The 71540-nt window shown below is 50.5% G+C and overlaps 2 protein-coding genes across 2 annotated transcripts; both read right to left on the reverse strand.

The window, feature by feature from the left end:
* Positions 1-3732: 3732 nt before the first annotated feature.
* Positions 3733-9744, reverse strand: LOC308635054 (kelch repeat and BTB domain-containing protein 11-like; the record flags this gene model as incomplete). Its single annotated transcript, XM_081269318.1, is given in 8 exon segments — positions 3733-4146; positions 4150-4329; positions 4331-5481; positions 6886-6958; positions 7040-7112; positions 8411-8600; positions 8975-9273; positions 9665-9744. Coding segments are annotated over 8 exon segments (2460 nt in total).
* A 3591-nt stretch (positions 9745-13335) lies between these two features.
* LOC308635055 (rho guanine nucleotide exchange factor 10-like) lies at positions 13336-22075 on the reverse strand (the record flags this gene model as incomplete). The annotated part of the gene is made up of 3 exons (XM_081269319.1): positions 21669-22075; positions 15621-15743; positions 13336-13895 (listed from the first exon to the last, which is right to left on the reverse strand). The coding sequence occupies exons 1-3, from the start codon at positions 21904-21906 to the stop codon at positions 13336-13338; spliced, it is 921 nt and encodes a 306-aa protein (XP_081125445.1). The 5' UTR covers positions 21907-22075.
* Between the last annotated feature and the right edge of the window lie 49465 nt (positions 22076-71540).

The raw sequence follows: 71540 nt of genomic DNA on the forward strand, positions 1-71540 counted from the left end.
ACAACAGGCCGTGGACAGGTCCTCAGATAAGTGGGCCTCTCTGGAAGGAGAGGAAGGGGGTCAAAGGAGCAGGAAGCCGTGAGGACCTGTGAGGGGCAACTTGGCCTCGGGCATTCTGAGCTGGACAGCTTGCTTCACAGATGGGGGATGCCAGCCTGGCGTCCTGCTGCCGAGAGGGGGAGAAGCAAGCACACACAGACTTGTGGGGCACTGGCGTTCCACACAGTTTATTTCACCTCTGCATTGATCGACACACATAAAGGGTTTTACAGCATTGATGCTCAAGCGCTGATAAACACATAATAGACACAGTAACAGCTGCTCTGAACTTGCCTTACACAGGTACAGCTAGCTGGTCATTAGTAAAGGGCAGCATGTGAGTACTGGTTAGTGGGACTACGAAGGCTCTGCCAAGCACTGGGGTGTTCAACTCACAATACAACTGTGGGCTTTCACTCAATCCCAATCCACGCACCAGCCACCCAGAGCACCTGCCACACTGGCCCTGTGCAGGGGCCGCTGCTCCCCAGTCCGGTCGTCTTTGTAGACGTGAAGAAAGCACAAAGGTGGTGGCTGCTGGAAGGAACTATGACACAGCTCTGACCTCTTGTTCCACTTGGAGCCCCTGATACTGCCTCCTCGCAGATAATGACACTGCAGAAGAAGGGGGTCAAAACAGTGACACTGAACCGCCAAGGAAAGCCCCCGTCAGCCAGGGAGGCATTGACTAAGCACAAACAAGCACCCTGCCAAGAGGTGACGGCAACTGTGCACCGACTGTCCCAACTTCAGCAAAGAGCCCAGAGCTGCGGACATCAACAGCAACAGCAATAGGAAGTTTCCTAAGAGACCCAGAGAGCGCACAGCTGCAGCAGAATCACTGAAGGCCCAGAATTAACCAAGTGGAGCAGATGGCTCATTTCTTGCCTAAGTATTTGCAGCAAGACCAATACAGGTCAGAGATTTAACTGCGGGCAACTCAATCCCCACAGCGTTTTCTTAAGAGGAAAAGAAACAGGAGTCACCACAGCCTCGAAAATCAAATCACCATGACCCAGATCCAGAGAGATGTCAAGAGTTAGAGTTGGGGTGCTCCCACCCAGAACATGAAACAGAAGGGAGACAGGGCTGCGCTGAGCACATGCCCTCGACAGACCACCCAGAGTCAATGCTGCCAGCTACCCAGAGAACAGAGCCCTCGCGTGCACACTTCCTGAGAGCAGCACTGTCCTCCCAGCAGGAGAGGCCAGCGTGCGAAGGCTGACCTTAGGAGGACATGGGTGTCCTAAACCTAGAAACCTCTTCCCACGCCCCAGTGACCAGCAATTGTTCACCCCAACTACCTTCCTCAACTGCGTGGGACGCAGACTTAGACACCTGATGGAAGGCAACCGGACCCTCCTCAGGCCTCAGGCCTGGGGACAAGTCTCAGCGATGTCCTCAAAGGGCGTGGGTTTTGGGTCTTTGATGGGTGCTAGCCTTGCTGCACACCGAAGGGCCCGGCCCCACAAAAGCAAGCAGCCTGGTGCTCTCCAGGTGTCAGGGCCTCCGGCCTTTGTTCTCATGTGATGATCCAACATGGGTTGGCCAGGGTCCGTTTACTACTAAGGAAGTAGTCATTCCCTCCACCTTGGGGACCTGCCACCAGTTCCCACAGGCACTCTGCCACTAAGCCAAACAAGAACAGCTCGCTTCCCGGGGCACCGGGGGATGCCACTCGACACCCAGCACTCCTACCCTCTCTCTGGAGCGCCGTCACTCCGGAGGTCCAACTCAAGAGTGGACGTCCCAGGAGTGACTTGTCAAGCAGAATCACAATGGTGGTTGTTTTATGAATTTGATATTTAAGGGATGAAAGTATTAGCCTGGACCCTTTTCATATTAAAACTTTTAGCATTAGTAATAACATTCTAGAGAGTATGTACTACCATATACAATGTACATTTCTTCAAAAAACACTACCTGTTCCTTTTTGCTGTTAAGTATTTCTCGAGTATACTCCTATAAAAGGCCAATAAAATCAGGCAATAGTAAGTCTCTCTTTCTTTCCCAAAATGATTGGCCAAGTTTCCAAGACATATTCTTGGTTCATGCACACTCAGAAGCCAGCATGCACACCACCAGAACACACTCCAACTGCCACTGTGAATCCCACTCCCTTCATGCATGAGTTTCATGCTGACCATTTCTAAACACACTTAACCAAGACTTTCACAACCAAACACTCTAAAAAGCACTGCCTACGTCCCACTATCCCACCACTGGTTAATAAGGAAGTCATGTCAAGGTCTTCGTGGTTTCATCTAGGTATGTTCCAGAAAGTTGTGCACTTGTCCTATTACAGTAAGATGAATTGGATTTGCAATCCAAACCAGTTTACCTGTTCATGAGCGTGAATTCTACCCTTGAACTACTAATGGACAGGAAGTCCTGGCCAGCATTTCTGAAAAGTAAACTGACCTAACAAATGAGGGGGAAATCAACTGATTTCTTTTATATCTTTGTACGTTCTCAAAGTAGTGAGTTTCACTTCCATTCTATTCAGGTATTTTGGAATTCGCAATGAGATAAACGTCACTTGCTGAACTACATTAAAAATACATGACATTTTCCCTTGTTATATTCCTTATGACATGTCACTTTGCCTTGTTTTCTTAGAATGATGTTGGTAAAAATTAATATCCCTCATCAGAATTACATGATACACATTTAAAACATTAGGTAATGGGTTTAAAATGTGCCTGTATCATTCATTTTTAGAACTGTCAAAAATGATTCTAACCCTCTTTTTTAGGAAGTGTCCCTCTTGGCTCCTTCTAGAAGGTGACAGGAATGAGAAGACTGGCTGTCACAGGGTCCTTTCAAAACAGACAAGTACCTTCTCAGTGAACTTTCCTGATTCCATGTGCTGCCAGGTGACATTTCATCACCAAAGATCAAAAAGTCAAGTCACAGTGAATCGTCACCATGCCACCAAGGACTCCAGGCCCCTCCACTCAATGGCCTCACTGCTCTGGCTTGTGGGGACCCCAGTGATGTGTCCATGATTGGCAGAGGAAACACTTGCAGTGCCCCAGGGCCTAGAAATCCCATGGGTAATTAAAGGTTAAGTCACTCTACAGCTGAGCCCACCACAACTGCAGCACATGGTGACACGAGCTTTTTAACTAAATCACAGAAAGCTTTCCTTATCAGCTATGGCTTTAACCTCAGGCCCAAAACAAAACAGAAGGGTGACTTCTCTCTTCAGCTGCACTAAGAGCTGGCGCCGGCCGACTTTAGGACTCCCTCTGTGGCCTGGCCAGGAGGGAACCCTGCCCAGCACCTCTAATCGCTCCTCTGTGCTCAGGGCTCAGCTCCCCGAGAGAGCTGTACCTTATATTCACCCTCCTGCACCCCCAGGGCGGCAGCTGCACCTGAGGACCCATCTGTTGACCCCCCTCTCTTCCCCTAGGCATCCTGCATCTCATCTTAAAGCCATCCACCCACTAAGCAAAATGAAGCAAAAAAGAATCCAGAACTGAGAAGCACTGAGAATGGCACCGGAAAAACGCCTCAGGGCCCCAAAGCCTCTATCCTCAAAGCGTATACCTGGTGCAGTGAGCAGCAACCCACCCCACCGCTCTCTTCCTCCTCTCCTCTGCCCCCTACCCACTGGGAACTGCAGCCCTTGGGGCCACCCCTTTGGTCCCACAGCTGCCCAAGGGAGATGCCCAGTGATCCCAGCCTGCCCTAGGCCGCGCCCTGCTCCCCCCGGTCTGGCTTCTCAGGCAGGTTGAGCACAAATGGGAAGAGTGTGCCCCGGATGTCCAGGGGGGCTCCCAGTGGCTCTGGCTCGAAGCTGCCGCCGGCGCCTGCGTCGCCGCCGGGCTCACCATCCTGCGAGGGCACGAAGCGCCAGGTGCCCGCTCGGCTCACACAGTAGATTGTGCCATCCAGGGCGGTGCAGCAGAAGAGCTGCAGGCCAGCTGGGGCGCCCGGAGGCCGCAGGTGTGCGGCGCACTGGCTCCATTGCTTGGCTAGATAGTGGTAGCGGACGACGCTGACCCCGCCGCCGGAAACGGCCGCCGCCTGTGCTTCACCTCGAGCCCCGCATAGGTTGAAGCGGTAGATGAAGCCATTCAGGGCCACCATGTCGGCTGAGCGCTAGCGGCTGCTGCTGCACGGGCACACCTGCCACTCGTCGTGTCGAGGGTCGTACTTGAGCAGGCGGTAGAAGAGGGAGCCCCCTGACACGTAGATCTCCCCATTGCAGGTGGTGGCCTCATGCGCCACGGCGAAGGCGCCCCGTGGCAGCGGGGCCACCGCGGTCCAGCGGTGGGCACGAGGGGTCATAGCGCTCCATGCTGAGCAGGCACTCGCCGCCCACGGCGTACAGGTGGCCGTCCAGCGCCTGCAGCTGCAGCTGCGAGCGCGCCTGACGCAGCGGCCGCGCGGTGCTCCAGCTGTTGGTGGCCGGGTTGTAGCAGAAGACCTGGTCGGGCGGGCACGCGCGACCATCAGGGCCCGCGGGCGCCACGCCGCCGGCCACGAAGAGGTAGTTGTAGAGCACGCATAGGCCGCAGCCACGCGCCGGCGTGCCCTCTGGTAGCCGCGTCAGTTCGCGCCACTCGCCGGCCGCCTCCTGGTAGCAGTAGACGGCCGCGTTGCCGCGCACGTCTGGGTCCCCTGACGGGCTCTGCGGGCGGCTGCCTGAGCGCTCCCCGGCTGGCCCGAGCGCGGCGGCCGGCGCGGCCGGCGGCAGACGGCGGCGCAGCAGCAAGTCGCACTCGGCGCCCGACAGGCGCCAGAACACAGCGGGCTCGCGCAGCACTTCCAGGTAGTGGTTGCTCATGAAGCGGTAGACGGCGTCGCGCAGCTCTGAGAGCCGCTGCCGCTTGGCGGTGCTCAGCACTTCGTAACAGTTCGCCAAGTTCAGCTGCGGCCCTACGGCGTCGGTGGCGCGCTGCGCGGTGCCAGGCAGCTGCAGGCGGCGCCTGCCAGCCACCACTTCAGCCACGTTGTCGGGCCGCACGCCCGCCATCCGGCCGCTGTACGCGTCGACCAGCAGCAGCTGCAGCGCCTCGAAGCTCACGCCCTGCACCCGCAGCATGTCCCGAGATGCGCGCGCGCGGAAGTAGTCACTGCGCGCCGCCAGCACCGTCTTGTGCGCCCGCAGCCGCCGGCCGGACACCTCGATAACCAGGTCGGGCTCTCTGTGCTCTGTCCCGACCCCGGGGGGCACAGGCGCGGGTTCTCCGAGCTCTTCCTGGGACTCAGACTCCACCAGGGACAGAGACTCCGCAGGGCGCGCGCACTCCTGGCGGGACGAGGGCTCAACTCCCAGGCGCCGTGCTGATAGAAGCCCCAGGGTGCCAAGCGGCGCTGACCTGCTTGTCAGGGGTTGATTCTCAGAGGCACAGGGGCCAGGGTAGCCGCCAGCTGTCTCCTTTCTCTGTTTCCACCAGAGGAAACACCGCCCAAGCTGCTCCTGGGCAGTTACTGGGGAAGAGCAAGCATGTGTGTGTTGCGTGTGTGTGTGCGTGTGTGTCTGTGTGTGTATGTGTCTGTGTGTGTGCGCATGTGTGTGTGTGTATGTGTGTGTGCGTGTGTGTCTGTGTGTGTGTGTGTATGTGTATGTGACTGTGTGTGTATGTGTGTGTCTGAGTGTGTATGTGTGTCTGTGTGTGTGTGTATATGTGTGTGTCTGTGTGTGTCTCTCTGTGTGTGTCTGTGTGTGTCTGTGTCTATGTATCTGTGAGTGTGTGTCTGTGTGTGTGTATGTGTCTGTGTGTCTGGGTGTGTGTGTATCTGTATGTGTCTGTGTGTGTCTGGGTGTGTCTGTATGTGTGTATGTGTATGTGTCTGTGTGTGTCTGTGTATGTGTGTGTGTGTCTGTGTATGTGTGTGTGTCTGTGTGTGTGTATGTGTGCATTGCCTGTGTGTGCATGTGTGTGTGTATGTGTATGTGTCTGTGTGTGTGTGTCTGTGTGTGTGTGTATGTGTGTGTCTGAGTGTGTGTGTGTCTGTGTGTGTGTGTCTGTGTGTGTGTATGTGTAGGTGTCTGTGTGTGTGTCTGGGTGTGTGTGTGTGTGTATGTGTATGTGTCTGTGTGTGTCTGGGTGTGTCTGTGTGCGTGTATGTGTATGTGTCTGTGTGTGTCTGGGTATGTGTGTGTGTGTCTGTGTGTGTATGTGTGTGTGTGTGTGTGTGTCTGTCTGTGTCAGGGTATGTGTGTCTGTGTGTGTATGTGTATGTGTCTGTGTGTGTGTGTCTGTGTATGTGTGTGTCTGAGTGTGTGTGTGTGTCTGTGTGTGTGTCTGGGTGTGTGTGTGTGTATGTGTATGTGTCTATGTGTGTGTGTCTGTGTATGTGTGTGTGTGTCTGTGTGTGTCTGGGTATCTGTGTGTGTATGTGTATGTGTGTGTGTGTGTGTGTCTGTGTCTGGGTATGTGTGTCTGTGTGTGTGTGTGTCTGGGTATGTGTGTGTGTGTCTGTGTGTGTCTGGGTATATGTGTGTGTGTCTGTGTGTGTATATGTGTGTGTGTTTGTGTGTGTCTGTCTGTCTGTGTATGGGTATGTGTGTGTATGTGTATGTGTTGTGTCTGTGTGTGCATGAGTGTGTGGGGGTGTGTGCCTCATGCAATGTGGGTAGGGCCAGAGGAAGTGGTTTCTGAAACAGCAAGAAGTGTCCTGAGCACTAACCCAGCCCCCAGCGAATCCTAGAGTCATTTACGGATTTTTCTCGAGGACATTCACTTAACTGTCTTAGCAAAGTGAGTGAGAGAGAGGGCCCAGCCGTCCCAGCACTGCTGCCCCCGGACCCACCACTCCACGCCTGGTGGGCAGCTCCACGCCAGTGCACTGCTCTTGGGACTTCACACCCTCGCATAAAAATCAACTTACCATGCACTTCCATGTCCACGGATTGGAAGGGTGTCCAAGGAGCAATAGGTTTAGGACTTCCATCATGCCCACTCTGTCGGTGAGAAAACATGTAAAAATCGTCCTGCTCTCCCTAGTATCGAGGATCCTCGCCAAATCCAATTGGTGAAAATACCGATTTACAGGAAAAGACACCCAGGACACGATTTACAAAGTCAGATGAGAAGCGATGTCCCATTTCCACAGACCTGTCAGGAACACCGGAGGTAACCCGCTGTCAGGGAGATGCGTCCTTATTCCGTGTCTTGGACCACAGGCCACCTAGGCTCCCTGGCACCTGGAGAGATCTGAGTTTGAAAAGAAAGCCACACCCTCAGTCCATTGGCATTCAGGGCTCAGGCTCTGAACGTCTGGGGTTTAGACAGACCATGGTGCGTGATGGTGTCCGCAGGGCAGCGCAGACCCTTGCTGGCCTGTTAGGACTTTTCCCTCTGTCCCCACTGGGAACAGCAAGCGCCTTGGAGCCCACCAGGCACACCCTCCCGAGGCCCCCCTGCAGCAGGCTTCCAGCCAGATGAGAGGAGGAGGCAGCTCAGGACACATCCCATGGGGCTCGGCCTGTGGTCTCCCAACAGGCAGCATGGGCACTGGCCCATCAGGACGCGACAGGAGGCGGCCAGGAGCTGGGGACAGACATCCATGAGGCAGTCATGAGGAGGCACAGTGTGGCTTCAGGGACCCCTTCCTCACCCGCTGATCACCCCAGTGCCCTGCATTCCCCCATCTCAGGAACCAGGGGCTGTCCCTCAAGGCCTTGCCTACCTCAATAGCACTCAAGAGCCTCAGAGTGTCCAGCTGGTGCACTGCCCATCTCCTGACACTCCCAACTTGCCTGCCACCTCCCATGGCCTGTGCCCAAGCCAGTCCCCGACCCTGAGGACCCTTGTCAGGAGTCGGCTTCAGATGAACACCTCGCCCACGCAGGCCTTGACATCCTGTGGCTTGGGGGTGTGGCCCTGCTGGCAGGCCTGGGAAAAGCTGGCAGCACTGGACACAGGGCCCATCCTCTGTGGTGGCAGGTGATGGAGCAAGGTGGGGACAGGGAGGAGGGAGCAGGCATCCTCATGGGCAGACATCTGCAGCTGGACTGGACAGCCTGTCCTGTAGACTGGGCTGTGGAGGGAGGCACTGCCCATGTCTGCCCCCTCCTCTACTCTGTCACTCCTGGTCAAGTCCCCTTGACCATCAGCTGCCCTGGGCCCTAAGTTGGGTCCCTCCTGGGTCACCTCAGTGGGTTGGTCCTGCTCCTTACCCAGGAGAGGGCTGAGGCCTTGGGGCTCCCTGGAGCAGATGCTAAAAGCCTGAGTTGGGGGCAAGCAAGTCCAGAGTGGCATGTGACCAGCTCTCAACAGCACACCACTGGGACACCAAGTACTGGACGGGCTTTCGCCCCCTCCAGCAGCTGACCCTCAACAGACACACTCCCTGATTCCAGGAAACCAGTCCTGCAGCTGGCCCCCTCCCGGGCACCTGGGGCAACACCTACCGTGGGATGCTGGCTGTGCGCGTTTCTGGGACGGTCCTCAGCTCCCTGGGGTCGCTGCAGCCTCCTATAGCTTGTAGGGAGGGCGACCAGTCCCCGGCCTGCCCGAGTTCCTCACCCCATCGCAGCGGCCCCTCGGCCAGCACGTTGGCTGCACGAGAGGCCGTACACTTGAGGAGGCTGAGGCCTGAGGCTGAGGTTGTACGGCACATCATTGGCATTTACTGATGGCCATGGAGTCCCAGGACACGGTCCAGCAAGCCCTCTTGTTTCCTCCTGCCCCTTCCTGTAGGAGGGTCCTGGCCTCCCATGGGGACCAGTGTCCATCACCCAGCAATTCAGGAACTCTCTCCTTTGCTGCCCACCACCAAAAGGTCAAAGGTCCCACTACTCTTGGTGGAACTCTGACTCTGTCCCCGGGGGAAATTTCTGTCTTTGGAAACCCCAGCAGGACCTGAGGGTGCAGCCATGATAAGGTTGTTGGGGGAGAGACAGGGTGGGTGGGCGGGATGTGCCTGCACTGGCCCCTTGGTCCCCAGGCCTGGGGTTGGCCAGGCTTTACGTCACCCACTGATGGTGCATCAGGTGCAGCGTCCAACCCTGAGACCCCTCCAGCTGCTGCAGTTCCTGGCCTCCAGCAGGCGCCCTGCTGGCTCCCTGGGCCGGCTGCCTGGGGCACCCCAGCTCCTGGCCACCGGCTCTGGCTAGCTTCTTCCTGAGGAGGTGCAGGGCTGAGCGTGGACTGTGGGCTCCCCAGGAGGACTCCCTTTGGGGCTTCCTCAGGGCCTCTTTGCACAGGCCAGTGAACTGTCAGTCCTGTGCTCCCATCCATTCCCAGCTGGCCTGTGGCCTGGGCTGTCTGGGGCCTGCACACCGACCAGTTCTGGAGGACAGTGGCAGTGAGATGGGCGTGTGGGGATCTGCTCTTGCACCTGCTCTGCTCCTGGGTCTGCTCTTGGGCTGCGGCTCGGGCCAGTGCCCTCTGGCAGTGGGTTGCTTAATGCCCACCTGGCCACAGCTCCCTGGGTATGAGGTCCACTCACAACAGGCAGCTTAATTCACAGAGGACAGTGTCTGCTAGAGAGGCAGGCTGGCGTCTCCCCCAGGTTTGTAGGCAGAGCCCTGACCCCACGTGGGAGGTGACGAGGGGGTCACCTTGATGAGGGGAGACACCGGACAGCGTGCTTCCTCTGTCCATGGCAGGGCAGTGAGAAGCCAGACCCCTGCCAGCCAGAACAGTCATGCTGGGACCCTCACCTTGGACCAGTGGCCTCCAGAGCTCTGAGAGGCGAGTTGCGGGTTCCTGTGTGACGTTTCCGCAGCCTGAGCCGGGACATTGTTCGGTGGCCAGGAGCCCAAGTGCTGCTATTCCAACAGGTGATAACTCCTGCTGCGGAACTCAGTCACGCTCAGACTCTAGCGGTCAGGGCTCGATAGGGCCCCCCCGGGAGCCAGTTTTCTCTCTCCACCGAATCTGCCGCAGATGGCCCAGTGCTGTCTGATCTGCCCTGTCCCCAAGCCCTAGGTGAGGCACCTGCCCCGCAGAACTCTGCAGATAGCTCAAGAGGCTCCCCAGGGGGCTGGGGGACCCGACGTGCAGTTGTGCTCCATCCGAAATCCAAAGAGGCCTGTAGTCATGTAGCCATGGTGGGACAAGCCGGTGACACCACCTAGCCTTACGAGTGCATCCAGAAGGCCTGGGGTCTGAGCCCCTGAAAGCCTCAGGGACCAGGGCTCCCAGGGGAGGGGCTTGCATCCCACCTCTGTCCCGTGTGCACCCTCCTAGGGGACCTGGTTGGCAGGTCTCCGGGCCGCAGGACACCATTGACACAGTGGTCAGTGGGCCTCTGTGGGCAGTGTCGTTGTGGACTATACTAGGGAGCAGGCTTCACAGCTGAGGCGAGACAACACGGAGTTTGGGGGTGTAAAGGCAGACTCCCCTCACCTGCAGGTGGTGCTGAGGCACAGCCACGCGCCCTGCCCCCGCAGACCCTGGGCTTGATGCTGTGGCTGTGACAGGGTCCTACCCACACCTCCCATGGTGCCTGGGCTTGCTGTGTCAGCCCCATGAATCGCACAGGGATGTGTGGGGACAAGGGCTGGCCATCCTGTCTTCCACGGTGGCTGTGATCTCTGCCAGCTGTCCAGGAGGGCAGGGTGGATGTGCCACTGTGGGAGGGGCAGTGCTCAGGGACTTCCTTCCCACTGGCTCTCCGACACGACTACGCAGGCCAGGGGGCAGAATGTGGTTTCTGCCAGCTGCTAAGTCCCACTGACACATGAGGAGAAGGACCTGGGGACTCAGCTCAGGGTGCGGCTCTGCTCACCTGCTCAGCCAGCCCCAGCTGTAGCCTGCCACGCTGCGGTTTCCCTCCCCCCTGCAGCCTGCCCAGCTCCGAGGACGAGGGACTGCAGCCACCCACACCGGCTCTCCCAAGTGGTCCCCGCTCAAGCGGAACTGATCTCGCCTTCAGGTCAAGAGCTCCCAGCGGTGACTGTCAGGGGCAGGGCCTGGGACGGCTGGAGCTGGCCATGTGCCAGGGTGGTTGTAACAAAGTGCCACCGTGTGGGCGGCTCATGAACAGCAGAAATCCATTTCCTCAGCTCTGGAAGCTGAAAGTCCAAGGTCAAGGGGCAGCAGGGTGGGTCCAGGGAAAGCCTCTTCCTAGGGGCAGAGTCCCCGGAGAAAAAGGGCAAGGGAGTTCTCTGAGGCTCCTTCCTGACTCCTGCAGGGGTGGCCCTCCTGGCTCTGCCCTCACAACCTGACTGTGCCCACGGACCTTGCCTCTGGATGTTGTACTTGGGAATAGGATTTCAACCTCTGACTCATCGGGGGGCACGGACACTCAGGGGTACTTCTGCTGTCTTCAAATGGAGAAGTTATCTGGTTGCCCATCTGATTCAACTCCAGGAAAAAGAAGACCAGACTTCTCCACCGAGTGCTTCGTCTTCCTGCCGTCTCTCACGCCCACTGTGTGCAAGGCCACCTGGGCTCAACTCTGTGGAGCTGAGAACCACCATGGAGTATCATCAAGGTGTTCTTGCCCAGAGAAGGGGGGTCTTCTGAGCCCCCCAAGGAGCACGGTCACTAGATGAGTTCTGTGCTACTTGGCAAGTTCCGTCTAACACTCCCAATTGCCCTCTCCTTTAGTAAGATGTGGAAGGGCTCTGCTCTGAGTCGCACACTCAGGCCACCCTGCTCTGTAGGACCCAGGAAGCCATCCCAGGAAACCACACAGCCACCAGCGTCCTTAAGAACCTTGCCATCACCCTCTCCCTCCTGGTCCATCTCAGGGAGTCCCCTGCCATCCTCTTGGTCTGCCTCAGAACCCAGTGCCATCCACCCTCTCCCCTGGTTCCTCGGGGCTGCAGAGAGGTGAGCTGCTGCGCAGCCTCATTCTGGGCCCAGACCGCACCACGGGGTTCTCCCTGGCCTTGCCACATGTTCACCTGGTGGACATCCGCACCAGGAGAGTGGTGAGGGCCTGAGTCTCTTGCAGGGTCCCCTGTGGTCCAGAGCAGTCAGTGCTCTGGGGTTTACACAAAGTCTCCCGGCTGGCCAGTGGTGATGTCCGTGCTAAAGGACTGGCCAGACCACACCTCCCTTCCTGGGCATAGTTACCCTTTTGTGTTTATGCGGGGGAGCACCCTTCTGGCTCTGCCCTTACAACCTAATTGTGACATCATGCACCATCAGAGTGGTGAGGGCCGAGTCTCTGGCAGGGGGAGAAAGGCAACTTGTAATGCCAAATTTCTTTTTTAATAAGAAGACTTTATTTATGAAAGGAGATAGCAGCTAACAATTTAAGAAAGCTTGGAAGTGTATATGCAACTCAGAAAATATTTGGCTAAGTCATAAAATCAGCATTTTTAGTCATCTGTAAAGTGCCAAGAAATGTTTCTGGGGGATGCCTGCAATAGGCTTTTTTCTTACTGTTTTGACCCAACTTCACCAGGTACTAGCACCTGGTACAGAAACACAGGAAGAACAAACGGAGCTCAGCAGTGGCCGTGCACCCCAGCAGGCAGCATGGGCTTGCAGCTGCAGACGGCCAACCCAGGGCAGAGTGGGGCTCTCCTCTGGGCTGCTCCCAGGCCAGCAGCAGTGTCTTGCAGCGACATTTCCCTGGCAGAGTGGGGCTCTCCTCTGGGTGCTTCCAGGCCAGCAGCACACCTGTGCTGATGAACACCGTGAATCCTCAGGGTGAGATTTCAAACGTGCACAGCACTCCAGGTCTATGGGGCAAGAAATGCCTGGGACCAGAAACTCAGAGCTCTCTCCTGTACTCAGTACAGGACTGAAACCCACACATGTCTGATGAGGATGTCCAGAAAGTATTTGATATGCCAAGGGAAGAATGATTTGGCATTGATGCCTGAGTCTAAACGTTGACAGGCACTGAACATTTTGGTTCAAAGCAGATTATTTGTCAAACACCATAGATAATACATTGGCTTTAACTGTTAATTTTTAATAGAAAATGCAATATAAAAATAATGCTTTGTTAAAATATATGGTACAAGCATCAGACCCCTTAGGAAAGCCCAGGTCCCTTCCAAAGGTAAACCATTCTGACTGGACTAGTGTGTGTTAACTGGCTTTTAAAAACTGTTATAAATTCTACCCTGGAACTTGCAAATATAGAACATATAAATAAGGGTAGGGAATCTGAGCCAAGCAGAGTTATTCTGAGAGCTACTATTAGTAAGTCCCACATTACTGAACAGCTACATGTCCCCAGGAATTCACTACAGGAGAAGGTGCGGGGGCATGTAGGACACCGACAGCCAGCCTGGGAGGACCAGGCCCTGTCCTCTGCACATGGAGGCAGAGGCTCACACTCTCCGAGGGCAGGCGGGAGCCGCTGGTGCCCTGCACGTTCTTTTCCAAACACACTTCAGTTGGCTCTGCTGGTGTGAAGGTGGCCTCAGCCACAGGGGCCTGCACCTGCTGAGAGGCTGTGTCCACCTAGGCGCTCAGCAGTGGGATCTGCCAGACCATCACAGAGGACACCATCTCCTCCAGGGGCTGCTGCCGGGCTTTCCGGCACACCCGCCGGTGGCCCTGGCCCCCACACACCACCAGCACTGAGGTGGCCTTGGCCTTCCTGAGCCGACGGGCCCTGCTTCTGGGGGGGGGCAGTGGGGTCCTTCAAGAGGTCACAGGTGCTGCTGTCCTCAGACCTGTGCTCGAGTGAGCTGGAGCCCTGGGATAAGCTCAGAGACCCAGATGAAGAGGACAGGTCACTCTGGTGGTTCACTGGTCCCCAGGAGTCTGCCAACCAGATGGCTGTGTCCAGGTCGCCTTGGCTGGGACTGGCACCAGTGCCCTCAGGGGGGAGCACTTCCCTCTGGTCTTCTTCCTGGGGCTTGAGGCCAGGAGGTGGGCTGTCCCTGGCTGGGTCCTGGTCCTTCTTGTGTAACGCTGTGGCCATGACGATGGACTTGACAGGGCCGTTGTGAGCATGGTAGGAGACCATGCCTCTTCCTGAAAAGGGAGCAGGTCAACGGCCGTCAGTCCGTCAGTCAGAGAGTCAGGCAGAGAGCAGACAGCAGGGGGAACCGAGCCCCGCCCACCCAGGGCCTCTCTCCACCGAGCCGCAGCCTCGAGCGCTGACCCGTGCAGGTCCCTCCAAGAGAACGCAGGACCAGGCTTTTACATAAACAGTCTGTTTCCCGTTTTCCCTATTAAATACCTTCTCATTTGTTCTAACTTTCCTAAATCTTGACTTTTTTTTAAGGTCTTTGGATTTATTTTCCAGATCCTTCAAATTTACATCAAAGGCAAACACCAGCCCTGAATCTTCACTTTTTAAGTTCAACACTAAACTGTTGTCAGTTTTAGAAACTAAGTGACTATATTCTCAGCAGCTTCTGTCAATGTTTTAAGAATTTAACCTTTCTATTTATTTATTTGGGTCTAAGTGGTGCTGAGGATGGACCAGGCCTTCCCTGCTAGGCCAGCGCTCTACACTGAGCCACACTAGCCCCACTCTGTCCTGTTTCATTGCAGAAAGTTTCTGGGGCTTAGGAAAAATCAATTCTATGATTTTAATTAAAATCAGGACTTCTCAGTTTCCAGGAGTGAGATTCAGATTTTAAAGCATCACTGCTATCAGAGACCCCTGAGGCCTCCTGAGCACTGACCCCACCCAGGTGGGCCGGGCTGCAGACTGGGCCCTCCTCACCAAGCGAGTCTGGGCGGACAGGCCCCAGCTTCACCGGGTTCCTACTCTGGCCAAGGCGGTTGGAGTGGTAAAACCAGCCACCACCACTGCGAGACTCCAGCACTTGGCAAGTGGGGTGGCAGAGTGAAGTCTGCCGTGGCGGGCGGGAGCTGGTCTGCGGCGGGCAGCGGTGCTCACCCACGGGGAGGCCCCAGAGCCACCACTGTGGTGCCACCGCTGTGGCAGAGTGGTGCCTAGGGGAGCAGGACAGGCGACGCAGCAGCAGGACAGGAGGGCAGAGGCCCCCTGCTAGACCAGGCCCGGGCAGGGGCAGGGGCCGTGGCCAAGGACCTCAGGAGGGACAGGCAGGGAAGCCCATCGCTGAGCGTCCTGCAGATCCTCGTCCGTTAACCAGCCCCCCAGGCTGACTGCAGGATGCATGGACGTGAGGATGCTCACCACGTTTCTCAGCCTCCCCTGCCACCTCAGCCACTTTCTGAGCACTGTCCTGCCCTGCCCTGGACATTCAGGTTCTCTGTGTCCTGCTACTGAGAATGAGATGCTGGGCGAGGGTCTCTGCTCACGCCTTGCTCCTGGCTGGGTGTTTCCCAAGACGGCCTCCTGGACTGGAGGCTGGTTCTGGACTCGGGTGTTAGGTCCCAAGAGCCACAGTGCCGAGCTGCTTCCCTGGAGGGCCGCACTGAAGGGGGCCCAGCCGAGGAGCAGAGAAGCCCAGGGAGCTCCTCCAGGGCCACCACGCCCAACCGACAGAGATCAACTGGTGGGTGTGAAACGGGCTTCCAGGAGGAGCTTCTCACGGGGCCCATAACACAGGCAGCCAGACTTGCCAGGCACCATCTGCTGCCACAGCAGAGCTCACACCTGCATCCCCCACCCAGGTGAGAAGGCACACGGGAGGCTCCTGGACCTGCAGCTGGAACAAGGGCACTTGTTCCACTACACCCGGGAAGTAAGACCAGACCAACCGGCACTTCAACTGCGGAGTCTCTCCTGGGAGGGGCGTATGTGTGGAGGCGTCCACTCACCAGTCACCTTGGGGATCCCCTGCAGCCGAGGGACCGGCAGGGCCACAACCACACCCAGGCTGGTGCCGACCATCAACAAGCCGTGGCAGACGAGGAGGCTGGTCACAGAGAGCCGCTGGTGCCCTGGGCAACAGAGAGGGAAGCGGCTTTTGTGTCCTGCAGTTGGCTCATGCGGCCATGCCGGAGTAGGGCAGCGGGGAGCTGTATGCTGCCTGGAAACACCCTGGACCGGGGGCCAGTCTCCCAAGCCGACACCCAGCCTGGTGGCAGGATGAGCCACAGCAGAGCTCACACCTGTGTGTGCCCCCCACCCAGGTGAGAAGGCACACGGGGGAGGCTCCTGGACCTGCAGCTGGAACAAGGGCACTGAGGCACCGGCACCTCCCTGCTGCACCTGGCCGGCTCCTCCAGAGGGAGCCAAGCCCCTGGGCGTCCGCTGAAACCATGTGCTTCAAGGAAGTGCAGTTACACGTGTCCATGACACACACGTGAAGAGCCGTCCCTAACCACAAGGGCACACTCTGGCACACCACAGACAAGACACTGCCTGAGAGAACCCAGAGTTCTGTTCAGAGAACCTCACAGACATGGTGTCAGGACAGAGGCAGGCCGGGAGTCAGAGAGGCCCCTGAAGCCCCTTGTTCTGCGCAGCCAGGGCTCTGACCAGGCCAGACAGGGCAGTGGAGGGAGGGCCTTCCACGCACCTCTCCTCTCCAGGGCAATGCCAGAGCTGCCCCAACCCTGCCCGCTCTGCACCACTGGGAGGTAGGCAGGTCCCACGCCCCTGGGCCAAGCCAGCATCCAGGGGATGGACCCGTCTTCTGTAGACCTGAGCTGTTTTCAGTAGCTCTGCACTGACCCATTCCAGCTCCAGGGCCAAGGCAGACTGGCAGAAGTCACTCCATGAAATGTTTAGGCAACAGGAAAAATAAAGAAACAGACTCAAAACCAAGGCACTTGGTTTTATTTGAAACAGATAAAACCTGGGCTTGCCCTGTGTGAGCAAGGTGGTTTCCTTCTCAAAGCTCCCGAGAAGATTCCTCAGAACACTTGGAATGAACCACCACTTGACCCAGTTATCCACTCCATGGTATATAGACAAAGGATTTAATACCAGCACCCTGTAGGGACACAGCCACATCAACGTTTATAGCAGCTCAACTCAGAATAGCCAAGCTGTGGAACCAACCTAGGTGTCCTTCAACAGATGAGTGGCTAAAGAAAATGTGGCATCTATACAAAATGGAATATCATTAAGCCATAAAGAAGAAATTATGGCATTTGCCAGCAAATGGATATAACTGGAGACTGTCATGCTAAGTGAAATATGCCAATTCCAAAAAAACCAAGGTTGAATGTTCTCTGATATACAGATGCTAACCCAAAATAAGGGGGGAGAAGGAATAGAAGTTCATGGGATTAGACAAAGGGGATCGAAGGAAGGGAGGGGGTGGGAGCAGGAAAGACAGCAGAATGCATCAGACGTCACCCCCTCCTTCATATATGAAACATGACCAGGAAACTCCACACCACGTGCACCACAGAATGGGATCCTACTTGGAGCACGTCTTATGCCATGTATGTGCAATATGTCAAAATGCACGGCACTGTCAAGTGCATCTGAAAGGAGTAAAACAGATTTCAACAAAACAAAACAAAACAAAGCTCCTGAGACAGGCGCTGAGGCAGCTGGGGTGGATGCTCGGCAGAGGCCACACCCCTGCTGCCTCTCCGACCTCGAGCCAGGCTCAGCAGGAGTGTGGAGGAGCAGGAAGATCTTCCTGAAGCCTCAGACTGAGCCGTGGTGAGTGTTCTGAGCATTAAGTGCCATCATCTGAGGAGACAGGGACAGATGTGCACAGGAGTCCAGTGAGACTCTGGGGCCACTCCCTTCGACCCCGGGACAGTGAGAAGGAAGAGCCCCGGGCTGGTGGCAGAGGTGCACTTGGGACTGATTCGCTGCCCTGCACTTCTGTTTGGATCTCACAAACAGTGTTCTCCACAACCTGAGTGCAGGACGGAGAAGCTGCTCACCACCCGTGGGAATGGGAGGCCTCCAAGTTCACAGCTGCCCCAGGGGGGTGAGGCTGCACTCCCTGCGGCCTTCTGAGGCCGTGCCTCCTCAGCCAGGACAAGGAGGAGGGTGTGCTCAGGAACGGTTTACTCCATTCCTGTGGTGCCCCACCTGCCTGTCCCAGGGGCCTGGACTTTTGAGAGGGCCCAGACCCAATTAAAAACTATGCAAATGAATATAATGACTGTATTACGGTCGTTTTAATCTGACATTCAAAAATATTTTGGTTTGGGAAACAATCTTTTAATTTTTCTACAGAGGAATGTTTGAATTGAATTTTCCTCCACAGTGAATTATAAATTTGAAGTGTTGGCTTAGGGCTTTTTAAAAAATATTTATTTTTTTAGTTGTAGACGGACACAATTCCTTTACTTTACTTATTTTTTTGTGGTGCTGAGGCTCGAACCCAGGGCCTCGCACATGCTGGGCGAGCACTCTGCCCTGAGCCCCAGCCCCTGGCTTAGGACTCTGAAGAAACATCTGAAATATCTTTACAAACAACTTCAGAGACAACTAATGGGCTTTCAAAAGTCCCCTCTGAACAGTCAGATTTCCAACAAGGGCTTGTAATGTTGTTAAAAAGCACATCAACCAGGAGGGGGAGCTTCCCTGCTCCTGCTGGCCGCATGTCCTCCAGCTCCGCCCCTCTGTCAGGAGCTCCTGAATAAACACACAGGCCCATGCAGCCTCTAGGGCAGGAGGCCGGGTGGAGGAGGGCGGGAGGTGACCAGCAGCAGTGGGCCAAGGCTCTGCAGAGCATGGCCGGAGATCAGGTTAGTGACCAGGTGGAAGCAGGTAAAACCTGGGTTTTCTTTCCTAACTGGTTTGAAACCACTGAGGAACCAGGTAAGAGACCAGTCCCCGGGACAGCTGCTTATTCGCTTTCCAAGGGGCCCAGGGCCAGGGATGACAGCACTGCTGCCCGTGTCCTGGGATGCAAGGCCCTGGGCACTGCCAAGTCGCTAGGAGGAAACCCAGCTGCTCTGCATGTCCCTTGGCACACCCATCACCTGGCGCCCAGGTTAAGCTGCTCAATGTCCTTCAACATGCTCGGTGGCTTATTTTAAATGGAAATTTTGGTGCTTTTATTAGGTCACATCACTTCTGCGGGCTACATCTGCTCGGCAGGGACACAGAAGGGCTACATGTGACCCACACGTCCTGCTTTGTGTAGGCTGCACCATGCAGGAAACATCTGTGCCTGGTGCAAAGGACCCTGGCTGGATAAGGCCTGCAGCAGGCACAGTGCCCTCAAGTCCACAGCTGCCCATTCTTCACCCTGTGCTGGACATCCTGTGAGCAGCCCCACAAATGCACATCTCAGTCCTAAACTGTGTCCTCTCGCCGCTGGACGACACCACGTGGTGTGTGTGTGGTGGGGGTGCCACGGAAGCAGCCTGGCTACCTGGTTCCACAACTGACCCACACAGAAGGCAAAGACCCGCTCACAGGGCCCGGAGCCCCAGGCTCCAGGGTCGGAGTCGCTGCCGTCTCAAGGAAGGACAGACTGGGCGAGGCTGTGGCTGTTCCTTTTTCCTTCGAATCCTGTTCTCTGTGGGCCTGTGTTCATCGCCTGCCATCTTGAATTCTACATCCCTACGACAGCCCAGAAAGGCACCTTCGCCTCACCCTGGGGCGTGGAGTCCAGACACCAAGCACTTACACGTCAACACAGTCATGTTCACAGACCCGGCAGAGGGGACCCTACAAGACAGGAGGGGACGATCCACGCTGCACCCCGAGGACACCACCTGAGCCGGCTTCAGAGGCACAACAGACGACTCTGCCTTTGCAGTGCTGCCGAGCCCGCCCTCGACCGCCCACCTTCCCAGGGGACAGGCAGCGTGGAGCCCAGAGCCCACAAGGCCTCGTGGGCACAGGGGGCAGCTAGAGGAGAGGGCAGCCTGGGCGGGCAGGACTTGATTCTGTGATGCCACGCACACACTCCGCCCACACTGGCTGGGGCCTTCCTTTTCTCAGTTTCTTTCTGACTGTATCAGCAGAGAGAGGGACAGACACCAAGGCAGAGCAGGCCCAGCCTGCTGTGCCACAGGCATTTCTGTGGCTCTTTCTCAGGCTTCTGGAGCCATGGCCACAGTGGCTGCTGGCCCGGGAGGCCCTTTACCACCACGCCCCATCTCCAGGAGCCCTGGGCACGGCAGCCAGAGGAGTGGGTGTGTGGGCAATGGTAGATCCCACTTGTCTCCTCCCAACAGTAACAGGTCCACCAGCCGACACCTGTCCCCCGGCCTGTGCTTGAGAGCGATCTTCAAGTCCCCACCGTGTCCACATGCCTCTGGCCAGGGGCTAAGCCACTCCACTTCTCTAAACATGCACGTTATGTTACACAGGCCTTCGCTTTTCTCACTGAAAGTGTCGTCTACACATCCTGAAGACGGTTTGCACAGCTGGCCCCAAGGAAAGAAGCGTCACCACAGCACCCCACGCCTTCACCCTCACAGTCCCCAGGCCTCCACTGCCCCATGCCCTGCCCCGTCCCCATCCCTCCTGTGGAACGACACCCTCTGTGCCTTGAATCTCTATTACTGGTCTCTTACAGGGCATCATAAATGGCCACCGCTGCGGTCATGACGGGTCCACTGCCCAGCGCCTACGATGAGGTGATGCCTCAGGAGGTGAGGCCAGGAGGGGACAGGGCCTTGGGCACCAGTGGGGGTCCTGTGTGGGGTCAGACTCTAGAGCCCACTTACCTTCTGCCTGTGTGCACACATCCAGGAGCGAGCACTGGGCTCTCCTCAGGACCTGACACGCACGCACTGTGACCAGACCTTCAGAGCCAGAGCCCTGTCCTCCTTAGCCTGGGGCCTTCTGCATTCCATTACAGCAGCTGGCAGCAGCCAAGAAGCTCCCCAGGCCCCTCCCTGGCCCCAGGAACGCCCCACAACATGCCCAGCCCTCCCACCAGGCCCACCGAGCCTCCGCCCCCACCACAGGCACACGAACAGAGCACACTGCCAGTCATCTGGCCCAAGAGGGTCTGACCGCTTCGACTTGCTCTCCGTGGGCGAGGAACCAAGCACACAGAAACACCACCGAGCACAGGAGGCCGGTCACCAGCTGCTGACGGAGGGGGGGCTCTGGTCCTCAGCAGCAGCTGTGCTTTTCCAAGGTCGAACCAACTCCAGTACCTACTGCCCAGTTTCCATCCCGCCACTCCCCACTCCCATTCTTGCTCCCGTCCTCCCTCACACTGTCCAGGGCAGGCAGTCTGGAAGGAGATGCCCCCCGTTCCTCCTGCTGCCTTTCTACACTGCTGCAGACAGTCTCCAAATCCCTTTGCCAGGGCTGCCTCCCATCCTGAGCCCTCAGTGACCCAGGTCAACAACATGGCCACTCATGGCCATGACAGCCTGCAATCCTGTCCTGGGGGCCCTGCAGTCCTTTCACGCTTACCCATACACACAGGCTGCACATGCTACAGACGGGCCCCTCGCCCACACCAGCTTCACACTCGCTCACAACTGCTGCACACTCATACCACAGGGCACATGCTCACGTGTGCTAGTTCCATGCTCACGCACATAAACCTCACACAGGCCACAAGCTCACACACACGAGTGCACACTCGCAGAGCACATGTGCTCACAACAGTAGCTACAGGCCTGTGCGCAGGAAGAACATGCACACCAGGGGCTGTGAGCCTACACAGAGAAAACGACCCTCAAGTCCCAGCAGCACCCACAGGCCTCTGGCCAGGGGCTAAGGAGCTCCACCTCACGCCCTCCCTGCCCTCTGCGACCCCTCTGCTCCAGGCTCGACTCTCCCGGGCACCTCTGCACCTTGGGCTTCCTTCCTTCCTGTGTTCCTGACCTCGGGGCCTCGCTCCCCAGGGCCTGATGACATGCGGAGAAATCCCACAGCCGCCCACGCCGCCCACTCTGCCCAGGGGTCTGACTGGCTCTGCTCGGGGCCATTGGTCAGGGTGGGCTGTCCCCTGCTGGCCCCGCCCATACCTGGCAGCACGCTGTGCACAGGGGCAGTGATGTTGACGTCCTGCAGGTGCTTCAGGGTCTCTGTGTGGAAGAGACGAAGGGTGGACCCCGAGGTAAAGGCGATCCAGATCCCCACGCCGGCCACGGCCATGTGGGAGATGACCATTCCTTCTTCCTGGTGGGCCTCCAGCTGACTCTGTAGAGGGTGGTCAAAAGAAGGCCACGCCGAGGCGTCAGGTGGCTGGAGCCGAAGCTCCATGCAGTCTCCAAGGCCACCCCAGGAGACCAAGCTGAGCGATTTCTGTGGACTGCAGGGTCCAGCTGGAACCCCTCAGCGACCTGGGACAAGGAGACCATGCTCTGGAACCACGGGTCTTCCTGCAGTGGGACACCACAGGTAAACTGCTCTTGACCCTTGGCAGACCACAGTGGCCCAAGAACTCCCTGTGACACTCGGCTACCCAGGCCTCGTCAGGGGCTGAGGAGCCCTAATTGAAACAGGGCAGCCACAGAGCCCCTGCCGGGGCCTGGCCAGCACTGAGTGGCTGGCTGGGTTCAGCTGAATCTCATGGCCACAGACGTTTCACTGGGAACCGCACAGCAGCAGAGACCCAGGACCAGGGCAGAGTGGGGTGGCCTCCAGGCTGGGCACCCAGGGCTGGGACCACAAGCCTGGAGGTGTGCACTTCAGGGGGCTGACCCCCACAGGGAGCAAACCGGGTCCTGCCAGTGTGCCCTGGACAGACTGCACATGTGTCCACCCCACAGCAGCCAACCACTGCCCACTGGGGTCCCCTGTGTCCTGAGGGAAGGAGTGTGGGGACCCTGGGCAGGGCAGGGGCAACTGTAATAGGCCCTCTGCTCCGTCGTGGGCAGGGCATGAGGGCGGTGGCCTCGGTGTGGCTCTCTTCCTGGACAGGTCCTCAAGGCCCATCCGTGCTGCGGTGGCAGGACCTCACCCTTCCTTGGGCAGAACATCTCCCGCCATTTGCAGAGACCAGGTTGTCTGTCCTTCATCTTGGATGGATATGTGCAGTATTCACACCACCAATAAAACACCATGCTCGGTCACCGCGTACAGGACTTCGAGTATGTGAATAAGAAGTTCTCTTGAGGATGCACAAGCGACAGGAAATGCTGAGCAGGGACACCCGTGTCCCTTCCTAAGGAAGGAACCTGCTCCTGGGAGAACATGATCCTGTGCTTCTCCACATGCCCTCCAGGACCTGCAGCACTGGCTGGTTCCACTGGCCTTTCTCCAAGGACTTCTACCTGGGCAGCTTCTCTGCAGAACTGCCTGTGCTGAGAGCCATAGCCGAGTCCGAATGACACATGGCATTTTTGCCAGAAGGGAGTGGTTGAGAGGTGATGCCAGCAAGCCGCTGAGATGGTGACGGTTAAGTTAAGCTGTGTATTCAATTGTATATTAGACCCCTGCTGTCCGCCTCAGGCGCCGGCTACTTTGGAGTTCTCCCGGGGATTCCGGAGAGTTGGGGAGTTCCCGTAGGTTGGGGAAGTGCAGGAGGAAGGATTTCCGGTTGGTGTGTGGTGTGTGTGTGTGGGGGGGAAGGCCGCGTGGTGTGCGTGCGTGGCATTCGCGGGAGTTCGGAAATAAAGTTTGTTCCTGCTTGAGTGGCTCGTGATTTGTGCCTAGCCAGACTGCGGCAGTCTGTCCAGTTCCTTTGCCCACTGTTGGTTTGCTATGTGTACTGGACATCTGATCATATCACATGAGCTGTATTCATTTTATCTCATTCTTTCTACTTTCTTGTGCATCCTGAAGCACAGTTTTTTTTTTAATCTTTTTTTTTGAGAATTTTAATATTTATTTTCTAGTTTTTGGCGGACACCACATCTTTGTTTGTATGTGGTGCTGAGGATCAAACCCGGGCCGCATGAATGCCAGGAGAGCGCGCTACCACTTGAGCCACAACCCCAGCCCTGAAGCACAGTTTTAATTTGAGTGAAATCCAATTTCTCTCTTTTCCCACTGACACAGTTGCTTGTGATTTAGGCGTCATCTTTTTTTTTTTTGGGGGGGGGCTCTAGGGATTGAACCCCAGGGTGCTTTACCACTGAGCTATATCCCCAGCCCTAATGTCCTTCCTTCCCTCCCCTCCTCCTCCCTCCCTCCCTTTCGCCCACCCCTTCCTTTCTCCCAACGGTCTTTCTTCCTTTCTTTTCTTTCAGGTACTGGGGTTTGAGCCCCGGGATGCTCTACCACTGAGGCACATCTGCATGGCTTTTCACTTTTTAGTCTGAGACAGGGTCTCACTAAGTTGCTGAGGCTGGCTTTCAACTCACAATCCTCCTGCCTCAGCCTCCCCACCTGCTGGAATCATAGGCCAGGCCACTGCACCTGCCCAGGAGTCCTACCTAAGAAGCTGTGGCTTGGTCCGAGGTCACCAGACTGGCCCTTCGGCTTCCTTTGAGAGTGCTCATGGTTGAAGCTCTTCTGCTGGGTCTGACCCACCCACATCAGCATTTGCAGGTGGCCTGGGCCCAGGGCGATGGCTGCAGACAGTCCCCGCCACTGGGCTGTTCACAGTCGGAACATGCTCTTGCTCCTGCGCTCGCGCTCTACTTCCCTGGTCTACACGCTGTCCTTGAGCCAGTGCCACACTGCCCTGGTCACTGTGGCTGTTCAGGGAGAGGCTGAGATGGGCATGGTGAGTCCTCCAATTCTGTTGCCTTCCCACATTACTCTGGCCATGCCGGACCCCTTCATTTCACACCAAGCGCTAGGATCTGCTTGCCCCGTCTGCATGTGCTGTGGCCACCTGGGACCCTCCCTTCCAATCTACAGCCACAAGGCTCTCTGTGTCTTACAGGGGCCCGGTGTGCCCTCGCTTTGGCAAAACATTTTCTAACCATGCTTCGTGGGTCTGGCCTCACTGATGCTCTGTTTTTCTGCCCAGAACACCTGGAAAAAGGGTCAAGCCAACCCATCTCACCAGTGTGACTGGTATGAGCAGGATGAAAAAAGAATAAACACCCGAGTCTTCCAGCAACACCTGATCTCTGAAGTCGCACTGGCTCACACTCACACAGCACTTACACTTGTCAGCTGAACTGGGGCTTCACACACACCAGGCCACTTTACCCACACAACTCTCTGCCATTCCCCTGAGGCCAGAGGGCCCGCAGCAGGCCTGTGGCTCCCTGGATGTCAGGGGCTATCAGGACTGCTACCCACTCCCTGCATCCCAGACAGTGTGTCAAACAGATGAGCCAGGGCTCCAGACCTTCTCCTGCATGTGAGTGCCCCTGGACACTGCACCCCGGAGCAGGGGCTTCGGGGGCTGGCCCTCGGGTGGAGGTGGTCCTCACTGGATCACTGGGCAGGAGCTCTGCCTACTGCGAGCAGGTGAGACAGACTGACGCCAGGCAGAGCCCAGGGTCTGCTTTCAAAGCACCCTGTGTCTGACCTGCGTGCAGCGTGAGCAAGACCAGCCTCGGCTGCCCAGCTTTGTTTTCATGACTGCTGTCATTGTCCAATTTAAGCATCTTAATGAAAGATCTCATTGTACATTTGGATTGTGGTTTTAAACAAAAGTAGAAATGGTCAGTTAAAGAGCCCAGACACTAACAGACTGCCTCAGCCTTTTGTGTTCAAACATTGTGCTCCCTTTCATACAACTGGCCCTGGCCAGCATGGCCACCCACCCGAGTTGGTGAAGGCCCCTGATCACCACCCCAGTGGTGGTATTGGGCAAGAGCTGCTGCATTCAGGCAAACAGGAAAGACCGCAGCCAGAGACCTCAGGAAACTGGGCATGAGCCCATGTGCACAGCCCTTCTGGAATCCCCTGGCCGAGGCCCTCACTGAGCAGAGGGCAAAGGGGCTGGAGGCTCTGTCTGGTCACTGTTCCTGGTCAGACAAGGATCTGACCCACCTAGCCTGTGTCCTCTGCTGCAGCTGGGCTGCTGACATGGCCATCCCACTTCTGGCAGGCTGGCAGGAGCACCATATCTGGTAGCACAGGTGTCGTGCCTGCTTCAGAATGCTCTGCCAGATTCATGCGACAAACACAAGACCTGCGTACCCTGAGCCTCCTGGCCCCTCAGCCCTCCAAAGGTGAGAGCTCACGGAGCCCTCGTGAGTCGACACCACACGTCACACTGGAGTCCCACCAGAGGCAGATCAATGGCCGTCCATACCCGGCAGTCCCTGGGCAGAGGGAGGCTCAGGAAAGGCTCAGGACTGGCCCTCTCCAGGTTTAAGAGGAGGCAGCCAGGGAGCAGAGAGCCCCGAAGTGGGTCAGGAGCATGTGCTGCTGCAACACCCACAGGTTCTCGGTGGCTGAGCAAAACCTGGCTGCCTGCTGGGAAGGCTCTGTACCCATAAAGAATCCATGAGGGGGTGCAGACGTAAGTACAGGGTGCTCAGCCCACCTCACTGCAGAGAGAGACAGTGGACATTCCTCTCACTGTCCACGGGCACAAGCAGACAGGATGCTTACAAAAACTGAAAATCCAAACATGCTTTCCACAGTCACTCTTCTCCAAGACTAGAGAAGCCTATCGTGTCAGAGCTACTGTGTGGCTGTGTGGACAGGTCACTCAGGGACTCCAGGTGGTCTCTACATCAGAGCCTGCACCCACTCCAGGAGGGACAGCAAGCAGCCACATCCCTCAAGGTGCAGCTTCAAAGGGCTAGCCATGTGCTGGGGCAGCTGCCTTCCCAAGGGCTACCAGAGCCCAAGATCATACCCGCTGCAACCACTACTACAGGACCAGACCCCCTACAGCCACTCCTGCAGGACCAGACCCCCTACAGCCACTCCTGCAGGACCAGGCCCCCTACAGCCACTCCTGCAGGACCAGGCCCCCTACAGCCACTCCTGCAGGACCCGACCCCCTACAGCCACTCCTGCAGGACCCGGCACCCTACAGCCACTCCTGCAGGACCCGACACCCTACAGCCACTCCTGCAGGACCCGACACCCTACAGCCACTCCTGTAGGCCCAGGCCCCCTATAGCCACTCCTACAGGACCAGGCCCCCCACAGCCACTCCTGCAGGACCCGACCCCCCACAGCCACTCCTGCAGGACCCGACCCCCCACAGCCACTCCTGCAGGACCCGGCCCCCCACAGCCACTCCTGCAGGACCCGACCCCCTACAGCCACTCCTGCAGGACCAGACCCCCTACAGCCACTCCTGCAGGACCAGACCCCCTACAGCCACTCCTGCAGGACCAGACCCCCTACAGCCACTCCTCCAGGACCAGGCCCCCTACAGCCACTCCTCCAGGACCAGGCCCCCTACAGCCACTCCTCCAGGACCAGGCCCCCTACAGCCACTCCTGCAGGACCAGGCCCCCTACAGCCACTCCTGCAGGACCAGGCCCCCTACAGCCACTCCTGCAGGACCAGACCCCTACAGCCACTCCTGCAGGACCAGACCCCCTACAGCCACTCCTGCAGGACCAGACCCCCTACAGCCACTCCTCCAGGACCAGGCCCCCTACAGCCACTCCTGCAGGACCAGGCCCCCTACAGCCACTCCTGCAGGACCAGGCCCCCTACAGCCACTCCTGCAGGACCAGGCCCCCTACAGCCACTCCTGCAGGACCAGGCCCCCTACAGCCACTCCTGCAGGACCAGACCCCTACAGCCACTCCTGTAGGACCAGACCCCTACAGCCACTCCTGCAGGACCAGACCCCCTACAGCCACTCCTGCAGGACCAGACCCCCTACAGCCACTCCTGCAGGACCAGACCCCCTATAGCCACTCCTGCGGGACCAGACCCCCTACAGCCACTTCTGCGGGACCAGACCCCCTACAGCCACTCCTGCGGGACCAGACCCCCTAAAGCCACTCCTGCGGGACCAAAAACCCTACAACCGCCCCGAAGGGCCAGACCCTATAACCACTACTCCTGCAGGCCAGACCCCCTACAACTGCCCCTGAAGGGCCAGACCCCTTAGAAGTGCTCTGCCGGGATGGGCAGCCGCCACCTGCTGGAACCTTGCCAGCTGTACCTGGGCTCTGCCCCCAGTGCCCGCTGTGCCTGTGTGCCTGCTGTCTGTGCTTCAGCACTGCCACCACATCCTCAGGAAGGCCCCCCCGGCAAGCTGAGACATCTCAAGTGACCTCTGAGGTCGAGCTCTCATTTGTGGACAGAAGAGAAAGAATGCAGGACTCTCCAGAGGACACAGGGAGGGGGACATGAGAAAGGCAGTGTGAGCAGCAGGGGCTGCCCGGGCTGGAGGAGCAGAGCTCTGGCTGGGGGTGCACCTGAGGGCATGGAGGGGCACTGCCCATCAGGACTTGCCCTGGCCTGGCTCCCACTGCCTGTCAGATGCACCAAGCTCCATGTCCCCGGTCTTCCACTCCCTGCTGTCCTCCACCCGCCCTGGCCCAGCTGCCAGGGTGGCCCCTGTAGACTTGGCCACGTCACCTCACCTGTGTGTGCCCTTCACGCCCCCTAGGCCAGCAGAGATGGAGCCATTACTACTGTCTCCATGTTCTCTGTTGTCCCCCACTAGAAGCCAGACTCCCCAGGACAGACAAACAAGGGGGAGAACGATAGGACCCTGCGCAAGCCCTCCCTGGCAGTAGGTGGATCAGCGTGCGGCCACTCACCTGCAGCCCCAGCACACAGACACCTGCGTGCTGCACAGCCGACTAGAGCGCGTCTGCAGGGGTAAGAGCGGGGACAGCAGAGATGGGTTATGTGCTGGGCACTCAGCAGCATGCCCGCAGTGGTCAGCTCTCAAAACCAGGTGTGGAGGCAGGAGCGCGGGGAGAGCAACCCCAGATGCACAACCCAGCTAGACCCCTGGCCAGTCTGCATTGGCCCTCAGCAAATCCCACACCCGAGCTCCCTCACACAGACCCCAGCAGCCAGTGGCTGAACTGGCGGGAGGTGGGTCTGTTCCACTGCTTTCCTCCCCCCTGCCCCCAAGCAGTCGTCCCACTGCACCTGAGATCATGGCACCCAGACCAGGGTGGCCACCACATCACAGCCCTCCCAGGAGTCTCTGCGGGCAGACGCACACCAGGTGTCACCACGCCAGCCCAGGAGCGTCCTCTCCGGGAAAAGCCAGCCAGAAAGAACACCATCGCTCCCACTTCCAACTGCCCCAGCACCTGCGTGGGTGCCACCTTTACCTGGGGCGGCCCGTCTTTGCAGCTCTTTCTCATGACATGAGAGGTATATTCACAAAACAGAGCAGAAAGCCCCCCCCCCCCCCGCAAGAGTCACCAGACCTGCCTCGCGTCCCGCCTTTGCTTGCCCACACTCGGTTGTGTTTCCAGGGCTAGTCCATCCAGAAGGAACAGAATGGAACAGAAAGTTTCTGACTGGACCAGAAGAGCAAACGGAGCTACGAGTCAAACCAACTGTTCCCAAAGGTCAGAAGGAAGAGTGGGGTAAAGAGGAGAAGAGCACCTGCCCAAGTCCCAACATTGTATTTCATGCACACAAGTTCAAACTTCCAAGTCACTTTTATTTGGTACTGGGGATTGAACCCAGGGGCACTTAACCACTGAGTGACATCCCAGGTCCTTTTTATTTGTTAACCCAGGGTCTTGCTAAGTTGCTGAAGGTCTCACTAAATTGTTGAGGCTGGCCTCAAACTCATGATCCTCCTGCCTCAGCCTCCCCAGGTCACTGGGATTACTGGTATTTACCCACATGCAGGGTGAAAAGTCACTTTTATAATAAGATATTAAGGCTATGGGAGTTTAAGTAACTTGTGAAAATCCCCCCAGGGCTATAGTCCCTTCCTGCACTTAGATACCTACTGCTGAGAGTTCACATCCCAGTAGAGGGGCTGGAGGAGGAGTGGGATGCCACAGTTGTCACACTCCTAGCTCTGGGAGCTGAGACGTGCAAGTCCAGACTAAAATCCCTACAAGGAAGGAAAAGAGTGGGGACAGGTCAGACCTTCTGCCCAAGCCAGGAGGCAAGGATCTTCCTGGAAAGGCCCAGAGTCCAGCTCAAGTGCCGGGCTGGAAAGAGCCAGGAGAAATGCAGGGGGCTGGCGTCTGGAACTTGGGAGAGGGGTGGCCTGGTCACTCCTGTCCATGGCATGGGCAGGCCTTAGAACAAAGGAAACCCACACCTGCAGTGTTGAACAGGGGCTGACTGGGGGAAGGGAGGCCAGGGCACGGTAGGTGTCTGCAGGAAGGCTCTGTGGCTGGGGACAGGATGAGCAGCAGCAGCAGGTGTGGGGGCAAGGCTGCAGCTGTCGGCCCTGGGCAGACTCCTTCAGGGCAGTAGGTGGCCCTTAGCATGTCCTGCTGCCCCCTCTCCCACTCACCTGCAGACTTAGTCCCATGGAGCCCTGGGGAGGATGTCCTAGGTGGCCACTCTGGTTCAAGGCCAGGGGCCAGTGGGATCCCTGTGCGAGGATTATTAAGACCATCCTCAAACATCAGGAGGAGGCCCCCATCCAGCAGGCTCCAGATAAACACGTGCCCCTCGTCCCTGTGGTGTCCATCCCTCTGGTGGCCCTTTCCCGGATCCTGGACCACTGTCCACGTGCAGGGGATGGTCCTGGCTCTACTCCTGCCCTGGCTGGAGGGGCGGCCTCAGTCCTGAGCACCAGATCCAAGGGCCAGGAGGCAGCAGCCACGCCTTGGTGACCACAGCGCACACCCTCCTTCCCACCCGGGCCCTCAGGAGAGGTGCCAGGAGGACAGCAGCCACTCCACAGCAGTGAGGCTCACCCTGCGGCAGAGCTCCCAGAGCGGCACCTGGGGAGCAGCCTTCTGAGGCCTCAGGGTGGCTTGGCAGGAAAGGTGCCACCAGGCCACACCTGTGGTGGGTGCTGGGCAGAGCCCAGACTCGATTTCTCTCCACTCACTCTGAACTGGCTGCTGGTCACCCCACCATCCCTGCACCCTCAGCAGCTTGCTCTTGTCCATGTCCAGTACTGGGCTCAACATATCAACAGGAACTGATATCCCGTTCTGCCAGCACCCCTCTGCTGGGCCCCAGCATGCCACACTCTGCATTCCTCTCTCCACCAGTCCTGCCCTCTGCTCCCCTGCGGGCCTGCCCCTTCCTTGGTGAGCTCAGTCAGCCTGCAGCTTCACCGCCACCTGGACAGGGTGACCTCACCAGCACTGTGCTCCTCAATGCAGCTGCCTGTAGCACGTTCCCAGGGGCACCTGGAAAGTTCCCACCATGTGACCCAGGCCCAGCTCCGCCACCCACTGCCCACCAAACCAAGCACCCTGGGAGCCATCCCCCATCCTTCCTTACTCTCAAGCCCAGGACCAAACCAGGAGCAGATACAGTCAGCAGCCTTCAACTCTGTCCACACACCACTGACCCTGGCTGCCTCCCAGCGTGCACCACCGCACCTGTGCCCAGAGCCATGTGAAGTCTCAGGTACACCTCCAGGCCTCCGTCTGGGCCTCTGCAGGGTCACTTCTCAGTAACCCAGAGGACAGTCCTACAAAACGTGAGCTGACTGGCTCGACACCCTCCAGGCATTCTGTCACAAACCCTCCGCTGCTCTGTCACTCTGACCTTCCGTGGCTTCCCGTCACACTCGGAACCTCCACGGGCCTTCTTCATCTCTACTGCCCAGCTGGCCACAAGCCCAGGCACGCTGCCCCAGGATGCCCTTCACTGGCCTTCCTGTTGACTTTGGGCATGCCTGGCACCCCCTCCCCTGGCCCTATACTCCTTCTGCAAGGAATGCCCTTGCCAGGGGTACCAGTTGGACCTGGCCACTTCCCTCAGTGTTTCCACTGCCCCACACAGTTCTAGGTGGCCAACGTGTGGGACAGTAGGCATGCTTGGGAAAGGATGTCCACCTAGGTCCACCTGAACCCCCAAGGGAAATGAGCCATCTGCAGAAGCACTTGGCTACGAAACTAGCAATCTCCAGACAAGTGCACACAACTTCCGTCCCCCCCAGTCCACAAGGTCACCAGAGCCCCCATCTTCTGCGGGCCTGCTCCTGTAGACACACGGGGTTTGGAAGCAGCTCCTTACCACAGGAGCCACAGGCCAACCCAGCTCTCCCACGGCAGACTGCACATCCTGGAAAGCCGAAGACCAGCTTTCCAGGGACTCTGTCTGGCAAGGCTGCACCTTTCCTTCCCTCCTATTAAGTCAGAGAGAAACGCAGGTCTCCACTGTCCTCCCGGAGCAGAGGGCCTCCCTCTTCCCAGCAGGCGCCCCCAACTTCAGACCCTGGGGCCTGGGCCAGAAGCTGAGAACTGTGCCACTCTGGGTCCTCCCAACCCCACAGAAGAGCTCAGACTTGAGCTCCACTAAGAGCGGTCACAGGGCCAGAGCTCCCAGAGCCAGCAATTCTCCTTGACTGCACTCTGCAGCGCCCTGCTGGCTGAATTCAGAGCCCACACGTGACATCGCGAAGCTCCTCTGAGGATCAGCTGCATGCTGGGCAGGGATAAACACTGCTGCTGGGCGTGGGCTGCTTCCTACTGGACTGCTGAGTCCAGGGCTGGAGAACAGTCATGAATGGGCTTCCTCATCACCTCTTCAGCAAGAGGGCCGCCCTGCAGTGGGAAGGAAGCAAGTGGGCCTGGCCAGAGCAGAGGCTACTACACGGCCCTGGCAAAATCCTGCCCACCTTGCCCCCGACAGGGCCAGGCTCAGGCTGCCCACACTGTGAGGAACAGACCTGCGACATCCCCATGCAGAAAGCCTGGACTTGAGGGCCATCATCACCAGCTCTGGATCCCCTGGGTGGGCTGGGCTCGCCCAACAGGCTTCCTACCACCCTCCTGCACACGCCCTACATTCCCAAGCCACTTGGAGCCACCTCTGCAGGGAAGAGGAGCACAGCCCAATTAGGTGGGATCAGACCACTGCCCAGATGTGCTGGAAATCCAGTGGCCCAGCCTATCCAGAAACCAGAGCCTTCAGCCCTAGCTTGCAGCTTCTGCTCAAGTGGGCATGGAACACCACCCAGCGTACCAGTACCCTTTCAAGTCACCTCCTCATGTTCCTAAAGGTAGCCAGGAAACAAACTGAAATCCTTGCTGTTCTCCTTTCATAAAAATTAAAACATAAGACATAAGTGTGCACAGAACATTTTTATCAAAATATAATTCCAGGGTCATGGGAGTAGCTCAGTGGTAGAGAGTACTTGCCTACCACACACAAGGCCCTGGGTCAAATCACCAGCACCATACAGGCTCAAGAATGTAACAGAATTCCATTGAGAGGAGACCACGGGGGCACTCTGCTTGCACAGAGGAGCCTAACAAGTTGTTTCACCAAGTACAGCTGCCCAGGCATTTAGAGGTTGGTGCAACTGTGGTCCAGGAGGCTTGGCTACTGCTTGAGATGGTGTCAGAGCTTGGCATAAATCACACGGTACTGGTTCTACAGGAATGCAGGATGGGTTAGGGGGTCATGAAGGCTTCCACTGAGAGGCCAGGAAAAGTATAGTAGAGTTGGAGTCCTTGTGGGTTGCCCCTGAGAGAGCAATACATGGAGATGTGAAAAGGAAGCCAAAGCTGCAGTAGAGACACCTCCACCCCAAGAGAGGCCAGTAATGTGAGATATAAGCCAACAAAAGTTGTAGGAATTAAAAAGAAAGAAGCCAACAGAGAAACCGCCACCAGCAAGGTCATAAGGCAGAGCCACACCAGTCCTCCTTTAGAGAGAATATCATGAGGCCATGTGCCCCAGATGCTGGACATGGAGCTAGACTTGTTTACCCAATTGGATTTCAGTCTTGCTTTGGTCCCATTTCTTCTTTCTAAACCTCTATTTCTCCCTTGTGGAATGGAGAAGTTACTCTGTGCCATTATATACCTGATATAACAGAGACTTGGACTTGGACTTTTGGGCAATGCTGGAACCAGGATGGAATGTCAGATTTAGACTGGGTGTCCCCCAATGCTTGTGTGTAAGTCCATGCACGCAAGAAAGCTTAGAGGCAAAATGATGGAATTATGAGTTTTTAACCGAATCAGTGCGTTAACTGGGGTGACTGTAGGCAGGTGGGGAGTGGCTGGAGGTGGGACACTAGGGTGTGTCTTTGTGGTTTATATTTTTCCCCTGGTGAGTGAAGTTCTGTCTGCTGTTTGCCATGTCTTGAGTGGCATTCCTCTGCCATGATATTCACTTGAGGCCCAGAGCTACGGAGTTGGCAGTCTATGGACTGAGACCTCTGAAACCATGAAGACCAAATAAACTTTTTCTTCTCTTAACAAGGAAAAACAAAACAAAACAAAACTGAAGGAACCTGTGAAGCTACCTACTCCAGCCCTTTGTTTATAAAACAGGCACATGAAATCAGCCACCCACAGGAGCCTCTGCAGCAAGGATGCAGTCTGCCCTGCACTTCCTCAGGGTCAGGAGTGAAGAGCAGGATCCCCCCCCTGGGGCTGTTCCCCAGTGCTCTGGGAGGGCCTCCAGATGACCACCATGAGTAGGCAGGCTGGCACCACCAGGAGCACTACACTAGCTGTCTTTGCCAATTCCTAGAAAAACATCTTAGGCCACACCCCTAATGACACCAAAAGCCCCAGCTCACATGAGCCCATGCCCACTGCGAGTTCTGGGGTTTATTACAAATGCCAGAAGAAACCCCTGGAACTATTAACTCCTGGATTTGAAGGTGGTCATATAGTCAGAGGCAAGAACCCAGAGACATGTGTTCTTTCAACTTTAATACAGGTCATGTTGTGTGAACAAAACTCTTTGAGTTGGAGGAGAAAAGACCACTAGCATTCACATCTCTTCTGGAATTCAGATGGCTCCGTGTTGTTCCACCCCTAGTACCTTCTTGGGGTATATGGACTCTGATGGATGATGGCCAGAAGGCTATTCTGTCCCAAACCAACACTTCATGGCTCATGCCTCTGGTTGTGTTATGGTAAGAATCCAGTGGACTTACATATCTCCAAATTTAACAATGAACCAAGAGACTGACCAGAGACCTTGGCCCTGGTGTGGTCTGTACTTTCTGACCCATTGACATTACAGGTGCAGACCTGCTTCAAGCCAAATCCAGAGCTGTGGGAGGAGACAAACCTTAATCAGACCCTTATTCTCAACACGGAACTGCAGCCCACTATGTTATACTGCACAAAACTGAACTGCTGAAACATACTTATCCTAAAATGACTGCTTGTGCTTTTCCCCGAGTCAGTCATGAGATCGGGGCTATGGTTCCCATTCTGCCATGATTGCATCAACATGCTCTGGGCCAATCTACCCAGCTTCGTGGGGCCTCTGCTTGGCATAGGTGGGTCCCCAACTCCAAAAAGTTCTGCCTGCATCCACCTTGTGGTGTGATGGGTACAAGTGCTGTTTCAGGAAGGTTCTGAGTAGGTCAGATTGGAAGGGACCCAAGGACAACAGCACTAGATCAAGAACAGCCCAATCTAGTGGGTTCTCATCTTAGTTTTGCTAACTAAAAGCTAAAAAATAAGCTGGGCTAGGCACACGCCATAATCCCAGCTGCTCAGAAAGCTAAGGCAGGAAGATATCAAGTTCAAAGCCAGCCTGGAAATTTAATGAGACTGTCTCAAGATTAAAAGTAGAGATAGAATGCTTGGCTAGCATACAGAAGGCCCTGAATTTGATCCCCAGTACCACAAAAACTCACAAAAAAAGAAGCTAATAAAATAAATTTCTCTCTTAACCACATTAAGCCCAAGTGTCTAAATATGAGAGGAAGAAATATACAGAAGTACAGAATAGTAAAGGGCTGAAGCATCTACCATGTGCCAGGCACATTTGGCTGGTTCAATTAATTTTTAATTGCAGAGACAAAATGGTTCCCAGGTATTCTGGGCACCTTTTTGGAAACAGGACCATATCTAAAGGAAGAACTGCATACAGATCAAGCAGGCAGGCCAGAGTTGAGACACAGTAGGCCCTGTGGGAAGGCCCAGGCAAGGTGCCAGTTACATACGGAAACAGCAGATCATAAACACCAGAGCATCACCAATTCCCTCACCTGATTCAGTGCTCAGACCTCCTGGTTATGCATGTCCCCACAGCAGTGTGCAGAGAGCCCCTGGGCAACCCTGTGCATTGGTCTCCCAGTGCCATTCAGCATCCTCCAGCTGAGAAGGCAGAAATTGCCTGACTTGTACTCAACTGCCTGAGCCTGAGGGTAGAGAGCCAATGCCCCCACCACCTCCGCCCCCCCCACTGCAGGGTCCCAGGATTAGCTGGTCAGCCTTCCCAAGAGTCCTGCAGAGCCCTGAAAGCTGCTGTGAGGCATCTCATCCTGAGTCACCAGGTGGGAGCCCAGAGAGGTGCTGTTCGGCCTTTGTCTGGTGGGCAGCACAGATGGCTATGTGACAAGGTCTAGTTCTCCTTCTGCATATATTTCTACTCCCTGGCCTGACCACTTCCCTCTCACCTGAGGCAAAAAAGGCTGCTGGGGTCACCACTGTTCCCCCTGCACTCCTGCCTCCCATCAGCCCAGAGTGAGGCCTAAAGTGTGCTGCACAGCTGGCGTCACTGTGGCCTCTAGGGCTGCAACCAAGTCCTCCCGTTCTCTTCTCTGCCCTTTGGCCTCACTGGTGGAGGCAGAGCTGGGAGAGAAGGGAGCCTGAAAGTGCTGCCACATCAGGACCAGCCTAAAGCCCCATCTCTGAAGATCTCTGCTTTCTTTGGGAAAACATTTTTTCAACCCTGTTCTTATTCTTTCTCTGATAAGGTTCAGTTGTTCTACTTCAGTGAATGTTGCCTTTAAAAAAGTTTGAATACAAATTAGTAAGAGTGCCAGTCCTGTGCTGCCATGTAACCAGGTAGCCTTGTCACCAGGAGCTGGGATATAGCAGTCACAGGACCCTTCATCTCTGCCTGCCCCAAATCTGAAGACAGCTCCTGCTCATTGAGGATGCCAGCATTTTGTGTTTAAGGTAGTTCATCCAAGCCAGTCACGGTGGTGCACACCTGTAATCCCAGCAGCTTGGGAGGCTGAGGCAGGTGGATAGTGAGTTCAAAGCCAGCCTCAGCAACCATGAGGCACTAAGCAACTCAGTGAGACCCTCTCTCTAAATAAAAAACAAAGTAGGGCTGGGGATGTGCCCCTGAGTTCAATCCCCAGTAACTGCCCCTACCCCCTGCCAAAAAGTCGTTTATCCAAAACTTGGAAATGAAGTCAAAGAGGGAAAACTTTTTTGCCAAGCCAAATCACTGTTTCAGAAAACCTTCAGGATCACTTGACTTTTAGGAAAACTAAACACACTTATTTACCACTGATAATGACCAGACAGTCACAATCTGCAACATCGGGGTTAACCTACAGAACACTGATAAGGTTAGTTAAATTTCCTTTCCACCCAGGATGAAGAATAATCCCAAAGGCTGGGTTTCATTACACAGTGATACCAATTCTGTAACCAACCCAGCAACCATATTTTGGTATTCCTTTTATTCACTCACTACAAAAATCCTACTTCTGCATATTATCTGTGAACTGGCATCGTCATCCTGGTAGGTCCTTTATTAATGAGCTAAATAACAATGGCATGGGCTGTTTGCATGAGAATTATACTTCTAATATTTTAAGAATCACACATGGGCAGTGGATAAAATATTTTTCCCAAAATCAAAAGAAATACATGCTGAATTAACAAAATTTTAAAAATATAAACAAGCATAAAAACACAGAAATAAAACCTTGTAATCCTCCTACTTGGCTCTAAGCACTATTGCAAGTTTTTGCTACCTGTTGGGTCAATCTTTTTTCTAGATACACATCCCCTCCCCCCGGCTTTTCTTAAAAAAGGATAAAAGTATATAAGCTACCTGTTTCTTTTCTTTAGTGATGTGTTATCACATTTACCCTGCTAATCCTCTTCCAGGTACTTGTGTGTGGCTGCAGAGACCTATCTTAGGGATGTGCTCCCAATGCCTCAAGGTTTTACCAGTTTCTACCATAAAACATTCCCTAGTGAACCTCTCCGAGGCCACCCAGAGAACCTGCTGTTTTAGCACTTTTCAAGGAGACTGAATGCTCAGGGAGATCTTCATAAAAGAAAGGGCTTAGAAGAAGAGAGCCAGTTCATCACTGTTTCCATAGCAACTAGGGTCTGGGGGCCAGGGCCAGCAGGCTAGTGCTGTTTCTGGAAGGTTCAAACTTTTCACAATTCCTGAAAAGTTTAAGTAAAAAACAAAATATGGAAAGGAGATAAGCAGTAAATGGATGGTGGCAGATCACACAGAAGGTGAAGTCAAACTGCTTCAGCAACTGCCACCTCTCCCCAGTCACTGGAGAGTCTACAAGGGCAAAGGTGGCACCCCGCGGTGACTCAGCCAAGTCCCAACTCTGTCCCTCCTCTCCTACTGGGACCTGCTCCCAGTCCAGAGTCCTCTCACCCAGTGGCGACCCAGCCCTCGGCGCCCCTCGCTGTCCCTTCGCACCCCGTGAGGAACTGGCCCACAGCTCCCCTCGCTGTACCTCAAATCCCATGAGGACACAGCCCACGGCGCCCCTCGCATCCCGTGGCTACCCGGCCCTCGGCGCCCCTCGCTGGCCCCTCGAACCCCGTGAGGACACGGCCCATGGCGCCCCTCGCTATCCCTCCCACCCCGTGGCGACCCGGCCCACGGCACCCCTCGCTGTCCCTCCCACCCCGTAGCCACCTGGTCCAGCGCGCCACTCGCTGTCCCTCCCGCGCCGACCCCGCCCGCCGACCCAGCCCACGGCGCCTCTCGCTGTCCCTCCCGCGCCGACCCCGCCCGCCGACCCAGCCCACGGCGCCCCTCGCTGTCCCTCCCACCCCGTGGCTACACGGCCCTCGGCGCCCCTCGCTGGCCCCTCGCACCCCGTGAGGACATGGCCCACGGCGCCCCTCGCTGTCCCTCCCACCCCGTGGCGACCCAGCCCACGGCGCCCCTCGCTGTCCCTCCCACCCCGTGGCTTCCCGGCCCTCGGCGCCCCTCGCTGCCCCCTCACACCCCGTGAGGACACAGCCCACGGCGCCTCTCGCTGTCCCTTCGCACCCCGTGAGGACACAGCCCACGGTGCCCCTCGCTGTCCCTCCCACCCCGTGGCCACCTGGTCCAGCGCGCCCCTCGCTGTCCCTCCCGCCGCGCCGACCCCGCCCGCCGACCCGGCCCAGGTCCCGGTCCAGGTCCCAGCCCCGCCGTGGCGCAGGCCGGTCCGCGCCCCTCCACGCTGGGCAGCGGGTTGGCCGGGCAGCGGCAGCCTGCCCAAGCCCCCACGCCCCGCACTGTGGGCAGCTCACCGCGCCGCGGCACCTGCCCCAGCCGGCGCTCACCTGGCCGCGGCCCCTCCGGCTGGCCCCCCGGGCCCGCGCCACAGACGCCACCGTCGAGCGCTCACGCCCGCTGCCGCAAGGGCGCACGCGCACCGCGAGGGGGCGTGGCGACGGCGGGCCCCGCCCCGGGCGTTCCGCGGTTCCAGCTCGCGGCCGCCTTTCGCGTCCTGGGCGGGTCGCCGGAGCCCGCGCGGCTCGCTGAAGGGGGTGGCGGAAGGTCTCCGGGGTGAGGTCTGCCTGTCTCCGTGCAGGGGCGTCTCCGGGAGCCGCAGGACCCCCGGGGACCCCCTCACCCCGACCCACAAGATCCCGCCACGCAGACCCCTGCGGGGTCCTTGCCCACCCAGAAGCCCACGCACACACACCCCTCGAGGCCCTGCCCTGGGGAGCGCCTGGCCTCCGAGGGTCCTGGAGGCTGAAGGGCCTGTGCAGAGGTGTAGGGGGGTGGAGGCACACCCACACGACATGTCCGACCTGTCCTCTGGGAGAGAATAGCCTCCAGCCTGTCCCAGAAACTACCCAGAGCCAAGGACACCCTGGGGAGACAGGTGACACCTGGGCCCGTGCAGCCTTTCCCTTAAGAAAAGGTGACATGAGAAGTGCGGAGCTGTTCTGTTAGTCTGAGTGAGGCTGGCCCTTGAGGCAGAAGTTCCTTAGAGTTGGCCAGGGCCTCTGCCTGCTGGCGTTCTGAAAAGAAGTTTACCTGCACCACCCTCCTGTCCAGAGACTGGGCCTGGAGGCTGGCCTTGGGTGTCCTCGAATGGGACCCTTTAGAGCAAAGACTGGCAGATTCTGGAGAACCCAGCCTAACACAGAGAAGGTGGCTCTGGAGTCAGACCCGAGGCAGCACAGCCTGCGGTGTGCACCTGCTTGCTTCTGGGTCCTGGAGGTCGGTGCTGCAGTGTGGATGCAAGACCAGCCAGGTGCTTTGGGATTTCTGGACCTATCCAGGGAGGGCAGGTGACCAGGAGCAGAGCCTTCCCTAAGGCCTTTTGTAGCTAGATGACTCTGTCACCATCAGCCACACTACAGTTCTGTTTGTCTTATTTATTTATAAATAAAAACATTGTGTGGTTGTTTTATTTATATGTTATTTCAGTTATTTGATTTTCCTGTTTCTTCCTGCTAAAATGTGAAGCCTGAGAGTGGGACCCCAATTTTGCTCCCTCTGTCCCCACACCTAGAATACTACCTGCCACTTAACAGATGATCAATAAGTGTTGAAAGAACAAATGAAATTAGGTGCTTTCTATAACAAGAAATCTCCACCCACCCTGCCTGCCCCCACCCAAAGCCTGTTAGAGGAGAATCCTTCAAAAATGTCTCCTGAGGCGAATTAAAAACAGGATGGACCCTGAGACTTGCTTTTCCCCCTTTCCTGCAACATGTCAAAGACACCTGCCTTATCACCCTCAGGACTGTTCTGGGCATGAAATAAGTTTAAATCATGAGTACAGTGTGAGCGCGTCTCCAGCACCTGCTGAGAAAAGTTGGCATTCTCTTTCACCTATGGTGGTTGCTCTGATATTTCTTCTAGGTTTGCTGCTACCCTGCGTCCGTAGGTTTGTATGAAGACAAAGAGTGTGTGGGTGCTTGCTGCAGGCCAGCATCCAGGCCGCAGCCCTCCCTGCTCCTTCGTCCATCCTCAGGGTGCTCTAAGGAGGGATGTTGAGACTGCCCTGAACCAGACCTGTGGCTTAGAAAGATGAGCCCTGACCTACAGGTTAGGTCCTCAGCCTGCAGTTAACGATTGTAGGTAAAACCCAGGACACTCCAGTCGGACTTGAGGACTTTGGATGAAGTCCAGTGTATTCCTTCTCTCATCAACTGAGATGCCCATGTTTACCACCTGGTCACTCACCTCCACCCACCCATCTTGGTCACCTGTCCCTCAGCTGCTCCCTCCTACACATGGAACAACAGTAAGGACATTCCTGATGAGCTTACTGTGCAGGACACGTAAACACTGGCCTTGCTTTGTTTGTTCAGGTATCACAGGGTCTGCGCAGGCACCCCCAGTGTCTGCTGAGGTCCAGGTGAGTGCAGCTGAACTTGAGAGACACCCCACAAGTCTGGACCTTGAGATACTATTGCACTGGTAGTGTGGAAACAATTCACATGACTTTTTAAAGGAGGTGGCAATGAACATTCTTTTCCTGATCACATAGGCAGAACATGCTCCTTGCAACGTTTGGTTGTTTCCTTAAGAAAGACTTTTAAAAGACATTCGCAGACTGGTGGTGCGATTTCTCCTCTCCTGCCTATTTCTTTCTGCTGAACTCAGCAAATGAGTTTTCAGAGGAAGTACCTCAGGGTGAGAGAGGGAGAAGAGAATTCCCATTATTTTAGATCCAAGAGCAGGAGTTCATTCAGTGGGCCCCAGAGATGGCCCAGTGCTTCCTGACAGGACTTCACACCAGTAGACCCAGGCCATCAGCAAGCCGGAGGCTGTGCAAAGCCAGTCCAACATGTCAGCTTTCCACCTGCCTGTGGCAAAGACACCCTGGACTGACTCCAGGTGGGATTCTAGAGGCCCTCAAGGAAGAGGCGTGGGCCAGTTTCAGCAGGAATCCTGCAGGATCCACTTAGTGAAAAATCCGCCCCCCTTGGTATCTGATTAAATTCCTCACCTGCCCTCAGTATCTTCACCACTTAAGCTTCCTCAGCAGGAATCCTGTTGAGTCCACCCTGCAGGGGTTAACCCCTAAACTGGATGTTCCCTCTGGGAGAGGTTTCACCTGACCGAGCCCTGCTCCTTGGCTGACTCCACCTACCCTGCATTCCAGTTGAGCCCACTGTCTCCCCTGTGGCAAGACCCCACTGCAGTTGCCCATCACCATCCTCCCTCAGTCTGAATAAGGATCTTGAGTAATTTCTCTTTAATTGTAGAAAATTAAAGATTCCTACAAAGTAAAATCTCATCAGAGAAATCTGTGTCTTCCTGAAATCATATCTACACAGGCAAGCACACTTGTGTCCATTATTTTTTCCTAAAAGCACATTTTTCTAAAAATGTTTGAGCCACAAAACAGTGCCTAGGGCTTGGATCCAAGAATACAGTAAAGGGCTCTGAGCTTCCTCGGGGAGCTACTGGCTTTTTTACCTTGGAGGGTCTGCTTGGCCTTCCTGAGCTGCCCTTGTAACCGGAGTGGGCAGGTCTCTGGTGACATGATGGATGCTCTGTGATCCAAGTCTGTGCTGTTGGGGTGTCCACCACACGACTGTGGGCATGATGTCCCTGAAGCTAAAGGTGACACATGATAACCCTTCCACTTGGTGGGCCAGACTCTGCTATAACAGCCGGCGCTACAAAATGCCCTGAGAAGCCTGTGCTGACCCAGGGCCACAAAGACAGGCTGTGCTATATGGCACCTCCTCCAGTCAGTACCTGGGTTCGTCCATGCCTGGAGATGGTTTTGGCTTTCACAACTGGGGGAAGAGCTGGGGAGGTGGTCCTTTTCTCCAGGGGAGATGCCACCAGACAGCATCAGAGCAGCTCATAGCAGGAAAGCTCCATCCCAGAATGTCAGCAGTGCCCAGGTGGGAAATGCCTCCAAGTAACTCCACTCCCCTCAGAGAGGGACACAAATGTTCTGGGTGGGACCCCCATTCGAGGCAGGAACTCTAGGAGCAGGCACAGTGCTCCAGGTGGGAACCCCAGGACAGGGCACTGTGTGCTGGGTGGAGTAAATATCATCAGAGAAATCCTGACAATTACAACTCTTTGCCTGATCCCAAGTGGGACTTAGGTGACCTAGAGGGTTTTAGGAAAACTTTTTCTTGTTGCCTCTGTTTTGGGATAAAACCCAGTACCTCCCACAAGTACTCCTCTGCCAAGCCACATCCCCAACCATAAACAAAGTTCTTTTTTTTTCCAAAGTGGGGTCTTCCTATGTTGCCCAGGCTAGCCTCAAACTCCTGGGCTCAAGTGATCCTCTTGCCTCAGCCTCCTGAGATCTTACTTAGGGCAACTTTAAGACATGCTTATCTTCTTTCCTTAGATATAGATAACCACTTTGACATATTTTCCAACACAGTGACTAGTTTAGGAACAGATCTATAGGCTCAAAGACAGCTTGCCTTCCCCATCAACACAAAGGATAAAGTGATGTGAATGGAATATACAGGCATATAAAAGAAATCTAGTGTTCAGAATGTCAGGTGAAGAGCTATAAAGTGGACAAATCCAGCAAATAACACACTGAATCAGTATATTTGTTAATTGACCAACAATGAAAACTTACCTAAGAGTTTTCTTTCCAGATTTTCCTCCTGGAGTATATTTGTAGACAATTACACTTGAAATAAAATGAAAAAGAAATTTGTAGACAAGGGTGTGAAACTGGAACAGCTGCACAGGAACCACCAACAGGAAACACAACTGCCCAGATCTCATGAAGAGCGAGGCTCCAGATGTCCTCCCTGCCACCACATTGCCTATCTTCTCACAGGGACCCAGACAGGAGAGGTGGAGCAAGCTGTGACCTAAATAATGACCTGGCCAGCACAGAGTTCATGAGCAATGAGGCTTGAGTCACTTGACATGAAGAGAGGAAGCAGTCCTCCCAAGAAGGAATGGGGTCACGATGCGTCCCACATGCTGGGCCACCTCTGGGTCCAGCCTCCAGCCTGTTGTTAGGCCTGTTACTGTGTGCGTCCAGGTGAAGAGATGGATGGGGTGCCACAGTGTGCAGAGTGCCCTGCCGTGGGCACGCAGCCCTCCTGGGGGATGTGACCCAGACAGAAGAAAGCCCAAGGCCATGTTTGACCGAGAGCTTCAGGTCCCCAGGAGAGTGCAGTGGGATGGCTTCATCCCGGCACGAGAGGAGGCCTCTGTGCTTCATGCCTTTCATGCTGTCAGAGGACACAGTCACGACTTTATTTGCTATTCTAGACGTGGGCAACTCTTCTTTTCATAAAACAGAAGGAGTGTTCCAGTGAGCGGAACTGGGAAGTTCCCCTGATGGACAGGGAAGAGCTGAAGGAAGCAGAAGCAGAGACACAGGGAGGCTGATGGTTTCAAAGTTCTTTCCTTGTTGTTAGGGATGGGGAGACGGCAATGGCACATACCCACATGGGGCCGGGGCGCGGCTCAGAGGCAGAGGGCCGGCCTGGCAAGCTGAGGCCCAGACTCTGTCCCAGCACTGAAGGAAGAAGAGAGAAGAGGGCAAGAGCTGTGTGGGTGCTCCAGGTGGTCTCCCCTGGTGAGGGGGAAGCAGAGGGGGCTTCACTGTCCAGCTCCCCCATCACACTCTGATCCGACAGGCCTGTGTGGAAACTGGCTGTGATCTCTCTTTGTCGCCGTTTCTCTGAACATCGGATGACAGCCAGTTTATGGTGAGGGACTGGACTTCAGCCTCAGTGACTACTCATTGCTGGGCCAGTGTAGGAGCCTCGTAAGAAACAGCAGCTGGCCTCCTCTCATTTTATTTAACCATCTTTTCCACCGATGAGTGTTAACCCTGGAAGTCAATCAGCTGCTGACTTCTAGGCACAGAGGAGCAAAATTCTTGTCCACACCCAGTTTATTTTTCTTTTATTTTTTTCCAGAAATTTGTGCTGTGTTAAAATTTGTGCAGGACTATGCTCTTCCTCGGTGCTCAGGCTGCTTCAGCCTCAGGAGCCTTGCTACCCTCCTAGGGGGTGGCAAACTCCAGACATGGCAAGTGAACCCTGCCCTACCCAGAGCCCGGCTCGCCCTGACTAATCCGGTTCTTCCAGCTGTGAGATGGAGCTCCCACCTCCTGGCCCTGCTGCTGAAACTCACCAGTCCAGACCTGGTCAGCTGGTTTGCCTCGCCCACTTCTTCCCTCAGAAACCACAATAAAGCTCTCCTGGCTCCTGCCCCGAGGCTGACTGGGCCTTGCCTGTGTCCTGAGTGGCTTGATGTGCTTCCCGTGTCTGGGTTCTGTGAGTCCAGACTTCTCCTTTCTCAGCAGTCCTTCCATGTCTGGGTCTGGCCATGCCTGCTCAAGTCAAACTCCGGGTGCACTGTTAAACAATCTGCTAAAACTCACAGACGTTTTCAGAAGACCGAACAGTTCCATCAACTCTGTTAAAGATCAATGAAAAATAAAACAAAGACCAAAGAAACGTCCTGAAACAAAATCACCAACGCCTTCAACAACAGCAAGGGCTTGGCATGTACGAGGTGCTGGGTGACACTATATGCACATGGGAAACATCAGGAATGATGCACATGAAAGAAAAGAGCAAGAGCCAGAGCCCCAACAGGCCAGGTGTGGCAAAGACAGCTGGAGTGCCTAGGTTGGGACTCAGAATTATGTCAGTGGGGTGGCACTGCTGCTGGCACCAGCATGATAACAGAGAACTGCTCATTTTTGGGAGCAGTGTGTTGGGGAAGGCAGCAGAAATTGAGAGGCAGGATTGAGTTTGGCCCTAGGAGGAGGTTGGGTAAAAGGCCAGTGTGAGTTGGAGGGCCTGGGCAGATAGAGAGAGGCCAGGGCACACCCCAAAGCCTGGAGACTGCACTTGATGTCCAGGGTTGTGGAACACCACCTCCCCTCTTACTCACAACTGAGAGCAAGGGGCATTGATAAGTTCAGGTTGTGTGCGGCTGCATCCAAGGGGGCTAGGCTAGGCACCTTCGTTTCCTTGACTCAGGAGGCTGGGAGTCCAGGCTCCACTGAGGCTTGGCTGGGAGGATCGGAGTCTGAGTTCATGCCTGTGTTCTTGGTGGGATCCATGTTGGCTGAACTTCAGGGCTTTTGTAATGAGAGGATGGGTGAGTGTCATGTCTTTATCCCAGGACACACTTGCTAAATGGACTTGTTTGCTCTGAGGAGGAAAGAGAGAGGGGGGAGTGGTGCTGGAGACAGGGATGCAGACAGGGGTCATGGACTTGGCATAACTCAGTCTTGGAGATGATATCCCATCACCTGTACCCACTTCAATTCCCATGAATCCAGAGGCTGTGCCCCCTTGAGGTGAGGGGTGAACTGGTTCTGGGGGGCAGGATGCTGTGGTACCTCGGAGTCTCTGTGAGACCCAACACTAGACACACTTGGCCCTTTTGAAATCTTAGGAGAAGCCTTGGGAAGTTGTATGGCAGAGGGGAGCAGCCTCTGCATCTCAGTCACCTCCAGCTTGCCATGGTGTAGAGTGGGAACTGCAGCCACGATGGGACGGACATTGGCCACGTCCCTGTGTGGGACACAGGCCTGATTGAGTTAGGGTGCATTCTTTGTCTCTCCGCTTCTTGTGATTGTCCCATCTCTACATTTGCGCTTCAGCCACCTGTGAGTCCCATCTCTGGTTTCAGAGAGAATAGAGGGTGTTATGGGCCAATAGACACAATAAACCCTAGAGATTAGATGCTACCCTACTTTCCAGAAAAGACTGAGCACACCATGAGTTGCACAATGATGGGACCAGGGTCCAAAAGCTGCTGAGAGGGAAGGACTGGTTGTGAATGCAGTTTTGAAGGCTCCAAGCTGGAACTCTAGTGGCACCAAGCAGGGCAGATGCTGGTGGGGGTATTTGGGTAGCTGTTGGTGAACACCTGCACATCTGAGATGGGTAGGCATGGAGGAGAAATCAGCAGCCCATAGGGCTTTTGAAAGTGGTCTTATGTGAAAAGAGGCTCAGGTATGGGCACAGGAAATGACATCATTGCCTTGACAATGGATCAAACAGAACATGGAACCCTGGTATCCAGGCACCCACTTCACTGACCAAGCCATCTGAGCTCATTTGGTTGAAGATACTGGAGTAAGAAGGATGTTCCCCTGTGGTTGCAAACAATGCCGAGCCTCAGGCTCCCAGGAATCTCAGGGGGGCCAACTAGCCCTTTTGTGGATACACTGGGTGAGGCTTCATCTTAGACGCCAGAGCCTCTGGAGATTGTCGCAGAGGAGCTCAAGAGTAACAGTGAGTAGCACAGGGCAGGTGAGCCCAGCAGGCCCTCTAGTCTGATCCCTGATGAATGGCCCAGGACTCCTATTCTGACTGTGTGTGTGTGTGTGTGTGTGTGTGTGTGTGTGTGTGTGTGTGTGTTTGTACTGATGGGAACTGTCCCATTGTGCTTTGACTCTAGTGTATTGGCACAAGTCATTTTTCTGTTTGTCACCATTTCCATTTTGAACCCACAATTCTTGGTCCCAACCCAGGGTGAAAATGATCAGAACACAGAGGAGCCCTTCAGGGTACAGAGCCTTGAACCTTACAGGCAGGACCAGCTTAGGAATGAGCTCCTGCCTGTCATTTGTGGGAGGAACCTACATTTCAGCAGCAACATGGGGTTCATCTCCTGGGATTCCATCCCCACCCAGCAGGTGCTGGATCTCTTGTTCCCAAGGTAAGCACCAGACCACCAAGCCCAAGTGTGTAGCCCCCTCATGCCTGGGTCTTGGGGCTGCCATGTACCTCTCAGGGACCCAAAGGTTTGTGATACCTAATGAGATAGAGGACCACACTCATAGTGGAATGTCAGCCCCGAATGGGACGAGTCCTGGAGGTGCCTGCCACAGCCTTGCAAGGGGAGTGAACTTTCCCTCTCAGGCCGAGAAACCATCCTGACTCCAGCTGATCCACAGAGGTCCGTGGAGCAGTCCCCACACACTGGGCACCACAGCTCAATGGTGTGTGCTGAGCTCATTCCCAGGTGTACTCAGTGAGGCCAGGTGGTCTTTCTGGTTGATGTTGGCTTTGTGAAGAACTTAGATCTGTGCCAGAGGCGTCTCAAAACTCGGGCCTTGGGAAAAGCACTTTTGGGTTAATAAAGACATGTTAGTTTCCATAGTGGGACAGAGCGTCGTAGCTGGGACATAGCTGGACAGGGGCTTTGGACATGGCAGCTCCCACACCCAGAGATATGTGGGATTCAGCAGTTTGGGCTCATTCACTGATGAACATGGAGAAAGCACCCACTGTGTGAAGACACGTTTCCAGTCACGTTTCATAACTCAGTGAAAAATGGGGTGCAAATGACTGCCATTGTGTCCCTTTTCATGGGGGTCAGCCTAAAACCGCAGGTGCCATGAGTACATATCCTACATGTGACTGCATCCCTGACTCCATGGGGCATAACTGCACGTTGTCCTCTTCAGTGACTATGGTGGACCCCTGGACCAACTTCAACATAGAATGGGCTTGGGGTCAAGAGGGTGGGCTCCTGTTTCCAGAATAGGGACCTGCAAGGTGATTTGACTTGGGAAGGCTGAGGAAAGACTGCTCTCCCCAATTCTGTTTTCTGCCTGCAGTGTAAGGTGTGGGGCTTCAACAGTAGGAGGGGTAAGGCAGGGAGTTGTAGGTGGAGTCATGGTCCTCTGGGGAAGCCCCTGGGACAATGGATCCCCCCAAACTACACCTCCCTGTCCTCCCCCAGGGACACAGAGATGTGGTCTGCACTCATGGGAAAAGAGAGGTCCACTGCTACTCAGGGGGACTCAGTGAGAGCTCACAGAGAATGAGGTAGCCTTGCAGCCCACGCCAGGGGAGGAGGTGTCTCTTGAGCCCTGAGAAGAGTGGCCAGGAGGACAGACACTCCTGGAAGGTGCATGACAGGTTGGAGAGCACATAGCCAAGGGGAAGAAGAGTGTCAGGCCTGCCCAGAGGAGGGGAGAGCTGGTCATACCATGGATCAAATGCTCCTTCTTTGAAGGTTCTTTGCCTAGCAACCTGTCCTGTCCCTGCCTGTACAGCCACTGTGTCTTGTCTGAGGCAGACTGGTGTATTCAGAATCAGGGACGGTTCAGAAGTGTAGGGTCAGAGGTTTGATCTGGAGGCCATGGTGAAGGCAAGGCCAGGATTTTGCTGACTCCACACCTGCCTCCCCACAGTGCCTCACCTTCCTTCCTGGGGACCTGGGTGAACTTCCACACTGAGGCTTCCCATCAGCCTCCAGGCTCTCTGAGTCTGCAGCTGCTGCTGCCGTACATGGGGCTCTTGCTGGTTGGCTTGTACCTGGAGCTCCAAGCACACCGCCTCCTGGCCCCAACTGAAGATGGCATATCAAGCCAGGCAGAGCCTGAGAGCCAGGTGGACAGGGGTGAGTACCTAAGGGTATATGAGGAAAGGTCCGACTGTTGTCCCACTGCAGGGAGTCTGTATGCCTGGTGTTGGGCTGGACATTAGGATAAGCCTTTGTCCATTCAGGAAGTGACCCCAGTCTGCAAAGAGGTCCTGTGTGGGCTAAGGGCCTGAGTTCTTCCTGGCAGCAGGGGTATTGTGTGTCTGTGCGAGGGTCAGGGCAAGGCAGTCATGTTGGCATCTTTTCTCCTCTAGCTACAAGCTCAGTTCCTGTCACAGCTCCTAAGCCAACCCCAGAGCCAGAGCCTTCTCCCTGGGAAGGGGCAGAGCCGGAGTCCAGGACATCAGGGGTCTCCACTAGGTCCTCCCCACGGCCCCAATATAACAAGCGGATGAGAGGCAGGTGCCTCATTCACGTCTACCTGGAAAATGAAAGGACAACACAGTACAAGAGCATCCTGGTGAGTCTTCGAGCAGGGGAGTCTCCTGGGAGCCCACACTGGGGAAGACTGAGTCCACAGCAAACACCTTGGACTAGGCCTGTCTTCTTGAACTGGAGCTTCTGGAAGGTCAGGATGGAGAGCATAAAATGAGGAAGAGAGAGGCGGGAGAGCAGCAGCGTGCCAGGTCTGGGTGGGAGTGGGCCTGCGTGTTTTGGGGTGTGCAGGTCAGAAGTGCAGGAGTGAGTGCTGGATTCAGAGGAGGTCAGAGAAATATTGAGGGTGCAGGCCATCCTCTACTGATTTGGATATTGAGGAAGAGTATATTGAACCGTGGAGGTTGAAGCAGAGGAGTTGGCAGTCATTTTCTTGTGTGTGGGAGGGGACATGTTGCTGGTGGAAGGGAAGGGAGCCATTGTAGAATGATTAGGGTGGGTAGGTGTGGGTCACAGACAACTGGGTGTCTTGGAGGGGCCCATTAGTGTCCTAGTTTGCATGTATGTGAATAGAGATTTAGCAGCTCTCTCTGCAGAATTTTCCTGGGTGTGGAGTATCCATCATGAGACTCTGGTGTCCACCTCCAGGGGAGCCATGTTGAACCACTGCACCTGCTGGGTCCAAACCTCCTGACACCCCAGCAAGCACTGACACTCTCGAGCCCAGCAACTTCCATGCCTATCATTAAAGAGTCCTAGTGTGTGTTGTGCCCTGGCTGTCAGGACCAAAGCACCTAGGGTTTGTGCCTGGTCCACACAAAAATGCAGCTGCATCCCAGACCAGAGCAGGGATATGGAAGTCCACTGGACCATTCCTCCAATCTTGATGGGACTAGAGTGTGTCTGTACAAAGCCTTTTGGTCCTTATTCCCTTGTCCCTGTAGGGCATAGCAGGTTAAAGCAAACTCTTGTACCAAGATTGGACTAGAGGCTCATAGGAAGACCCCACATGATCACATGAAGGCCTCAGGTAGCAGGGTAACAAGATGGTGCCCTTGTGCTGAGAGCTCTCTTGTCTCTGGTTGTCCTTGAGCACTGTCCTCTGGGTAGCTACTCCCAAATTCCCTGTCTGATGAGCTTTCTCCAACCCTGCTCAGGTGACCTGCCAGGACAGCACTCCAGTCATCATGCGCAGGGCCTTAGATGCACACTTGCTCCAGCAGGAGGATCCAGAAAACTACGAACTTCTGCAAATTGTCTCGAACCATCAGAGTAAGTGGAACCATCAAAGGGTAGGGAGCAGTGAGTCACAGTGGGCTCACGATAACTGGGAGCCAAAACATCGTGTGCATTGACCCAATGCCCAGGAAGAGTATGGTGGGACTTGTGCACAAAACAAAGTGTAATGATGGGGCATAAATCTGCAGGTTCTTCATGTTCCCCAGGGGCTGTGGACCTGCCTATCATGTTTTCTTTCCTTGGCCTGAGGAGCCATTGCAAAGCTATTATCCACAGGGGGCCAAGAAGAGAGGCTTCTTTGTCTTGTGTCAAAGAAGACAGACAACCACAGAGTGCCTACTTTGGCAGCCTTTCCTGACCTAGACGAGTACATGAGAAAAGCAGTTTAATGAAGAATCATTTCTGGCTTCCAATCTTTCTATTCATTGCAAACTGAGTCCACTTAGGACCAGAGGCCATTTCTAGAGAGAAGTATGTGGTAGAATAGAACCCTTCACAGCTTGTAAACTCTTCTTGGAGAGAGAGAGAGAGAAAGAGAGAGAGAGAGAGAGAGAGAGAGAGAGAGAGACAGAAAGAAGAAGAAGAAGAAGGAGGAGGAGGAGGAAGAGGAGAAGGAGGAGGTGGACGATAAGGATTAGGAGGAGGAGGACGAGGAAGAGGAGAAGGAGGAGTAGAAAAATGAAAATAAGTTGAAGGAGGAGACCATGAATAAGAAGGTCAAGATGACTATAAGAAGAAGCATGAGGAGAAGATGAAGAAGAACAATAACAAGGAGAAACACAAGCCGAACAAGAAGTATAACAATAAATTGATTAAATGTGAATGAGAATTATACTCATGAGGAGGAAATGCAGAAGTGGGGAACTCAAGAGAAATATATTGCTCTGGATGGCACAGCCCTGCTATGGACATCCTCTACCCACGCTCAACACACCTCCAAACCATACCCCTCAAATTAGTGTAGCCCTGTATGAGTGGATGAATCCACTGGCAAGGTGGAGGCACCCACCATCAAGTGCTTTTCCCCAAACCCACCTGTGATCATTGCTGCAGTGGGGAGAAAACCTTCAACACATGAGTCTTTGGGGACCAATCCAGATACAAAGTCTAGCTGTTTCTCTTTGGTGGGTCCAACGTGAACTAAGAGGTTCTGGGGTACAAGGGGCTATTTCTTTGAAAGGTGTTCCTGTAGTGGACCTCCTGTGCATAGAGGGTCCTCAGGGAGGAATCAGTGGAGAGAGTCTTTGGTGGAACACTAGCTGGATTCGCGGGCTCTCAGGTCTGTGTGTGAGACCGGAGCTGGCAGAGGCTCTCAGTTGTGGGGGATGTTGGGTAGTGTATTCCTTGAGTGTCACCTACCACGCCTCTGCTCCTGCCTCTCCAGAGCTGAGGATCCCTGCTGATGGGAACGTATATTACGACCTGGATGGAGGAGTGGATTATAACTTTCTTCTTCGGGAAACAGCTTCCAGCAAGTCGTCGAAGGTCAAGCCAAAGGAGGTAAACAGCCACCTTCTTCACTCTTTACTCCTGGTGCCACTCCACATCCTCTAAGGGGACAAGAACCTCAGGTTCTGGATGGATGTTATAGAATGCCCACAGAGCCAACTGCCAGGCTGGGTGGGGTGCAGGTGCTGGGCTTTGCTGATGTTGTCATCCCCCACAGTTCTTGGAGCCTTCTGTGGCAGTGGCATCCAGGATCCCAGCAGCTGTGAGCAGCAGCTCTGCAGTGGCTGCAGGATCATTGCCCCAGGCCACCCAAAGCAATGAGTGGTGCATGAGAAAAGTCACCAGTAGCAGCTCCTCACTGCTTCACTCCAGCGAGCAGGTGGAAGACAGCTGCTTTGTTCACGTCCTCCTAGAGGGACAGAGCCTGAGGGAGACAAAGTGCATCCTGGTAAGCCCGACAGCAGGGCTGCCTCCTAGGTGTCCACACAGTGGAAGGCAGGAGACACAGCCAACCCCGGGGCTGTGGTGGGAAATAAAGAAGAGAGAGGTCCGTCTTAAGGGCTTGACCTGAGGAGGGAGAGCATCAGCATGCCCAGCGCCAGCGGTGAGTGGGCCTGTGTATTGTGGGTTTTGCAGGCCAGAAGTGCAGACGGAAGTACTGTGGACAGATGAAGTCAGAGATATGTCCAGGGTGCAGGCTGCAGTGCCTAGAACTTGGTATTCTCAATGAGTGAGGTTGGAGCAGAGGAGGTGGCAGTGACTTGTCCCATGTGTAGGAGGGGATGTGTTCCTGGTGGCAGGGAAGAGAACCTCCTTAGCATGACTAGGTGTGGGAATTTGGGGTCAGGATCACCTGGGGGGTCATGCCAAAGCTTCAGAATGTCAGCCTTTGCATGTATGTAAACACGAGCTAAAGGGGTTCTTGGCAGTATTTCTATGGATGTGCAGTAGACACGCTAATGCTGCAGGTGTCCAGCTGCAGAGGAGACATGCTCAGTGACTGCCAGTGCTGAGTCAAGTACCTCATTACAACCAGACCCTCACCGAGCTTCCAGAGGCCAGGGCCTCTCAAGGCTATCATGAAGCACTCAAGTGCACACTCTTGTATCTGAGTCTGTTTTGTGTAGTGGCAGTCAGGACCAACATTTTCAGTGCATCTGCCTCTTCCACCACAAAGGCAGCCTGCATCCCAGAGCACACTTGGTGCACAGATCCCTGGCCTATTGCTGTCATCTCAGTGAGATGAGAGTGTGTCTGTGCATAGGCAGTTTGGTCCTTTGAGCTGAGTGGAATGTGGCTCCCCAGGGGGAGGGGGGATGGCAGGTACAGGCAGATATTTGTACCAGGATTGTTCTAGTAGCACATTGCAAGAACCCAGGGGGTATATGGAGGCCACACTCAGGTAGCAGGTTTACATTCCCATTAATAACTGTTATGGTTTATCATATTTCTCCATTCTCAGAATTGGACAAATGAAAGGTTGGGGCACTTTCTGGCAACATTTAGCCCTTCTAATTGTCACAGGAAATTATTTTGTATAACCTCAGTTCTGTCTCTTCTTGTAACCTACCAGCAACTTTCCAAGGTACATAGGATGGTTTATTTGATGGCTCCATGGATATCTGGATTTTATATTTATATCTCTGGAAAATAGTTCATAATCCTTAGTCTAAAACCCTGTGGGCACTGATTACATAATGAAAACTGAAGAGAACCTAAATGCAGGGCTTTGATTGATTTCTGCTATTTATTTTGGCAAAGTTTGGTTGGTCTGTTAGCAACATTTTATATGTATTTTTATGTGTAAGAAGAATTAATTGCATTTCTTTTTCCTACCCATCTAATAAAAAGAAAGCTTCCAAAACTCACTGAAATATTATCCTTTAAGAGTGGTTTTTAGTAGCTTTCCATATAGAGAAGTGGAACTTTTTTGCTAAGTTTTTCCTATTTATAAATCCCACTTTTGTGTCCCTTGGATCCATTATATTTAATGAGAGCAAAGGAAATGTCATAAAAATCATTTGCCTACTTTAGTCAACTTCAAAAGTTTCCATGTAATAAAAGCTATTTTTTCTCACTCATGTTCATAAACTGCTTTCAATTCAAACCTCTGGTTAAAAAATAAACAAGTGGATGAAAAATGCAAGTATTTCTTTCTTTTTCTGTTTGGACAGATGATTGACACTGGCCTGACACAAGTCATTAATAGTTGCAATCATGTTCCTAATATAGCATTGCATCTTGGCCAAGATCAAATCTAATATTTCTAATATAGGTTTCATATGAAAACTGGGCTTATGGAGAACCTAATAATTATCAAAATGTTGAGTATTGTGGTGAGCTGAAGGGTGAGCCTGGTATGTCCTGGAATGATATTAACTGTGAACATCTTAACAACTGGATTTGCCAAATACAAAAAGGTATGATCAACTGTCCTCCCCTTTCTCTGAGATTGGAACTAATCTTCTGGCACCCCTGTATTCTCCCTTTCTTAGTAGAATCAAACAAACTAACAGAATAAAGGAACTGCCAGGGACTGTCACTTCACAGGAAAAGAATGAAGTCACCAAGCACAGATAAGTGTTCCAAAGGAACATAAGATCAAAAAGTCACCCTGGAATCCAGGACGAGAGTCACATCCTCCAAAATTATTCCCATAGGCAGCTCTGATTCTAGGTTCTACTGTAGCAGGTTCTACAGTAGTAGAAGTGGGTGGGTGTCCTGTGCTAGGAAACAAAGTCATGAAAAGGCAGTGAAATTCCTTTTTGGTTTTCACCTCTGACCTTCTACACTAGTCATCAAATAGCTGCTCCAAGCCTGAGTAGTTTATTGATTTCTCAGCTAAATATTCAACATTAAGAACAAGCACCATTAGACCAACCACGTTATGATGATGACTCAGAAAGTTTCACACATCCAACTCAAACACTGAAGTTAGAGGATCCAGATTCTGATGTTAAGGTAAACACACCACAAACAAGAAAGCAAACCTACCCTTGAAACAAAAATCTACATCAGCTTCCTTTGTTAAATAGATAAATGGAACCACATCACCCTCTGCTGTTTGGGAATGGTGGCAACCACCCCACTTTGCTGCTAGGGCACCACAGTGCCCCTGCTCACTGTTCATTTTCCTTACTCCCTCTGCTTAGACAGTGCTCTCAAAGTTATGGATCAGAGGAGTCAAGGGACCACATTTTTAAAAAGGTCTCCTGGATGCCAATGGCTAGTATCCTTTCAGATATATTATTAACTACTCAGAAAGAAAATCAATTTATTTAAATTTTAGTAAAACATACATTTAATAAGATTCTTTGAAGAAAATGTATTCATATTTTATATATAAATAGTTCACATTTGAGTAGTTTCAAATAATGAAATTGTGATTTCACAGCTAACTATAAGATATCTGGCTGGAAAACTAATGTCTATTGAGTGCCTACTGCATGCCAGTAACTCACACATTTTACCCCCACCTATTTACACATATTACTAATCCCTGTTAGCAATTGACAAAATAAACACTTTAAATGTGGGCTTAGCATTTGAAGCTAGCCTTCCTGACTTTAAAATTTGTGTTCTTTTTCTTTCCTTGACAACCTACCACATGTGCCTAGAAACTACCTTCCTATTTCTGGTGACCATCATTGTACCTAAATTTATTTAAGTTTTAATTAATGATTCTCTTTTCCTTCATTTTCATCCTCTTAACATAAGTGAATTGGACAGTGGAAGGGGTCGGGTGTGAATGGTTAAGATTTTAACAATACTGACCCATGAAAATAGAAGGATCTGTGATCACAGAGGTTCAATTACATTTTATATCTATATTTCTCTTGTTTTACAGGAAAAACCTTACAACCAGAGCCAACACCAGCTCCTCAAGACAGTAGGTGTTTCTATATTTTCTGATTTCTGAATTGGTAGTCTTTCCCCTACCTCCAACTTTTCCCTTTAACAATGGAAATAATTATCCTAGGAGGGTGGAAAGCAGAAGTTCTTTGAGAATCTCATGTAATCTTCTGGCACCCCTGTGTTCCCCTTTTATTAGTAGAACCAAACAAACTAACAGAATAAAGGAACTGTCAGGGAATGTCACCTCACAAGATAAGAAGGAAGTCACCAAACACAGATAAGTGTTCCAAAGGAACACAAGATCAAAAAGCCACCCTGGAATCCAGGACAAGAGTCACATACTCCAGAAATATTCCCATTGGATTTTAGATTATTTGATTTTCCTTTCTAGAGAGAAGCTCATATGCACAAGCATAATACCTGTTAGAATAGCTTCACATGAGCTTATGAATCAAAGGGCCCTGATTTCTTTTTCTTAAGCACCTGGCCAATGGCTGCTGCTGCAACAGATCACCTCAAACTTGGTGGCTCAAAACAACACACGCTTATTTTCTTACAGTTCTGGAAGAAATTGACCTCAATGGGCCCAAATCCAGATGACTGCATTTCTCATGCTCCCTCCAGAAGCGCTAAGGGAGAGCCTGATTCCGTGCTTTCACCAGCTTTTAGAGCTGCTCCCCTTGCATCCAGACATTCACGGTCCCTTGCTCCATGAAATCAGCAATATAGCCTGTTGCTTCAGTTATCATATCACCCTTACATAGTCAAGTCTCCCTCTGTGTCCCTCTGTAAGGTTGCTTGTGTTACATGTAGAGTCTGTCTAGAAGATTTCTCCTTCCCAAGATACTTAATTTAATCACGCTTACAAATTCCTTTTCCTTATAAGGTAGCATCCACAGATTTCAGGAATTAGGACCTAGGTATCTTTGTGGGCCCCTGTTCAACCCACTGTAGCATAAGACTACAAAATTCTACTGTTTGAAAGAAACCTCAGAAGTCTTCTTGGTGTATGAATTCCTTAGTTTTCCAATTCTATCCTGATGTACTAAAAAGTTATTTCTTAGAATAGGATAAAATCTGACCTCATAGCTCACATTGCTTGGACCTAGAACACCGTGGGTGCACATATGTAAATGCTTCCGACTGTGCTATCCCATTGATGAAAGTAACACTGGGATTTATTTTACCCATTAATGACACATGGAACTCAGGGAGAGAAACCGTCTAGTTTTTATAGGGTTGGGGAAAGGTGGATATTTGGCTGACAATTTATTCTATATTTGATATAGAAATTCTGCTTATTCTGGGCTCTCAAAGTGATAGATTCTTTATCCAAGTAAAATTCATTACCTTTTCTCACCATTTTTTTTTCAGATCCACCAGTCACTGAGGATGGGTGGGTTATTTACAAAGACTACCAGTATTATTTTAGCAAAGAGAAGGAAACCATGGACAATGCTCGAGCATTCTGCAAGAGGAATTTCGGTGATCTCATTTCTATTAAAAGTGAAAGCGAAAAGAAGTTTCTATGGAAATATGTAAGAACATGATTAATTTAAGAAAAGGTGACATGTTGTAAACAAAAATGATGTGTACCCTTGGTGTTCCATGATAGAATTTCAAACTCTGCTGAATTTGAAGGTCCTAAATTCAGGTGGCCATAATGGAAGCACCCTCTTTTAGAGGTCTTGATGGAAGTTATATCTTATAGTTTGAATATTCAATGTAGAATTGCAGAATCCAGAAACATTTTTTAGTTTGGACTTTATGAAGATCCATACTTGATGGCTTTGAATTCATTCATTTGATTTACAAAGATCTTAAATCTTAACTAATTGTTGTATATCACTCCTGGATTCTTTTTATGTCATTGTATATTTTGGTTATTAATTTTTCAAAAATCTTATTTGGACCAAATTGCTGGCTAACAGATAGTATAGTATGATTATTCATGTAAAAAGCTTTCTTGGATGTCCTCAAATTGTTAGGTATTGCTGAAGGTATAGTTTATTTTTTTCGCAGAGTGCTTAGCTCAGGGTCTTTCTTATTATTCATGGCACCCCTAATTGTTTGCAAGAAAGGAGATAAGAGGGATAGCAAAAAACACATTGATCTGTACTAAAAGAAAAAAATTCATTTGAAAACATTGGCATGAGTATGTAATCTGACTACAATATTACATATATTTATATTATGTATTATGTATTAAACCCACATATTGAATGCATGTAGTATGCAATAAATATAATATATAAATATATAATTTGTAAATCTATGGACATATATTACCAATATAAATATATATATATTTACTTTGGTACCCAATCTCCACTAGCTACTTTGTTTTAAAAGGTGTTTTCAACACCTAACTATTATGGACATCTGATATTATGGTGAATGACTTAAGAAGTTTCCTTTATAAATGTGGGTTGCTAAATTGTATGTATATCTTCTTTTTATTTCTATGAAAAGTATACATGAACATACACAATATTTTCTCATGAACCTTAGAAAATATTCCAAATAGACTTATTAATATATAGGTTTTATTTAAGAACTTGATTATTATGTGGTCATGAGTTGAATTTTATGTAAAATTTTATGTTCCAGATAAACAGGAATGGTGCACAGACACCATATTTTATTGGTTTATTGATCAGTTTGGATAAGAAGTTTACGTAAGTAAATCAAGCTAAAACAACTTTTCTTAGGATAAGTTGTTTTGGGTTTTGCTTGCTGAATGCTTTTTAAAAAAATATACAGTATTTTTGGTCTGAAAGCATCCTTAGAAAAGTAAAAAGGAATTATAAATGATCCTATTAAATATTTTCAATGTTACAAATTCTCAAACAACTAAAATTGGATTTAATCTTGCAAAATGTAACCTTTCTATCTTTCAGCCACCAGTAAATCATCAACTAGGAGATTATGTTAGATAAATATTAATGCTAAACTTATTTTAAAAATTATGATCCCTTTGGATTAATGGCACCTAGAACCAAAGGATCCTTTTTTGACTGCTGATCCACACCAACTGCTCAGCTGCAGGGTTTTGAATGCTCTTTCAACTGCAAGAAGTACTTTCCTTTCAAAACAATGATTGTCCTGCTTTTTGTTGGATAGAGGAGCCAAGAAAAACTGCATAGGAGGGAAGATATTAGTACAATTTTGAGGTTTCTTTCCTTATTTATTAATACATATCTGAACTTGAAGAGCAGACATGGCCTCCCAGCTTATGCATGAACATCTTAGCCACATATGTTCCATGGGTCGTTTATTAACTTATTTGAGCAAGGGACGTAACTTCAAACTCGTTATTTTTAAAGGACCTATTTTATCATCTCTAAAATGAGAAGGCAGGGTCTGGTGATTTCTTTTCCTCCCAGCTCTCACAGTCTTCGTGTTTCTATAACTTAGGCAAATAGGCATTGGCCCATCTACTTTACAAAGAACCAGAGTGACCAGAATACTCAAAGAATGGGCCTAATAAGAAATTCTGTATTCTCTGCCTCTCTATGGGTGGTTATGTGGGAATTGTGCCTGAATAGTACTGTGGAGGGATTTCTGCTTCTGGCCAACTTCCAGAGCAATTGGGATCTTCATTTGTTTTCCTACTTCAGACCTAAAAGTAGTTTCTTCCAGGGAGGCAAAAGAAGAGGAGAGAAAAAGTATTCATCATTCATATCTGTCTAGTACATTTTAGTGGACAATTTACTAATGACTGATGATATACTAAAACAAAGATAGATGATGTTTTATAAGATTAAATCCAATTTGATATTGTTTGTGAATTTGACCCATAGGCATGAGGATTGATTGCTACAATGGGGCAGGGACAACCAAGTACCTGGGCCTTGGGATTTTCCTGCCAGTGTCTCTAGATTTTTTCTTCTGTTTGCTGGGCATTCTATGCTTCCTTCCCTTTGATTGACTTGCCATTTCCCATCTCCAGGTTGTAGCCCATTATGTTACTGAATGAATTGTTGCAAAATGCTTGAATTTTCTTTTCCAGTTGGATGGATGGAAGTAAAGTGGATTATGTGGCTTGGGCCACAGGTGAACCCAATTTTGCAAATGAGGATGAAAACTGTGTAACCATGTATACAACTCCAGGTAGGCAACACACAAATCTTCTGGAGTTTGTTTTGTGCTGTTATGTGTCATTTCCTACATCCTTAGGGTAAAAGTAGCAAGTGTACACTTAAGTCAAGCAAGAAAACAGGACAGTTCTAATCTTAACAGCATAGCTATTCAATTTATAAAGAGAAATGTGTAAGGGTGCTTACCATTAAACTAACAAATGATAGTCAATCTTCTCATTTCTTCCCAAATTTAAAAACATTTTTTTCATGATCTTACTTGTGACAAATATCCAGAATATGTTTATCTATCACTTTATCTCTTTTTGTAGCTCCTTTATTTATTGCTCTAAAATGGGAATAATGACCTACTCTGATTTTGTGAGATAATGCATCTAAAATTGTACAGATGCTTAGATATTATTAGTTTGTTAATATTAGTAGAGATTGTTAATTAGATAATGTATCTGCAACACCAAGCACAAGCTTGGTTCATAGAAATCTCTATAAAGTTGAACTATTATTGGTCTAAGTAAAATAGCAAAAGGGATAATACATGGATTCTTCTAGTCACTTGTAAAAAAAAAACATTTGATTATATTCTAAATTATTTTTGAGAACCCTTATAAAATATAAATATATTTCTAAAGTAGAGTAAGTGTTTTGAAACATAAACATGTAAGTCTAATTTAACTATTTTGCTGTTTGCCAGGGTTTTGGAATGACATTAACTGTGGCTATCAAAATGCCTTCATTTGCCAGCGACACAACAGCAGCATTAATGCCACTGTTATGCCTACTACGTCCCCCAGTCCAGGTGGCTGTAAAGAAGGTTGGAGTTGGTACAGTAACAAGGTATTAGGAGAATTCTTTGTAGTCTTGACATCAACCAACATGGACAGTGACGATGCAGATCTCTCAGCTCAAAGTTAACTTTTGCTTACTCAGCACTTTAGGAAATTTTTGGCAAGTATAAGTGAAGGTTCCTGTGACAAATTCTCAATAAAATTTGAGAACAACGTACTTAAGATATCCAAATCATTGTATGCTTTATCTCAAGGGGGAATAAAACTTTGCAAAAAGCTAACATAATTTTTAATCCCTATTTGGTTGTTAATAAAATTTGTATTTAGCTCTAATCCTTTACATAATAGTGTCCATCTACAATATATATATATATATATATATATATATATATATATATATATATATATATATATTTATTTATAAATAAATACTTTTATTTTTATATGTTTGTTTTTATGTGGTGCTGAGGATGGAACCCAGTGCCTTACATGTGCAAGCAAGTGCTTTACCATTGAACTACAACCCCAGTTAGTTCTAAGCTAGATGAATAATTTTGATTTCCATAGAGCAAACTTTATTATCTTTAATGAACCCCTGTTTTTCTCCTTCCATCTCAGTATTTCAAAATCTTTGGATTTGCTGAAGAAGAAAGAAAAAATTGGCAAGAGGCACGAAAAACTTGCATCGGATTCAAAGGAAATTTGGTATCCATACGCAATGAAAAAGAGCAAGGTATGCAGGCCGTTTCCCAGTCATTGATAAGAATTTAAGTATGTAAGTTTGCTCATGGAATGGTAAGATTACGGACTGTATCTTTTTGTTTTTTCCAGAGTAAAAACCAGTAAGGGGAAAAGAAAAAAAAAAACAACACAACAAAACTTATTTAGAATAATTTTATTCAGTTGTAGGCATCATGCTGGGTCTTTTACATGGAATCCTTTTCCATTTTCATAGCCACTTCATGAAGCAGGAATTATTATTCCAGTCGGAGAGTGAGGAAATGGTGTTCAGAGAGCCTTGAGTCAGGGAACTTGCCTGGTAAAAGAGAAGTTTGGAATCAAACCCAGCTTCAGTCACATCCCGATTTCACTAAATCAGTTTGTTTCCCAAAGAGCCAAGGATAAGTGGTTCCAAGAATAAAAGAAAAAGTTGCCGATTTCCCATTTACTTCTCCTCTAGTCACATGATCCTATGACTTATAATACAATAAAATGGAGAAATGTGAACTATGAACAAATTTAGAAAAAAAAATTTTGATAAAATGTGAGGATAAACCAGAGCAATGAAGAGCATCAAAGGAGAGACCTTGTCATATAGCAGATGGTAAAATTCATTCTACTGTCATCAAAGATAGGAACTCAATCAGTTTGTGTGGTCTTTGGTGGGGCTGCTTTGCTAAGATAGGTATTAGGTTAAATTTGTGATTTGTACTTTTGCTTATTTCATTTTTTAATGTGGTGCCGGGGCTCGAAGGCAGTGCCTCATGCATGGTAGGCAAGTGCTCTACCACTGAGCCACAACCCTAACCCAGTGATTTGTACTTTTGAAGGAGGATGTTGACCAACTGCAGGAGATTCAGACTAATGATAAAGGGTTTGGAAACCACTGCAAGGGACTCATGAATAAAAGGCCCTAATGTTAGACAATTTGGAGGATTATATTGAGCAGCCCCCCCAAAGTAAAACCTAAGACCAAGGAGTGGCAGTTACAGGGAAACAGATTTGGGTTCAAAATGAAGAGGCCATCCCAATAGCAAAAACTGATCAGATAGATGCTTAAACTGGAGGATATTCAGGTGCATATGACAGAGCCAGACATATTGGCTGCTACACAGTATAGGGAAGAGGTTCATTAGATGTTTGTTGTATACATTCAATTCTGAGGGTGTTATAGGAAAAAAAATGTAGACTGGATATTCTCTCTATTTTTTTTATTCTGAGATTCTTTGACTTCTCAAATCACTTACTACCAAAAATGATGTGTTTTCAAAAGTACACAAGAAAGAAGGAACTAGAAACCTACCTGGTGCTCTCCCCGTATTTATTGTATGAATGCTGTCATGCGCTCTTCTAGAAAAAATTGTACAACGAACCAACCAAGCATTCAATGAGAATCTTTGACAAGTTCAACAACTTGCCAGACACCCAAATAAAAGGGTCAAGCCACAGCACACATTACAAGAATATTACATTCACATTTGTCTAACTGGCCTCCACATTTTGGGCTCAAAATGTATTAACCTAATACCCAGCAGAGAAACACAATAATGGATTTCCTCTCTTAACCACAAAGTGCTGATTCCTGGCATAACAAAATTAGAACGTGGGTAATAGAGATGTACAGAAGGAAATAATTTTCAGATAAAATAACATTATTCCTGGCAAAACAGGTACACATTGTTGAATTCTTATTGTGGCTGTTGACAGTGAAAAAAGTCAGGCTGAATATTGGCAGGTGGAACTTTTCCACATTTCATGTCAAGTTGGGAAGAAGGCAAAAGTTAGGATCTTATTCATGAATCAAAATAAAACCAAGGTAAATATCTGCCCATGCTCTTGTTTCTCTGAAACATGTCGGAAGAAGTCTTTTTTTGTTATTGTTTTTTTTACCTTTAGTTAATTGAGAAAAAAAGTTAGTCTCGAGGTGAGGTGGTTGCTGCCTCTACCCATTTGCAAAGAGTTAATGTGGCAATGGCGGTTCCTTGGGACTGTGGGTTCATCAGTAAACAGACCAATGGATCTCTGTAGACTTTGAGTGCATTTTCTATTAGTAACCCCGAGCCCTTAGTCATTTCATTGCCAATTTACATTCAGGAGCCATGTTCAAGCATAAATGTTTGTAGACTGCTTTTGAGCATGTCTCATCCACTTAGAAACCAATGGTTTGGGCACAGTTGCTGGCAGCAGAAGGCAGCTGCTGCAATAGGCATGAGCTAATGGAAAGGAATGGGGCACATGTGCATTTAAACCTTTTTATAGCTCCTGGGTATTTGCCACTGTCCTCTCTGCCACAGAACTGATAAAGGAACAAGAAACCATATTGCACTACATGATCTGAATTTCTCTAGATCTCTTTACCCAATGATGGGAACACTGCAGTCTCAGAGGTGCTCTGGTCCAAGCACACTCAGCAAATGACCACCGATCCCTAGTAGTTGCCCATCCAGAAGGAATCCCACTTGGGTTGCTCTTTGCCTTCAGCAATCTGAGATACAGCTAGTTTGAGAAGCTAATGTTCCTTATGTCGATTTTTGGAAGTTTTAAGAGCCTTCTCTTCCATAGTGGTTATAGTGGGAGAGTTTTATTTTCGTAATTAGGAGCAGCTGCTAATTCATAGGATGACTTTTTATGAATTTTTAAAAATATGTACCTCTTTCTGCAGGATAGTAGGGAACCACAACCCAGATCAAGGTGTACAACAGGAGAGTGGGGCATGGGATGAACTTCAGTCTCCTTTGGGTCCCTCGCCCTGGTGCCTTGCCAGTAGCCTCGATAAAACCTAGTCTTTTATTGTAGGAAACTTTTCAAAGTCCAAAGTTCAGTGGCTAACATGATACTAAGGTTAGAATGTGTTTATTTTCGTGGTAAGTGCTTTTAAATAATAATAAAGTCTTGAACACATGCTCTGTATTTGGAAATGAACATATATAAAAATATTTTCTATATTTTGAGTGTTAACCCCTGAGGTTTAAAATCAGTTTTTGAAACTTTCTTTTAGCATTTCTTACCCATCTCATGAAGGACTCTACTTTTAATGCCTGGACTGGGCTGAATGATGTGAATTCAGAGCACACGTTCCTTTGGACAGATGGGCGAGGAGTTCATTATACAAACTGGGGGAAAGGTTTCCCTGGTGGAAGAAGAAGCAGTCTTTCTTATGAAGATGTAAATATGACTTTCAGATCACCTCTCTATGCACTATCGGGCTTTAGTAGACTCATCTTATTGTTGATTAACCTCCCATGGTAAAAAGTCTACAAGAGTATTCTTTAATTTGGTCCATTCTTAGAGCTTTTAATGATTTCAGACCTTGAGGAAGGGGTTCCTGTTTGGTTGGGAGCTCTTTGCCTTGGGGGATGGGTGGTAGTGAGCAGTAGGAAAACTGGCTTTCTAATAAGAAGGGATTGCTGGTAGTAACTCTTGAACCCAGGGTTTATCAACTTTCTTTCCATTAGCTGTCCCTTGCCCCTTGCAGCTGTTGTAGTATTTGGGGTACAGGTATGGAAGCTACTATTGCTCCTAAAGATATCATCAGTATCATCATTATCATTATTGAGCTCCTATTTACAGGATGTTTTATGTGCTAAACACATGTGTTTTTGTGCATGAACCCGAAGACTATCACTTCTTTATTACTTTTATTCTTATGTAATAGAACTGTCACCCTGCTGGTGTCAAACAACGTGCTAGGAATTGTAAAAAGCATGAAGAAATGTATGATTTTGTTTTTAACCTTTAAAAGGCTTGCACTTAAAACCACAAGATTTTTGGAGTAGAGCAGAGACTGTGAGTCAGGCTAATGGAAGAAAAGAAGAACTAAGATTGTGGATGTGGATGGGTGGAGAATCTTTGGAATGTAGGATTTAAGGGTATGGGATAGTTAAGGCTCATGGGACAAGGATGCTGGCAGAATGGAGGTTGACAAGATAACTGCATGGTAGTGGATCTGCCATCAGCTATGACTCAGAAAATGTGTTAAGGGTATGTTTATTTCATAGGGACACTTTCATCATTTGCATTGTTTATGAATTGCAATCACATTAAAAATAATTAAATTGGTGTATTCATCATTGACTTAGTATTTTGACAGCATTTTCTTTAATGTCTAAGTATTTGGAGATTTTCTAGCTAATAGTGATTTCTGGTTAATTCTCATTATAGTTTGTGTCTGATTTCTATTCTGTTTTAAAAAATATTTATTTTTTAGTTGTAGTTGGACATAATACCTTTATTTTATTTATTTATTTATTTTTATATGGTGCTGAGGATCGAACCCAGGGCCTCACATGGGTGAGGCAATTGTTCTACTGCTGAGCCACAACCCCAGCCCTAATTTCTATTCTTTTAAATTTGTGAAGGTATGTTTTCTAGAGCGAAAGACAGAGAAAGAAACAGAAAGGAAGAAAATGCACACTCTGCATTTTTCCTATATTTGAGTTTTAAAAGGAAGAGGAAATGGAAGGAAGATAGAGGTGGAAGTTAAATGATCCAAAACTCACTTTCTGAAGAGTTGGGCTGGGTGGAGCCAATGGGGTAGTCCATGACCTTGTACTTAGGTGAAATTTTAGAAGCTGGCCACTGCATTCAAGTCCTCAAATAACTTCATGTGGTTAGGAAGCTGCAGCACCAGTAACTCAGTTCTATGGAAGGGTGAGTTTATCTAGACGGATGTTGTAATCTATAAATATAACACACACACTCACACACACACCAACCAGTATCAACACTAAGGAATATGGATTTTTTCCATGACAGAAAGTCCAGAGTCTGAAAGACTAATTACAGTATTTCATTATATCTAAGGTATAATACCTAAGGTAACATTGATTGAAAAATTCACTGTTATTGTATGTGCCACTCAAAACGAATGACTGCCAGATAATCTCTGTTGTGCTGCTGACTATGATATGCATCTTTTATTTGGAAATGTTAATATGTGAAAAATATGCATCTTGAAATTTGTGAAGTATGATACATGGCTCACCAGCATCTCCATAAATGCAATTTTTTTCCCATCTTTCTGCTCTATCTCCTTGGCATGCTGGTAGATTAGGAAAGTTCCTGGCATTACATCCAATCGTCCATTCCTTTATGGCTCTTTATCAACAAGAAGCCCTTTCCCTGGGAGCCCTCCTGCCTCCAGGGCACCTTGCATATCTCCCTCTTTGGGAAGCAGTGAAACTTGTCATTAATGTGTAGGTTTAGAGCCTAAGTGCCTGAGTTTGAAAGCTAACTTTTTTATATATTAGCAGTGTGAACTTGGGACCCAAGTGTGACCCCGTGCCTCAGTTTTCTCATCTTACAAATGGGCACAATCATAGTACTTACCTCACAAGGATGGGTGTGAGTTTACATGAATTAATACATGTCTAGCACTTAGACCAGTGTCAGACATTATGAATGTAAACTGTAGTCATTACAATGGTTGATTAAAAAAAGCCACTGGCAGGTACAGGTTTCATGAGACTTTTTGGTTTACTTTTGATTGTTAGACTATTCTATGGAATCTTGGAATTAAAAACACATTCACAACTAAACAAATGAAATATATTTACAACTCTGTCATACTCCCTAGTAAAATTACAAATAAGATGTGAAACTTTCTGGCTATACTAATAATTTGTTCAGAAACTGAAATAATACTTTTATAAATTAAGTTAGTGATGAACAATATGAATTGTTCTCATTTCCCTTTAATCATAGGATCCCTCCTTCTGGGTTTGGATAGTGAGAATTCATATGGGGAAGAGATCGTGTTCTCATAGTAACTTTAGTTCCTAAGTTTTCGTAGAAATTAATAACATTTCTGATAACAAAGTTTCAAGCCTATCTCTAAAATTTATCCAGATCTGTTTGTTTTTCAAATCAGAGAGCAAGGGTTTAAATGTGAGGGATCTACAGTTGGTTGGAAAGTAATGATGGACTGAATATACTGTAATGAGGACTACCTTAAAACTCCACAAAATTAAGAATACCGAGGGACATTTTTTTTGCTTATTAATGAGCTGTTTTAATAGTTATTAATTCATACTTTTTTTGCCTCTTAATAATTTTTTATTTTGTAATTTAGTATTTTATAACTAATAAAGGTAATTCATATTAATTATTCTATTTTACTCATACAACCATTCTATATGAATAATAATATTCTCATAAAAATTTGTAATATAAAGTATTTTTAATTAGTTAATTAATTAATTATAATTAGGTATATATGGCAGCAGAATGCATTTTGATTCAATGTACACAATTGCAGCACAACTTCTCATTTCTATGGTGTTACACAATGTAGTGTCTCATAATATGTGCAGTCATACATGTACCTAAGGTAATGATGTCCATCTCATTCCACCATCTTTCCCCCATGACCCCTCCCCACCTCTCCCTCCCCTTTGACCCATCAAAGTTCCTCCATTTTTCCCTATTATGGATCAGCATCCACTTATCAGAGAGAACATTCAGCCTTTGTTTTTTTGGAATTGGCTTACTTTGCTTAGCATGATATTCTCCAACTCCATCCATTTACCTGCAAATGCCATAATTTTATTCTCTTTGAGTGCTGAGTAATATTCTCTCCTTTTTTTCTTTATATAAAAATGTACAGGCTGACTGTGTTGTTATCATTGGAGGCAAATCAAGAGATGCAGGAATGTGGATGGATGATACCTGTGACAGTAAGTGAGGCTACATATGCCAGACTGATCCTGGTAAGTCCTGGCAAGCCTCACCTGCCTGTGGAAGAAAGGGTATAGAATATGTTTTTAAAAACTGGACCATTTTTGCACATCAATAGGCCTGTTTGCTTCTCGATTTAATCCATCTGAGGCTGTGATAGACTAAAGGAGTTTCCACTCTTGATTCATGAAGTCTGCTCCTCCTCATTACAGAGAGCTCTGTGCAGATTAAACTTTAAATGGAAACTTAAGTTTGTTAGAAACCTGGAATATTGTCATACTTGTGCCTTGTTTTTAAATGTCAGCACAAGAATACTACAGTTCAACCTACAGAATTTGAGAACCATTGGCACAAAACATCACATATGACTCATTATTTGTTTTCTAGCCTGTATCTTAAAAAATGTAGGTATCTGCCTTAAGTTTCTCTTTTCCTAGGAAAGCTGAACATGATTCAATAAAAATATAAGAGAACATGTGGATATTTACAGTGAATCAATACAATGGTGCCAACACATTGCAATGTTTAGTGAAACTAGAATAATGATGTCTAGCTACAAAAAAGAATCAGAAATTTAAAAATCGGTGAGGGTTGAGGGTAGGAAGGGGCTTATCCTGAGAACAGCCCTCAGAGGATGAGACTGAATTAGGAGGGACTTGTTCTCCCAGACCTGACAGATTGTTCAATATTTTCTGGGGAATCAGGAAACTAATGTCAACTCATGAGAGGACTGAAAGTCAGCTGAGGCCATGTCCCTCCCTCTTTATACAGTTGGCCCTCTGTATCTGTGATTCAATACCTGTGGATCAATCAGATGCAGATCTTTGATATTCGTATATTTGGAAAAATAATTGCATTTGTACTGAACATATACAGATGTTTTCTCTTGTCATTATGCCTTTAGCAATACAGCATAAGAACATTCACATAGCATTTGCATTGTGTTAGATATTATAAGTAATCTAGAGATGATTAAAATATACAGGAGAATGTGCATTGGTTATATGTCATTTTTATTTTGTTGTTTATTCAATTAATTGTAACTACTACATAAAACATACAATATTGCACCTGTAAAGGGAGTACCATGCAATGTTTCAGTACATGTATATACTGTGTAATGTTTAAATCAGATTAGATGTCATTTTATATAGGGAACTGGAGCATCTGCAGATTTTGAATCCAAGCGAGGAAGGGGTGTCCGGGGACCAATCCCCTTGCTGATCCTAGAGATGCCTGTACTATGGCCCACTGCACTTGGCCTTGGGCTGCCAGTAGTATCAGAGCTGCTGTTTGTGCCTGTGTTCTTTGGGCAATGAGGGAAGTTCTTTTCAGAAGTGAATAGTGATTCACAAGCTTGTTCAAAATCTTCTTTTTTCCTACTTCTCATAAACATAGTGATAGAATATTTTTCCATGCATAATATATTTTCAAAATTTTATGACTTAAGGAAAAGTTCACGGTGTTACAGTGAAAAAAGATAGCACATCAAATTGCATAAGCTATGAACTATCAAAATTGCTATCTTCCTATTAAAACTCAAGAATTAAAATGACTACAATAATATGAGAAAATAGGAATAAATCATTGTCTTCAGATAGTGGGATAAAAAGACAGCTTAAGTTCCTTCTTTTCTGGTATTCTGTGTTTTTCAAAACCTCTACAACTATATTATCTAGATCTGAAAATCTTTTAACATAAAGAAACAATGTTTTAAAGAATATATAAGACATTGTCTTTGCTATGCTCTAACCACTAAAAACAATCTCTTGATATTTTAATTTTTTTCCTTCTACTTTTTTTAAAAATATGCGTGTTTTATGAATAAGTAAAATGGATAGAGGAGCTAAGTTTACCTAGTTGGGTATCACCTGTGAAATGATTTTTTTTTCTATGAGTTTTACCTCAAGCCTCACCTGTTACATTTAATGGTTCCAAATTTTCTCAGTGGCATTATTATGAGCCCAATGTCCCCATGTTGGGGAGCTGTAGGGCAGTTCCATGAGGGCCGTAATATTTTAGGGATCCTATCAGGGTCCCTTAGTTTAATGATATTATATCAACACTAGATGGCAGTAACAGCAGAAGAAAGGGAGGCTGCTCCCTTGCTGGAATGAAGTCACCTCATAGAAGGCACAACCCAGAGAAAGTTTTGGGTCCTTCTATAGTAATAGAACAGGGCAGGTAATGGATTGGCTGGTATAAAGTGGAAGAAGTCAGAAAATGGGCCAGGACAAAAACAGGTAGGCAAGGATATCTAGAAACCTCAGCCAGGGGGCACCTTTTTGGTGAAGAAACTGGTTGTAAATATTTTACCTTGTGCCAGTTGCAAATGTCTGTTGGGACTGTTCAATTCTGTTGTGGTCATCGACAATCATAAACACCCTGTAAACAGAAAAGTGTGTCTGTGTTCCAATCAAACTTTGTTATTTATGGATGCAAATCTGAATTTCATATCATGATTACATTTTAAGCAATATTCTTTGAGTTTTTTTTTTCCCCTGGCATTTAAAAGCCTTTGGTAGTTCATGGGCTACAAAAACCAAATAGGCCAGATTTAATCCTCTGGCTGCTTTTTGCTGACCTCTGCCCTAGGGTATCAGCTAAGGCAAACAGAGACAGGCTTCGCCTTGTGTCTTGTTTATGTGGCCTAGAATACAGGCAGGAACATAAAGCATTAGGAATCCACGCTAAGATATTAAGGAGGAAAGATCCAGAGCTGATGTGACCCTGGCTCAGTTTGGATAAGAGGTGAAGGTCTAAGGAAGGACCTAGAAAATCATTTTCTTCAGCTATTGCTTCCATAAATAACTGGTAAGAGTAAAGCTTGATCCTAGACCAAGGTTAAACGAACCAGTAACTTGTGTTTGTAGAGCTTCACTTTAGAACCTATCTTGTGAAAAGTGAATTACTCACAGGTTGAGTCAAACAGGTATGAACAGATGCAAACTCATGCGGGGATGACATTTTGTTCATCCAGATATTAGATCACATTGAATTTGCAATACATATATTTTTTTAGTTTAGATACTTGATCAAATACCTGCCTTAGTATTCTAAATATAGTTCAGAAATTATTTTATTTAATTAGGCTAATGGATTAAAAATAAAGTTTCTGATTTCTAATGCACAATGGCTCATGAAACTATTTTAACACTGGACAGTTTGGATTTGTGATGTGCAATGAATAATTATTGATAATGCTAATAAAAATAATCAAAATTTTTTTGTAGATCCTTCTTTGACTTATTCTCCAACACCAACCCCAAAGGGTGGCTTTATTAAATATGGTGAAAGCAGCTATTCACTCATGAAATTGAAGTTAACATGGTATGATGCCGAGACATATTGCAAGAATTCCAATTCTCTCATTTCTAGTATTCTGGATCCCTACAGCAATGCATTTGCATGGATGCAGATGCATGCATTTAATGTACCTGTGTGGATTGCTCTGAACAGTAATTTGGTAAGATGTAACAACGTGTACAACCTGACATGATTGATAAAA

The sequence above is a fragment of the Spermophilus citellus genome, assembly GCF_964194105.1.
Source record: "Spermophilus citellus genome assembly, chromosome: 16".
Lineage (NCBI taxonomy): Eukaryota > Metazoa > Chordata > Mammalia > Rodentia > Sciuridae > Spermophilus > Spermophilus citellus.